This window comes from Podarcis filfolensis (assembly GCF_964270895.1).
Source record: "Podarcis filfolensis genome assembly, chromosome: 2".
NCBI classification, from domain to species: Eukaryota; Metazoa; Chordata; class Lepidosauria; order Squamata; family Lacertidae; genus Podarcis; species Podarcis filfolensis.
Window position 1 is genome coordinate 71116019 of NC_139605.1, and position 60948 is coordinate 71176966.

At 41.5% G+C, this 60948-nt stretch overlaps 2 protein-coding genes and 1 long non-coding RNA gene across 18 annotated transcripts in view; 2 read left to right on the top strand and 1 right to left on the bottom strand.

Moving 5' to 3' along the window:
• LOC310756383 overlaps positions 1-16245 on the top strand; it is a 56501-nt gene extending 40256 nt beyond the window's left edge. Inside the window, exon 3 of the long non-coding RNA XR_014544840.1 lies at positions 15942-16245. This is a non-coding gene — a long non-coding RNA (uncharacterized lncRNA). The remainder of the gene's footprint in view (positions 1-15941) is intronic.
• A 2291-nt stretch (positions 16246-18536) lies between these two features.
• Positions 18537-54577, top strand: TCERG1 (transcription elongation regulator 1). 16 transcript variants are annotated; one of them, XM_083599136.1, is made up of 22 exons: positions 18537-18701; positions 22173-22398; positions 22677-22829; positions 23756-24026; positions 24788-25030; positions 28442-28504; positions 29670-29870; positions 32500-32615; positions 33458-33546; positions 34248-34408; positions 35682-35775; positions 36143-36278; positions 37520-37609; positions 38876-38994; positions 41196-41346; positions 46913-47077; positions 48685-48867; positions 50362-50541; positions 51372-51455; positions 51619-51719; positions 53126-53222; positions 53418-54577. In XM_083599136.1, exons 1-21 carry the CDS (start codon positions 18592-18594, stop codon positions 53199-53201), a joined length of 3012 nt encoding a protein of 1003 aa, XP_083455262.1. In that variant the 5' UTR covers positions 18537-18591; the 3' UTR covers positions 53202-53222; positions 53418-54577. The 16 variants fall into 16 exon arrangements, with proteins under 16 accessions (XP_083455262.1, XP_083455247.1, XP_083455252.1 ...); XM_083599132.1 differs by lacking the exon at positions 53126-53222 and adding an exon at positions 21593-21684 and having other exon boundaries at positions 18551-18701; XM_083599122.1 differs by lacking the exon at positions 53126-53222 and adding an exon at positions 21593-21684 and having other exon boundaries at positions 18557-18701; positions 35709-35775.
• A 3304-nt stretch (positions 54578-57881) lies between these two features.
• GPR151 (G protein-coupled receptor 151) lies at positions 57882-59313 on the bottom strand. Its single transcript, XM_083599137.1, has one exon. It carries the CDS (start codon positions 59209-59211, stop codon positions 57976-57978), a length of 1236 nt encoding a protein of 411 aa, XP_083455263.1. The 5' UTR covers positions 59212-59313; the 3' UTR covers positions 57882-57975.
• Positions 59314-60948: the final 1635 nt, after the last annotated feature.

Consider the following 60948-nt stretch of genomic DNA (forward strand, 5'->3'; position numbering starts at 1 on the left):
TTCCCCAGCAGGTGTGCGTACCCCATTCTTCATCTAATAGATCTGTGTCCCACAGCATCCTATCCTTTCAATAACTTTTATTCCGTGAACTGTCCCCCTCCCCCCCCCGAAGTTTTGAAGAAGATGACGCCCAAGAGGAGCCAATCACCCAAGGAAACTACAAAACAATCATTTGCAGGGCACACCCCTCTCTGAGCTCCATCCTGTCCCTGAAAAAGCAGAATGCGTGAATCGAGAAACAAGGGGAAGGAAGGTTCATGCAAATGCAAAGGACAGAGTGATGTCCTCGCTTGAATTCCCCCAATGTCAGGCATTTGTCATTGTTTGGCAAGCTTCAGAAATGAGAGTGATGGCTAATGATGAGGCGACAGCAAACAGAGTCCCTGGTGGTCCGGACAGCTTGTTTCTCCTCCATTACACTGAGAGAGCCTGGCAGCCGGCAGCCAGAGACCAGCACAAGTTGAAGAGCCATCCTATGGAGCTTTCTTTCTGCCTTTTCTTTTTATCTCTTTGTTTGGATGCATAATGAAGTTGAGACAAAATAGGGAAACGAAACAGGCAGGGGGATTTGTTCTGCAGCAGCTACAAACCTGTGAAAAGTTAGCAATGCAGACAAGAGTCTCAGGGTAAGAGACACCTGGGGAAATGCCATGTTTCATGCCATGTCCTTGTAGTGTGTGGCATGGTGAAGGAATAGGACTTTAAGCCATTTTGTGAATACTTTTTGTTCAGCAAGGTTTATAGCCTGACTACTTGATCAAAAAATAAATAGATCTCCAAGCATTTTACATAAAATAGTCATTAAAAATAACAATTAAAACAGTAACCAAATAAAAATATGTCAAGCTGTAGAAAAGATCAACAGATTTTTAAAACAAACATGATAAAAATCACTTTTAATGTGCTATAGTCATAGATCTATCTTTGATGAACTTGCATGATCATTTCGAAAGGAGTTTCCAACTCAAGAAATTACTTATTCCTCTTGGCTTCTGCTCAATCCTGCCCCACTGTCACTCAGCTCTACAGCTCACACTTAGCACAACTTCCCTCTACAACTGATAAACACACTTAACATCAGGATGTTGTTGTTTAGTCGTTTAGTCGTGTCCGACTCTTCATGACCCCATGGACCAGAGCACGCCAGGCACTTCTGTCTTCCACTGCCTCCCGCAGTTTGGTCAAACTCATGCTGGTAGCTTCGAAGACACTATCCAACCATCTCGTCCTCTTTCGTCCCCTTCTCCTTGTGCCCTCCATCTTTCCCAACATCAGGGTCTTTCCCAGGGAGTCTTCTCTTCTCATGAGGTGGCCAAAGTACTGGAACCTCAGCTTCAGGATCTGTCCTTCCAGTGAGCACTCAGGGCTGATTTCCTTAAGAATGGATAGGTTTGATCTTCTTGCAGTCCATGGGACTCTCAGGAGTCTCCTCCAGCACCATAATTCAAAAGCATCAATTCTTCGGCGATCAGCCTTCTTTATGGTCCAGCTTTCACTTCCATACATCACTACTGGGAAAACCATAGCTTTTACTATACAAAGCTTTGTTGGCAAGGTGATGTCTCTACATTTTAAGATGCTGTCTAGGTAGTGACACTAACACTAACATCAGGTAGTGAGACTGAAATTTGCTACACTGGTGTCTGTCTACAGAACATGATTTTATGACAATGAAATCCCCTGTATGCCTGGGTAATTGGCTGGGTCCATTTCAGCAATGCTAACACTGCTGGGAGGAGAGAAATTGCCTGACATAAGTTGGTAGGGAAAGGAGAAAGAGTGGTGCCTGCTGCTCCCTGAGGAAAACATTAAACATTTTTTAAAAAATATGCTTAATTTACTATTAACCCAGGAGACAGAACATTTCTTCTCTCTCTGGAAAATACTGCACATTTTATAGCTTCTTAGGAAAGACTTTTAATTTTCCCCATCCCACTCTGAACACCTCAGAGAATGTACATTTCTAAGAGCAAAAAGCTATGTTGAATTTTAAAACAACAGACATGCAAAATCCACAGTAGGCAGAAGATGCTTGAGGTAAGGTGGCATGGACAGAGAAATTAATAACTTTGTTTGGCCCCCACCCCTGGCTGACTTACTGCTATTGCAATGGTGTGGGGATTATTCCTTTAAAATGTCAACATATCCCAGTCAGTTTCATCCATGTATGTGTGTATCTGCACTAGCACCATTTTGAACCCAAGCCGGGCCTGGTAACATCCATGGGCTCCAACTCCTTTCCTCTCCCACTTTGCTTCTTAACACCCTGTCAGATTGACACATAAACTGACTGCCACTTGCGATTTTGAAGAATGCTTTCCCAAGATGCACCTCAGCTGAAATGCCCCCGAGGAACAAAACAAAGATGAATCGCTTGGCTGAAAGGCATCTAGTGAACAATGAGTTTTATTCATTTGTATTGCAGCCAGGCTTGGAGCAAGCAGAGCAGCAGCACCAGGTTATTTGGCAACTAGTAGAGGAGGGAAGCCATCCTACAAGCTCAGCTCCCTGAACTAAAGTGAGCATGGGGTGCACGTATGGAGAGGCTAACTGGGACTATTTTAACCTGCGTTATAGGGCTGTTGTGGGGATTAAACACCTCTGCCCTCTGCTCCTTGGAGCAAGAGCAAGCTATAAATGTGATAAATATTTTAAAACATTGCAGCCCCACAGCACATGACTAACATTACCCCTCATTTCAAAACTATTTTACTGTACAGAATAAACACCCGAATTCTGGTATCCCTAATGGCCAATCTAGAGATGCCTGTGTTTATTCAGCACACTCTTTCCCTTTCAACTACAAAATGAGGGGAGACCTTTTTATATCAGCCTGAGAATCTGGGAAGGGAAGTGAAACTTGCCCTCTCTCCCACCTTGGATGCTTTAAGCTACATTCACCCCAATCCAGCACACACAATCCAGTACAGAACTAGAAGAAGCAGCTTAAAGCAGCGAGGTGTGGGATCACTCCTGAGTGCTCATACTGATATTTAAAAAATAGAGCCCTCCTATCCCCATAAGTAAATAGGCAACGATGCACATGGCATAAGGCATACCCTGCAACATTTCTCAGATGAAAATAGGGACATCCTATTCAATTATTATTATTATTATTATTATTATTATTATTATTATCATCATCATCATCATCATCATCATCATCATCATTATCATTATCATTATTATTTTATATGCTGCCCATATGCATAGCTGTCAACTTACAGATTTGAAAATAAGGGACCAGCAGCCAAAATAAGGGACCTGCAGCCTCACCTGTTCCAGGCACTCCAGTCTTCCTGTCCTCCTGCAGTCTAGTCAAACTCATGCTGGGTAGCTTCAAGAACACTGTCCAACCAACTTTGTAACCAGAGGTTCAACTGAATAGAATCTGAATCACACGCATCACAAGGCCTATGAAGCCTCAACTTAAGATGGCTCCCTGGCCTGGCTTTGCACTGCAAAGTTTGCAGCAGCACGTGCAACAAAATGGCGTCTAGCATTCAAAAAACCCCTCAGCTTGCATTAACTAGCCACACACAAGGCATGCAAGCTCCACCCCCCAGTCGTTCTTAGACTTCTTATTGGGTGAACAACACGGCCAAGCAACACAGTTGGAGCCTCCCTCCTCCCTGGCTAGCAGGGAGGGAGGGAGAGGAGCTGCTTCCTTTGAAATTTAAGGGATATTATTTAAGGGACATTTAAGGGACATCCATCAATAAGGGACAGCAGCGGGACATGGCGCTGGAATAAGTGACTGTCCCTTCAAATAAGGGACACTTGACAGCTATGCCCATATGGCTGGGTTTCCTAGCCACTCTGAATGACTTCCAACATGAATAAATCACAATAAAGCATTAAACATTAAAAAAAAAACTTCCCTTCAGATGCCTTCTAAAGGTTGTATAGTTATTTATCTCCTTGGCTTGGGGATCACATAGCCAGCTTTCTATGTTCCTATGGAACTCCCTCCAACTGGAGGCAGTGATGGCCACGAGCCTGAATGGCTTTAAAAGAGGAAAGAGGTTGGCAGAAGCATCACTAGGGGTTGAGCCAGTGGGCATAAATTCCAGGTGTCAAGTGCCTAAATCTCCACCCACCTCCAACTAATATATCTATCTCTATCTCTATCTCTATCTCTATCTCTATCTCTATCTCTATCTCTATCTCTATCTCCTATCTCTATCTCTATCTCTATCTCTATCTCTATCTCTATCTCTATCTCTATCTCTATCTCTATCTCTATCATCTTTATAGTTGATTATAGGCATCCGATGATAGACAGATGGCAGGGAGGAGATAATGCTTGGGGTTGGACTACTTGACCCTTTGGGTCCCTCCCAACTCTACAATTCCATGATTCTTTGCCAAGTTGGATTATTCTTCCATCTGGTTTAGTTTTGCATACACTTGACTAGTGGTGACTCTCCAGAATTCCAGACAGGGCTCTCTAGCAGTCCTACCCAGGAGATGCCAGGGATTGAACCTGGGACCTTCTGCATGCAAGACAGATGCTCTACTACTGAGCTACAGCCCTTCCCTAATTTGGTTTGGCTCTTTCCAGTCTAGGACTTGGCCCATGTGCCAAAACTCAATTACAGCGTGACTCCATACCTGTTTATGAGTTAGGTCTTACTTCCGTACAACTGTGCATAGGATTGCTGCCACCCGCTGGAAAGTTACTGTCATTGTGTTTGCCCAGCGATGGGGACCATGGAGGTCCAAGACATGGAGGTCCAAGAGGCAGCGCACCTCTGTCCCTCATCATGTGGTTTTGCAAACCAACCCAAGGAACTTTAGTTGCAAAAAAAAAAAAAAAAGTGTGGCAGGCTGCAAGTGCCACCCACGTCAGCCAGCCGAAGCAATCCTGACATGGCAGCTCTGACAGGCACTAATTAAACTGATCTGGGTTCTACGTGGTGTGATCCTTTGCTCAAAGGAAGGATGTGAAGCAGGCATAAAGAGCAGCACGGCGGAGGAAATGGGAGAGCAGGAGCACCTAGACGCATCAATAATTCAGATAATGCCAGCAGCAACAAAGGGAAAGAGGGACCAGAACTAGGAGAACAGAATATCATAAAGCTTTTTAATGGTCTTTTTCTATTAATGTCAGCTTGGTGACCATTTTTCAAGGGGGTGGAAGTTTTCCAAAACTCCGGTGGAATCTAGCAACGAAAGCTAAACTGCACCTCCCCTCCATGTGGTTGTAATTCATGGTCTTGGAAGTGGAATGTGATTGGTGCTGCTCAAAAGTGCTGCTCCATTTTAAGGAGGTTTTTTGTTTTTGTTTTAAAGGAAGCCTGGGGAATTAGTACATTCATGGTGAAAGAAACTGGTGGCCTTGTCACAGTGAGTGGTGGGTGGTTAAGAGTTTAGGCTGGGAAGCCTTTGAATTTTCTCTTTTTTATCTCGCCTTTCCACAGGCAGGCTCAAGTTAGCTTCCAAAAATCCTCTCCTCATCCCACATGCGACCCAAATCTACTCCAGAGGGTCCCACGGCCCTATATGGGGCATATTCTGAAGGTGGGGGTGGCAGAGGAGAGCAGAGGATGTTCCACTGTGCAAGTGGAAGTCTGATGTGCAGGTGGAATGGCCGCATTGGCGATACAGTGGTACCTCGAGTTACAAACGCCTCAGGTTACAAACTCCGCTAAGCTGGAAGAGGTTGAGAACTTTGCCCCAGGATGAGAACGGAAATCGTGTGCCGGCGGCGCAGCGGCAGCAAGAGGCCCCATTAGTGAAAGTGCACCTCAGGTTAAGAACAGTTTCAGGTTAAGAACGGACCTCCGGAACGAATTACCGTAAGTTCGTAACTAGAGGTACCACTGTAGCACATAATTTTTATTCTGTGCTGTGATTATGATGCATTCTCATAAAACTTTGGGGACCCAACATGGCGTTAATCCCAGATGGGCTTAGTGCTCTGCCTACTCTGCAAGTTTGCAGCAAAATAGTGGTCAGGCCCTGAGTCAATGTGACCACCAAGCATCCAGATGGACAGTTCATACCAAGTCTCATTTAAACGAAGTCTCCTTCCTTTAACAATTAAACTTTGAAAACATTTATAGAATAGATTCAGCATGAGGAGACAAAACAAGAATTGCTTTGCTCACCATTACCAGAAACATCATAGGCACCATTACCAGAAACCATTACCAGGCACCATTACCAGAAACACCCAGCCACATTCCACACAGCACTCCAAATATCAGTTGATGTGCTAGTTGAGAGAAGAGCTAGGTTATTGCAGAAACAAAATACTGCAATTTGAATTCTTGGAATATGCAGTTTATCTGTAACATGAACATTGTGACCAGATCCTTTATGGCATCTGAATAAAGCATCCTCCAGGAAGGCCCTCAGAGACATCTGTCCTCCTTGCTTTGTATAGGATGCCAAAGTAGCCGTTGGACTATGGTTGCTTCTTGTACTGCAATTGCTACAGTTAGGACTGGGCTGCCGGTAGCTGCTGTGTCATAAACTATTTAATAACAAGCATTACATATATATGCTCACACTTGCACAGGCACAGGCACATGGCTAATATACAAGAAAATCAATTCAGAAAGACTTGCCAATGATTTACCTAATCATTGCTCTGGGTAAATACAACACATAGCGGGTGGGGGGTGGATCTTAACAACTAGGATTGAATTCATCCCAAATATACAGGCTAAAACCGCTCCTTGTGTTCCTTTCATTTCCTATTCATGGTAAGTGTCTGCTGAGCATTCTGTCATGAATTCCACTGGGACTATGCATTAATCACATTGGCATTGTTAACAGAACCGCACAAAGGGTGTTTTGGTTTGCAAGGCAAGAGATACCTTATAAACATCAAGAGGTGGTGCCAACAGAAGGAAACACGATCTAGTCCACAGAAACCCCCCCCCTCTAAGTTTTATCAATTTTAATGATAAAATTCAAGTTTTGCTTGAAAATTCTTGTGGCCAAGCATTGGGAAGGGGAAAGGAAATTGCAGATTATCTGTTAATCTGATTATGCAGATTCAGGATAATCTCTTGAGTTTGGGAGAAATACAGTTGGCCAACTGTATATCACTATTGGACATCTTCCTCACACCCCCTCTCTCCCCCCCTTCACACCCTCTCTTCTCTCTCTCACACACAGTTTGTAGTATGTTTTGATCTACCTTACACCCATTATACGATTTTAGGCCACTGCATTATGCCAGTCACAGCACCCTAACATCCACCCAAAATATCTGAAACATTATTTTATTCAGGAATTTGCAGATGTCATATAGTCAGAAAAGCAGGTTGCCTGCCCTACCCATCCCAAAATAGTTGCTTCTCTCTCTCTCTTACACACACACACACACACACACACACACACACACACACACACACCTGCTGTTCTTTCTGTGTTCATCTGCCAGCTGAAGGTTGCCCACAGTCCGAAATAGGACTTGTGGGTCTCCCATGGCAGATGCTGCCACTGCTGTAGTCTGAAGACCCTCCAGACAGCCCAGGGCAAAATTTTTAATTCAGCATCAAACTTCAGCCTGAAATCTGGGAGAAAAAATGACAAGATGTCAATGTCTCTGAACCTATTTAGCTGTGCTTGAAACTTCACTGATCTGGATCAGAAAACTCCAGATAATAGGTTATAATTGTAAGCTTCCTCAGAGGCTCTGAGAGCTTTGTGCACTGGTTTTCATTGCCTTGAAGGTCAATATGACAGGGACTTTAAAGAATTAAACATGCTTCATTTTCACAGGAAGCTAAAGCAAGCAGCTTTGATAGTGACAAGAACTCCAAAGGCCCTGAAAAAGAACAAGGGGCTTGGCCCCATAATACCTTCAAGAGACCTGTAAGGGAATCACAGCTGTTTGATACTATTAATGCTTCTCACCCACAGGATATTTTCATCGTACAAAGTGGTTTCCAATTGTGTCGCTGTATTTCACTCTCACAAAAATCCTTTTGGGCAAACTGTCACCATTTGCATGTTACAGATGGGGAAATCACTGGGGCAGAGTCACCATTTGGAAAGCGAGTCTTTGCAGAAGTTGAGGCCAGAGGCAAACACAATATTACAAGCCACCATTCTTTTAGAACTTTGCTCCTTAACATGTAATCAGTCATAGAATGCTTTGGCAGCCCCAAAATAATTCAAGGTTCGTCATCACATTTGATGCAGACAGACTTGCAAAATTCTCAGGCCCAGTTTGAAATAAGAAATACATAATGGCGGTACTCTACCATGTTTTACTCAGAGTAGACCCACTGAAATTAACTGAAGTGAGTCACTTAGGCTGGTTAATAGGTCTGCTCTAGGTAAAACATAGTTGAATACCACACTTGCACATGTTCAAATGTGAGATGATTAGATGTCTGTACATATTCTTTAAAATGCACTCGTCTAGTGTCGGAGAGAATGCATTGCTAGCAAACATGGGGGGAAACGCAACACAGACCATCTTCTGTGAAAAACCCGTGAATTAAAAGTGTAGGTAAAAGAGATGCATGTAGGCAACTGTATATTTGTGCATGTATCACTTGTTTGTATATGGTATTGCCTATTCAGGAGACTAAAATATTATTATGGCTGCAGGGAGCCGTTCCTTTGTTAGGGTAATTGCTTGCTTATGGCCCAGGTGGCCGATAGTTGACATTCTTTCAATGGACACTAATGCCTGAGATATTGTCTGGAGATCTTCAGAAAGTGCTTTGAGAAAGTGACCACCTTTCTTAAGGGGAGGGGGTCATTTATATGTGCATGTAACACAGGGGAACCCAACATGATGCCAAGGCTCCTCACTCCTCCCAATTTTAGGCCTTTTCTGGTTTTTGTTTGTTTTGGTTTTGGGGGTTAGTTCAGAGTGTTGACAGCTTTTATAAATATTTTAGAGTGTCAGTGTTTTGCTTGCTGGTGGGGAGTGGGTTCTGAGCATCACTGGATTCGCTACTGTGAGATGAGTGTTTTCTGATGCCCATGAGTTCCATAGATTTCCAAATGTGCCCCTTGGTCCAAAAAGGTTGGAAATGACCCCTGGTGTAACATGTAGTTCGTGTCTTAATGAAGCAACAAAGAGCTTTCATCCTTGTGACATCTCTGCTGCAACTCTAAGTGTTGCTTGGGAAAACAGTCAAATACTGGCATATCAGGCTAATATTCACCATGTTCTGTTTCTTCATAGCTATGGGAAAACATTAAGCAGAGAACAACTGGATAAGAATGGGTGGGGTCTCTTGCACTTGACTAGGGCCAGTATACCCCCAGGGGGAGAAAAGAGGCCTTGCAGCTGTTGCACACTCTAATGAATACATTATTAATGTAATTTTGTGAGAACCTGTGAGATATGGGGATTAAAGTAGGGTTACCAGACGTCCCTGGTTCCTGGGGACAGTGTCCGGATTTGCAAATCTGTCCCTGGACAAATCCCATCCCCAGAATGTCACCAGATTTGCAAATCTGTCCCTGGGAAATGTGGCAGTAGCAGCCTCAGCAGCCTGGAGCCAGCCTGGTAGCACAGTTGGCTCTGGCTGGCTTCAGGAGCTGCTCGCTGCTGCCACCACTGCCAAAGGGGAACCAGGGACGTCCGGTGATACAGATCTCTTGCCCCCTTCCCCCTTTGTTTTGACTGATTGGGGGAGGCTCAGGAGTCACGGGCGGGCGGGCACTGCCCAGGAGGGGTGCAAGGTGCATGGTTTCTCTGCCAGGCAAGGTGCAAAGCCCTTCTTTTGCACCCTGTGAAACATAAATGTGCAGAGTTTTTTTTAAAAAATTGAGCAACAGCCGCCCGCCCGTGACTCCTGAGCCTCCCCTGATCAGTCAAAACAAAGGAGGAAGGGGGCAGGAGATCGGGGGAGGCTCAGGAGTCACGGGCGGGCGGCGCGCCGCTGCCCAGTTTTTAAAAAACTCTGCACATTTATGTTTCAAAGGGTGCAAAAGAAGGGCTTTGCACCTTTATACAATATGCATGTGTGCCCAGGGTCTTTTGCCTCACCATCCCCACTACTGACTCCCTGTTGCTACTCAGCTTAAAAAAAAAAAAAAGTGTCTCCAGATTCATTGAAAAAAATCTGGTAACCATAGTTTTAGACAAAGACACACCCTCACTGTTTGGGACTTAGCTATACCATCCTAAAAATGTTTTAATCTCGGGTCATGGCAATGTGGAGCTGGTGCAGACAGTTCTCAATGAAGTCAGCAGAAGGCAGGTAGTCTGTGTAGACTTTTTCCACCTCCTTTTGCCTCACCCTTTGCAGCTGAGAGGACAGACACTTCTGTCTCCGCACAAGGGCAGAACCGCACCCAGTTTCCTTCCTGCAGATCCTTGGAGGCGGCTTCTGAATCTCATCCTCTCTGGAGACATCACCACCACCACCAGCAGTATGTCACCTGCTGTATATGTGGCAGCTGATGAAGAACTGGCTTCTGGGACCTGAGGGGCCTCTTTGAATGGCAAAGAGTGGATTGTTCGATCTGCACAGACGACTGACAATCACTCTCTGAGCTGTCAACACTCTTGTAGTGCCAGTGGTTTTAAGCAAAATACATGAATAAAAATGAAAGGAAGCAAAGCATAATATCAAAGCAAAAGGAACAGGAGCGCTGTTTTATCACGGTCCCATCAAACGTTCCCTTAGAAACTCTTGATTGTTGAAAGAAGGCAGCTCCTTCCTGTTGGGAAAAGTGGGGCTAAGCAGTGGCACATGGAAGAAAACTACACGAGAGCACAGAGTTGGTACAGAGATGCAGGTGTTTGCAGCCTGCAAGCCATGGACAGCAGTCTGTGGAATCAGGCATGAAACTCCTTCCAGACTTTAAGGGTACAGACAACAACCTTTCAAAATACACATAGCTGAAAATTCCAAGGGGAGGTCCAGTCTCCCAGGAACAATATATGGGGGTTCTGTGCCTTCCACAACTGTGTGCTCTTCAGCCTCCCCAGATGTCGTTGGACTACAGCTCCCACCATCCCTGGCCATTGGCTAAGGTAGCTGGGGATTGTGGGAGTAGTAGTCCAACATCTGGGGACCCAAGGTTGAAAAACATTGATATACTGAGTGGCAGTGTCCTCTAGGATTTCAGACTAGGTTCTCACCCAGCTGTTCCTGGAGACGCGAGAGACTGAACCTGCAACTGAGCTAAGGCCCTTCTCTGAATCTCTACAACACTCACCAGTTTTCTTTGTCTGGGTTTTTTGGGGGGAGGATGTCAATGTCCCTCCTCTAAATCTTACGGGGGCACTCTGGAAGGAAGGTAGAAGCACACCCTCCGTAAACAATCGTATTCACAACACCAAATCCTCTTTGGGGTACAAACTTAATTTGATGATTATTCTGTCCAATAATTTTTGTAGGAGGTAGACAAGCTGTGGCACTCCAGATGTTGTTGGACTCTCATCATCCCTGGCCTTGTTGGCATTTGAAATTCAACATCATCTGGAAAACGTCACAGTGCCTATCTATGCACTATATTGACTTCTTCTTGACTCTGACAAAGAAAACTTGATGGCAGCCCCCCATGCAGGAAGTAGGTGTCTAGGCATGAAATAAGCTTGTTAATACAGGCAGGTTTTATCTCTTAATATTTTCCAATTGGTTTACTACTCTTTGGACCTTTCTTTTGAGTTACCTGTGCTCATAACATTTTTATTTGGTTCCCTAGAGTCACAATGAAAGGAGAGGTATTTAAGAATGCCTTATCTGTGTGCGTCAAGGCCCTAATAAGTGTGGCAATAGCCATGCATTAGCATGTGAGGGCATGCCAAAGAAATGGAAGTGACTGAATAATTTCAGTGTCTTATGCTGTAAAAATAAAATATGCATCAGAACCTGCACATTTCTAACTAAACAAAATTTGACATATCTAGCACTGAAATTCTCATAGTCATGTGCACTCCAGACAAAGCTAACAAACAGCATGGACCTATACAGAATTAAGGTAACTATTTTCAGTAGGCTTTGGATTGGATTGCTCGGTTGCTATCTTACGTACACATATGAGGAAGTAAGTTCCATTGAACTCAATGGTACTAACGACCAAGTAAATATGCTTAAGGTCGCAGCATTTGGCTGCAATCCTGTGCATGCTAACTTTGAAAGTAAGTCTCACTGAAATCAGTGGAACTTATTAATGTGTCAACGTACATGCAGAGGATCAAGACCTTACTATATCACAAAAGTTATTGCTCCTCAAAGAATGGGTCAGTGGTCAGACAAAATGCCATGCTAATAAACTGTTTGCTTAACTGTTCTTGGGTGATGGGGCTGACAAGCTGACACGAGGCTGAAAGGGGAAATCTGCCAAGTCAACACTGTATGCCTGAGGCTGATGCTGCCTCTGGCTCCCACAGAAGGCTTCGTGCGCACTGATTCCCAAAGCACCTTGCTTCAATCACAGAATGCAATCCAATGACCTCGTGGTAGCCAGAAAACCAAATAGGCCCTTCCTATCCTCGGGCAATCCTGATGGCTAGGTTTCATGTGGGTGGTGAATTTGATGCTGGCATAGGTTTCCCATAATACCTTGCAAAGAAAAAAAAACACCCATCCTCCTTTTTAACAGTGGCATTCTGTCAAAGGTGTGAGGGGAATTATACATTGTTCTCCTTGCTAGAAGGATTTTGACTGATCTTATGGGTGGAAAGGTCTTGAGCTTTTGTTGTATAGTTGTATATTCAGTTGAACATGGCAACAGTGTTGACGGTCCCAGCAGGAACTACAAAGGATAGCAGGTCGTTCCAAAGCTCTAAACCTAGTTTATGTGAATAAAAACCAAATTAACGAAGCACCATTCAGTGGCTTTGTAAAAGCAACAGGTATGAGAGTGGCAATCTAGATTGGGATCCTGCCTGGGTAGGGAAGGGACTTTAGCTCTTTTACTCCCACTGCCATCTCAATCTGGATCAGCTCCCCACTCCAATCCCACCACACCTATTTGCACTCAAAGAAGATACCCCTTTTGGGCCAGCCTGAATTAACAAGCACAGCCCTAAAGTGGACATGAAAAATACAGTGGTACCTCGGGTTACAGACGCCTCAGGTTACAGACGCTTCAGGTTACAGACTCCGCTAACCCAGAAACAGTACCTCGGGTTAAGAACTTTGCTTCAGGATGAGAACAGATATCGCATGATGGTGGTGCGGCAGCAGCAGGAGGCCCTATTAGCTAAAGCGGTACCTCAGGTAAAGAACAGTTTCAGGTTAAGAACGGACGTCCAGAATGAATTAAGTTCTTAACCCACGGTGCCACTGTATCACTTTTCCAGTTTAAGAAACCTAGCAGCATAGTTTCTTTTAATTCTGCTGCTGCTTTTAATCGCATTGTTGACTGTGTGCCACCATGGGCATTTGGTCTGATGCAACAGAATTGCAAGGTTAAAATGTTTTAAATAAATGACTAACAAAGATATGTCTACTTGAGAGTAAGACGCACTGTGTTCCATGTGTTAGTATTTCACTCCTCCCATTGCAAGGATCATCTGATCCTATTGTTTACTTTCTGTTCCGTGAGAAAGGAAGCCTGTCTGTGTGACTTCTGTCTCTGCTACTATTGTACATTTTTCTTTCTGCTCTGTCTTGCAACAAGACAGGTGTCTGTATGAGGGCTGCTCCTCTCATATGTGTTTGTTATGTTCTTTAATCTGTAATTAGTAGAAGTAAAGTAGGTATGCCCAGCTACCTCCTGACCTCCGTCTGCGCTGCTTTTACTCTGCTAGACCGGGTGCTCACAAGAGAGCAGCTATGAGTCCCAGAACACCAGGACCCCTTCCTGGGAATGCTGCATAGCTCTTCCAGTTGCCGGAGGAGGCCATGGGGCCTGCAGGAGTGTTCCATTACCATGGGGCTTACGGCATGCATAGGTTTGCAGGGCAAGTCAATTGCTTCCATGACTTTTAGTCAATGAATGAATTAATCAATTTGTGTTACGGCACCCCTGATTTGAGAGGTACAATCTTTTTGACAACCCTTCCTCCCACATGCCAAGTAGAAGGCACCCACAACCTTTTTATTTATTTAAGGCTTTCAGAGTCACTTATAATACCTTTAAAAAGACAACAAAATAGACACCTAGAGAGGAGCTAGACTGTGTATACACATTTTTCCAACAAGATCTCGGACATCCCAGTGGTTTCTTTTGTTTCTGAACCTCTGGACCAAAGCAGATCTTACTCTGGCCCAGAAACGGCTGCCAAAGCAGATATTAGTCCTTTTGAAGGGCAGGTCTTCCTCACCTGGTCTGCCACTGCTGCCTCTCACACTTTGGGCTCCCAATGTCCCATCATCCAGGACTAAACGCAGTCGGAAGAAGAACATGGTGCAGGCAACACTTCTGCCTGTGGAAGCCAATGGCATATCTTGACCTACTTCAACTGGAAATACAGCAGCTGGTGAGGGCACTTCCTTCTAATCTTTGAGAAAAGCAAAACCATGCCAGTCTTATGTAGCTGTAGCAACAAATCACCCTTTACTCTTGATGTTTTGACACGCTCATTGCAGAATGGCTGGGAATATGCTCCTGTTTCGGCGCTAACTCTTTGTAGATTCCCATCTGTGACTCTATGAATATTTGATGCCAGCGGCCACTCCACATACCCACATTACTGATAACTTTTGCCCAGGAGCTAGAGCACAATTATCAGCCGTCAGAGTAAGTTAAAAGAGCTCATTCATTAGTAACATCAAAGGAGCAGATACATGTGTATATATTTGGTTTCCTAGGTGGACAATTAAACAAGGCAGGTCTTCAGCTAGTCACTTGCTCTTTAAAACTACGAAAATACTTTAAAACAACAAAACACAGTTCAGTTGAGGGCTTCCATTTAACAAGCAGAACCGTCTCTTTACTGCCCCCTTTCTTTTTCTTTTTCTTCTCCCTCACCTTCTCCTCCCTGAATATTCATTATCTGCTCCTGTCCTGCATCATCTAAAATCTGTGCCAAGACACTCTTACAAGTGTAAGAACCAACTTCCAGAAACACTGCTTGCCTAGAGGCTGCTCAGAGTCAACCATGGAATTTCTCCGAATAAAACAAGGCAAATCATTATTTAGAAATGAACATACACTTGTTTTCAAAGGAGGGACTCGTTTTACAACGAGTAACATATTTGGCATTGGGTTCTGCTGATTTCCCTTTTTTTATGCTTGTGATTTTAGTCAGTGTGAGCAGCTTTGGATGAAAGGCAGATAATCAAGATTATATATATTTTCAAATAAAATATTCATAGAAAGGCCAGCTCCCAGCATCCTGCTGTACTGTAGAGTGACCAAGAAAGAGAACCCAGGGTGAGGCCAAGCAAAGAAAAGGGTAAACTATGTAGACATGAATTTCAGTTGTAAATAGCTACCACTGAGTTTTAAGGGGCAGAATAAATCAGGGTTGGAGAACTTGCAGATGTTGACAGACCACCCCCAACTCCCATCAGTACCAGCCAGCATGGCCTGTGGTCACTCAGCAATGATGAGAATTGTTCTCCAACAATGTCTGGAGGGCTACAACTTCTTGGGCGTCCAAGCAAAGCAATGGCAGCCACCAATCCTTATGCATTCCACCCTCTACAGAGGAACTGAGCACAGGAAGAAGAGAAAACCTAAGCCAGACAGGTCCCTTGTTGTGCTGTTTTGTTTGTTGTTTCAGTTTTGTTGAAAGGGCTGAGTACACACAAACATTTAAAGCACATGACTTTCTCCAAATAATCCTGAAAACTATAGTTTGTTAAGGGTGCCAGGGATTGTAGCTCTGCGGGAAATTCTTTGGGGGAGAATGCATGTGCTTAATATGTATTGTGTATGCAACCTAACCCTTTAGGGGCAAGTGAAAATGTGTGCGAGAACATGGTGTCTTGTTTGCTGGCTAATTACTTGTTCCTAGGCAGCAGACAAGAAACGAGGCCATTAACAAAAGACCTAGCACAGAAGAGACATGAGTATTGCAAACAAGTGAGATTTCATTAATGCTCTTTCAGGTCAATCTTCAAAGCAATCCACTGGACAAGCTATCAAAAGAAACCGACAGCTGTAAAGTACTCCCCAGAAGATCTGCATTGCTACCTTGATGGATAATTCTGTCTACACATACCAAAGCAGACGAAGGGGATCTCCTAGTGGCTAAAAGGAAGAGTGAAAATAAGAGTTACACTATGGAGGGGAAAGAACTTGATTAACATTGGTTCTTTGAAATTATATTCCTGTGATGTAACGATCAACAACAGAAGTGGATTCTGCAAGCTCTTATGGTTGCAGAGAGACTTATATGTCAAGGTTAGAAGAATAAACACCCACTAGTGTTCTCAAAGCTATCAGCATGAGTTTGACCAAACTGCGGGAGACAGTGGAAGACAGAAGTGCCTGGCGTGCTCTGGTCCATGGGGTCACGAAGAGTCGGACATGACTAAACGACTAAACAACAATAACAACATCCATAACTCAATGGTCACTGTCTGAAGATCTTACTGCCTTTCTCCATTTGAAATTATAACCTATCATACTTGATTGTGTTTGGGTGTCTGCTTGGATTTATGAACTGCCTATATTAATATACAAATCTAAATTAGGATTGATAGAGTGTTCTTATTGCTAACCTGAGCTGACATCATTTCTTGTTTTTCTTTGTTATATTTGCAATGAAAAATAGACAACTAGAACCTTGGCTCTGGAATACAGTACAATCCCATTTAAAATAGTAGGACTTCTCTGAGAGTTTATGTTATAATTTATGGTCTGCCATTCACCCAATATACAAAAAGAGTAGAGTGACACAGACTCAGCTTCCAGTTTTGGTAGGGTTTTCCCACTACCCACCAGGGCTGGAATTTTCACTCCTGCGCCTTTGCAATTCCATCCTGATTTCAGAAAGAGGATGGTACTACTGCTCCCACAGACACTAACTGTGGCTAGCCATCCCACAGCAGACCCCAGTGAAAACAAAAGAGAAAAACCAAAAGTAACATCCATTGATAAGTCCAGATGGCCAGACTAGACAGTCAGAGCTCTGAAAAAGAGTCGGCACTCAAGCCCCAACTCTCTTTCTCATCACTCCAAGCATCTAGTCAAGCCACCAGGACTCATAGCTAGCAACACCCTGACTATATTTGTGATTGGGCTACACTATGTTCATCCAGAAGTGAAAGGTAGCAGCAACCAAAGAAAGTCCTGCTTTTCCTAACTGGTATCTTTTCCGACAGATGCCAACAACAAAAAGATCTTTTGTTTTTGAACATTTAAAAGCACAACACTTTCTCTTGCAAGTCAGTGGAGCAGCAAGCTTCTGAGTGGACCTGAGATGGCAGTTTAAGCAGTGGTATAACCTGAGAGGTATTTTGGCTTGAAATTAAAACCCTACTTTTAATCAGCAATATTAACTGTGGGTAACACTGTGGGGTGAACAAAAACTATACTCTCCCACCAACACAAACAACAAGCCTTATGAGTGGATATCTCTCTCTCCCCCCCCCGCATCTCAGTCAGTATTTGCATTTTATTTACAGATAGGTAGCCGTGTTGGTCTGCCATAGTCAAAACAAAAATTTTTTTTTCCTTCCAGTAGCACCTTAAAGACCAACTAAGTTAGTTCTTGGTATGAGCTTTCGTGTGCATGCACACGTGTGTATCTGAAGAAGTGTGCATGCACACGAAAGCTCATACCAAGAACTAACTTAGTTGGTCTTTAAGGTGCTACTGGAAGGAAAAAAATTTTTTTGTTTTGCATTTTATTTGAAATTGTATTTATATCTGTAACAGCTTTTGCTTGCTTTTATATATACAATAGTTGTTTTATATTTTTATTGTACTGTGAGGTCCCTTCAAAATGCCTCCTAGGAAGTGATTTGTTAATTAATTAATTAATAATGGATTGTATTTGCATTTGTAATAGCAATTATATTTTAAAATGATTAAAAATACATTATAAATCATAGAAGGGTAGCATGTTAATCCGTTGCAGCAAAAAAACATAAAAAATATAACCCCAGATTATATTGTCACTCTACATTTTATATGGTGTATTTGTTTTAAAATTGTTAACTGCCATAAATCAAATGAATAAATCTGATAGTATATGTTCTTTTTTGGTAAAAAGATTTCATTATCTCTTCGCATGAAATAAGTCCCGAGCAAGAAAGACCCTAAACGTCTCTACCATTTCGGAGAGGACACGATGGAACCCCACCATAGCTGAACTACATTAAAATTGTGATTTTACTGTATCACTTTTACTGCTCTCACTTCAGACCCCGCGAGGTTGAAAAAATGGTTTCTCCAACATACACCCGGAAGTTCTGTATCAGAAGAATAGGATGCGTCCCTTTATTTTCTTATCTCTGTGGTCAGAGACTTTTTTTTTGAGGTAAACCAGGTCAATTCCGGGTTATAGGTCACGTGACGTGCAAGCGAGCGGGCCGCAGGAGGGCGCGTTCAAGCGGCGCCGCTTGATGCTCTTTGAGCCAAACCAGCCAGTCACTACTCGCTTTCCGCCTCTCATTCAAAATCGGCGGCGACAGGCACCAATCGAGGCGAGGTTGACGGGACGCCGTAATGTGATTGACGCACCTGGCAGCCACTGACGAGGCGGCGAGGCCTGGCGAGGGTGGGCGTGTGCGGCGGCAGAGTCGGCTGGTGATGGCGGAACGAGGAGGAGGAGGAGGAGGCGGCGGCGGCGGCGCGAGTGGCGGAGCAGGCGGCGGCGAAGGGGACGCTGGGGCGGCGGAGCGGTACAACAATGAGATGAGGTAAGGCCAAGTCCTCCTCCGGGAATGGCGGCGGGCGGGGGGAAGGAAGGGGTTGGCAGGAGGAGCCGGGAGCACGAGGCCTTTTGTGAGCGCGCGCGCGCGCGAGGGAGAGAGAGAGAGCGAGCGCAGGGGGCACGAGCGCCCTTCCCGCTCCGCTTTCGCGCCGCCGGGCCCGCCCCCCTCCGTCCTTTCGTCTCGAGGCGGAAGCGGCCGTTCGGCCTCCGCTCCCTCACGGGGCTCCCCCCCCCGGGCCGTCCGCCCTCCCGCCCTTCACCTCAAGCCTCGCTCCTCCCCTGGTGAGATTCCCGCTCAGCGCCCCGACCGCTTTAACCGCCGTTATTCCAGAGTAATACCGTCTCCATGCTCGCTTGTTTTATTTATTTATTTCCAACGGCTCTTCAGCCTTGGGGACGGGATGCCCGTTTTGTCTGTTGGCTGCTCCCCCACACGCAGCCGGCTTTTGCCAATGGCGGCTCCCGGACACACGCTGACGTATCAAGAGCGGCGGGCGGCGGAGGAGATGCGTGGTTCCCTCTTCCCCAGTTCCTTCTTGAACTGGCGCCTCAGCTGGGGGCCCGCGGCTCAGTAGTAGTTGAGAGCGCATGCCTCTCTGTGCATGTGGAAGGCCTCAGTATTTCAGCAGGAAAGAGGATCTGAGGAAGGCAAGGGGAGGAAATAAAACAACCCTTAGATCTGCAGCAGATACCTGTTAAATCTATTCTGTGCAGAGTTAAATGAAGCCGGGGGCTGCCTCAAGTGTAAGGCAGGATTTCATATGTTCATGTAACCAGACTGCATTGAGGAGGAGAAGCCCCTCAGGGTTCTGTGTGTGTGAAAAACTTGAACTTGAAATGCAAGCGTAGAAGGTTGTCCGGATCACATCTAAAGTTTTATCCAAATAACCAGAAGGAATACTTCACTTGTTAACAGTGGTCCTGCCTAAGGAAGCTTTCCCACGTAGGAAATACCGTGAAGCTGACATGTGACATTAATATAGGGTTGTGTTTTGCATGGTACGCTTCTGGCATCCATGTGTTGGAAAGCTGTGTCGAATGGCAGCTTCCCAACATATGGATGCAGAGCAAAACGCATGCATGACGATTTTCCTTACATGGAAATACTTGCGTGTTTATTATTAAAGTCATTTCTGTGCTGCTTTGTATTCCTGGAAAAGAATCTGTAAGGGGTTTGCAACTTTCCTCAAAGCTTCAAATGAAATACAGTAAAGATCCACCATTTAAAGCAATGTAATTAACAGAAAAATATTACTTGTAAACATTAAGAAATTACAAGTAAAAAAATTTCAAATATTAAAAATGTACATATTAAGCGTAATTAGTGACTAAACGGAATAACTGAGACTGAAGTTGTGCCACCACCCCAGCCCTCTTCCACTCAAAACATATGAAGCAGCCCAGTTTAAAGTGGGAAATCTGTACTTGTCTGTGTTGCAGCTACGTGAAAAAGAAGACAGGGCTGCTTCACCTTCAATAGTCATGCAGAAGAAATAATTCCAGCAGCTGGTGAAAGTCTTTTGCACTTCTATTAAAGGTGCAGGTGTCCAGTTTGCTCTTTCACCCAGCTCCCCTGCGTGCATATACTGCATCTTTGGTAATTTGCAGTACAATGTGACTTTCACTGTATCCAGAAATTCCACTGCAAATACTAACAATCATAAGAGTAGTGGAAAAACTCACCCAGATAGTATTTTTAACTTCTAGTGTTCATAGCAGCAGTCTCTATTCCAATTTAATTGTTGTGCATCATAAGAAAAAGGCATTGTCCTTTTGAAATGGCCCATTATGACAAACAAAACAAGGCCTGACTATGCATATATAGTGGACTTGGTACTCTTCGGCCCAGGCTGTTTCTCCAGTCTGTTGCAGCAGTGGTGAAAGCAGTGAGGATTTAGAGATAAGAAGCCCTCAATCCAAGTTGTAGCCAGCCTTTATTCTCCCTCTTACTCCAGACTTTGGGTAGATGGCAACAGTAGTGGATACTGGAGGTAGAGGGGGGGCAGGAAGACCCCTATCACACTAGAATACTGTGCTTTTTAGCAGGCCGCAGACCTTCCTCCTCTCAGAAACCTCTAGAGGAGGCCTTTTATGTTCAGTATGAATTGAAATGAAATAACTTATATGTCTCAGAAATACTAAAAGTTTTGCTTTCTCTTGGATTCTGCCAATTTGTCCTTCCCAGGATGGATGTGGGCAACCAGTTTTTCCCATACACAAATGCATGGCAGAAAACTTTTCAGTGCTTTATTTTTCCGCATAATATTTTCCATTTCACAAGTTCATTATTATCAAATAATGGAGGCCAATTGCAAATTCTCATTACCTATGCATGTGCTGTGATAAAATTCTATCAGTTCTGTAGACAATATTTTTCCAGAACTGGAAAATTACCTTCCTTAGTGAAAATGTTCAGTCTTGGCACCCCTATTTATAAGATATATTTTAAATGACTTATATTTTACATGTACAAAATACATGCACATTGTGTCAGTTTACATAGCTGCATTGTGGCTTTTTCCTTTTAAAGTGAGCTGTGATAGGAAAAGTTCAGGCCCAAACTTGCTTGAGTTCTAAAGGCATAACCTGAAATCCTTACATATGTGCATCCTTTGTAACTCATGCAATATGCATACATTATGTACTCTTAATAGCTTTATCACAAAAAAAATCTGCTGTGGCTCTTGACCATCTCAGTGGAGTTGGCAGTGGCCACTGAGTGTTACATCACAAATTTACGAGTTATATACAACAATAGAATTCTTAAACACCTCTGTGCTATGCAACTTCCAAAATTAGAAGGTTGAATATTAAGTGTTGAATTATTTGTCTGTTGTCGTTCACCACCTTATAACCTTTGTTTTTTTCAATTTTGAGTCATCATGCCAACATTGGTATTGCACTGGCACTAAATGGTGGGCAAAATTGTTTTCCTGAGAGCATCAGAAGAGCGTTTGTTGGTTGCAAAGGTGAACGTTTTTTCTATATATACATTTACTAAGCTACCTCTGTAGAGGGCTGGGTGGCACAGTGGGGATAGCATTCCCAAATTCTGATTTAGCCTACAAGTGAAAAGGATGTAGATGTTCCCATCCAAGTGTGTGGTGTGCACCCATTCACATTATGAAACTATTGGGTGCTTTGGTATTTATTAAAATCAGTTGTCCATGTCTTGGATATATATAAATACAGGAGAGATGTGGGTATTGCACCTTGCGTTTGAGGTGACTTGTATGTAGGCTTGTGGGAGGGAAGCTTGTGCAGTGCCTTTCCATTTGAAGTATCCCCAGTCTAGATACTGCTTTCTAAGTCATTTAAATTGTGAGGACAAAGTCTCCCAAACAGTTTGGGGTTCATGATAACTTTGTCACAATGTTTTGGTTCACTTGTAACACCAATTCCCTTCTGTTGATCAAATAATTTGAAGACAAAACTGTTCATTTTGGTTTGCTCACAGAATGGCTCAACAGCAAGCACTGAGATTTCGTGGACCAGCTCCTCCACCAAATACTGTCATGAGAGGCCCACCACCTCTTATGCGCCCACCTCCACCTTTTGGTATGATGCGAGGCCCTCCACCACCACCCCGGCCTCCTTTTGGACGTCCTCCATTTGATCCAAATATGCCTCCAATGCCACCCCCAGGAGGAATTCCTCCACCTATGGGACCTCCACATCTACAGGTAAAAATATGTATGAGATGAGGACAGTATCTCTTTCTGCATGTCCCCCAAATATGCTCTGGGTGGTTGGGAGAACCTCCAGAACAGTTCTGGGAGGCATGCAAGGGGAGGAGAGGCTGGGAAAGTTCTGTTGTGTTTGGGGAAGATGTTCTGTGCATGCAGTGATTTAGTTGGATACATCCCATAAGGACTTATTTCTGGATAGATTTGGTTAGTTATGAAGGCACTGTGAATTTGAACATCCCTTGTAATATTTTTACTCTTGCATATGTTTGTAGAGACCACCTTTCATGCCTCCTCCAATGGGAAATATGCCACCACCTCCTGGTATGATGTTTCCTCCAGGGATGCCACCTGTCTCTGCCCCTGGAACACCAACAATGCCACCTACTGAAGAGATCTGGGTAGAAAACAAAACTCCAGATGGAAAGGTAAGATTTATCCATAGTAACAATAGTAATACTGTATTTTTCGCCCTATAAGGCGCACTGGCCCATAGGACGCACCTGGTTTTTTGGGGGGGAAATGAATAAAAGAATTTTATTCCCCCCCCCCAGCCGCAGGACTGGGGGGTGGGAAGCCCGAGCTTCCCCCGACCCCAGCCCACAGAACAGGCTGCCGTCCCAAGCCTTGGCACCTGTGGGAACTCTCACCGGGCGCGCAAGGCTTGCGGATAGCTTCCTGAAGCGTGGAGAGCGAGAGGGGTCGGTGCGCACCGACGCCTCTCGCTCTCCAGGCTTCAGCGAAAGCCTGCATTCGCCCCATAGGATGCACACACATTTCCCCTTCATTTTTGGAGGGGAAAAGTGCGTCCTATAGGGCGAAAAATACGGTAATTGTTGTCTTGCTGCACTGAAGATACAACCATCTTGGTGGGAAAGGCAGAAGGTGTGTATTTGAAGTTTTCAGATTGGCACCACAGGGGGGTCTGAATTGTTCCCCTCTTTGGTAAAAGGACCAGCCCAGGGGCCTAGTGATTCCATGGCTGGCCCTGCTCTGCATGCCGCACCTTGATTTGGGGCCCCATGTCATGGATAACTTCACAACTGCCCACAGTTTTGGCAGGCACAGTGGTAACCTTTATGGCAGCAGAATCCCCTGCAGGATCGTGCTCAGTGGATGGACACGTCTGCAGAATCCCAATCCCCTCTAGCAGCATTGATCAGGGGATTAGGCTTGCATCCTTCACAATCTTATTTGTTAAGGTGGTTGTGTAGTATTGTAAAGCCTTCAGAATACTAAGAAAAATTTCTAACAATTATATTGATTTTGAGAGTTTTATCAGGTAGGAATCTGAAAGGTGAATGGAAAAACTAGGTTATGTACAGTAGCATAAAATTGTCTTTTTTGCCTCTAGGTTTATTACTATAATGCACGGACACGTGAGTCAGCATGGACCAAACCTGATGGAGTGAAAGTTATTCAGCAGTCTGAACTGACACCAATTCTTGCTGCTCAGGCCCAGGCTCAAGCCCAGGCCCAGGCTCAAGCCCAAGCTCAAGCTGTAGGTGGTTCCACACCTACTACTACTAGTCCTGCATCAGTATCTCCATCTCCATCATCAAATAGTCAGTCGTCTACAACGTCTACTAGTACCACAACGACGTCTGTTTCACAAACAGTTTCCAGTAAGTAAAATTGCTACTGAGTTTAATATTAAATTATTGCACCACTTGGAGGTGCTATAGGATTCTAGAATGCTTACAGTCTGAGTTATAGAGGGAAATATTGAATATACAGTATCTGCATTATTCTGTGGCCATGCATATGCTGAAGTGTTTCAGAATTTTGCTTTGTATTACAAAGTGTACCTTCACTCTGCAATGGTACAGTGTAGTTTCCTTGTTCTTTATTTTGACTAGGAGCAATGTAAGTTCCTAATACATCAGTTGTTCAAATGACTTTATTTGCTGTTTGATGAATCAACAGAAAACTCATGCCACTGCTCTGGAGGTTTGTTAGGTGCATTTTATGGAAAATGTGGAAATGAAATAAAATCTTAATCCTTTGAAGAAAGCTGAAAAAACCCATTATCAGCTATTTTCAGAAATTTGCCTAGGCTGTTTGAGGTGAGTGTGCGTGTGTATGGTAAATTTTTGCAGCTGCAGAGATTATTTCATTATTTGATCCTTGCAGCAGAAACCTCTTGGTGACTCCACTAGCAGAGCACCTTGGTAATCTTGGCATTAAGATTGAAGTTTATACTAAAATGAAATAACTTGCAAGTTCTTAAGTGGCCTCTCTCTGTAAACTGTGCATAGTTTTGTAAATTACTTATGAGAGCATAATGAACTTGGCATTATTTACAAGGGAATCTTGGTGAATCGTATTAAACATGGAGCATATACATGTATGATATAGGGTTTTGGATGTTTGTTCTCTTTATCAGCACCTACAACACAAGACCAGACCCCCAGCTCAGCTGTTTCAGTTGCCACACCTTCAGTCAGTGTTTCAACCTCTGCTCCTTCTGCTACATCTGTGCAGACTGTACCCCAGCCAGTCCCACAGACTTTGCCTCCTGCAGTACCTCATGCAGTACCTCAGCCGACAGCAGCAATTCCTGCTTTCCCACCAGTAATGGTACCTCCATTTCGTGTTCCTCTTCCTGGCATGCCTATTCCACTTCCAGGTAAATTGAGATACTATGACTGTCTTGCCAGCCACATGTCCATGTTGTCAATTTGTTTGCACTCATGTGTCTACTGTGTATGGAATTTGCCTGAATCCTCTTCATTTAAAATATATTCTTCAACAAATTTGGAGTTAGCTGACAGGCTTTTTAGAGTAAAAAAATATATTCCAGAATTTATTTTTATTGGCAAGAAGTCATGTAAAACACTTTTTTTTGGAATGAATACATATTATACTTCAAACACAATTTATTGGTTTAACAGTTCATGGTTGGAAGAAATTCACCCTGTCTTTGTTACTTAAGCTGCAATCCTATATACACTTACCTGGGAATGCTTCCTTCTGGGTAGACTTGCTTAGGATTGCACCCTAAGAATGTGATACTAGGCTTTACTGACTTTAAAATAAGCAATGCCTTGGTAGAAGTAGACTACTGTCTTGAAGTAAATAGCTGCTTTGGTGAATTAACTCTTATTAAACTGGTTAATTACCTATACAAGCTCTTCAAAACATTAGTTGTTGAGTCACATATTACAGTGCAGCTATTAATGTATGCATATTTGTAATTGATAGAGTAAAACTGACTGAGTGCAAAAGAAATACACTTTAGTTGTTACCTTGCCAAGTGGTAATTACCAGATGGAATCAGTAAACTTTCATTGAAGGACAGTATAAAATGAATTAATAAATTCAAAGATAGGGTTTAATTATCTGTCAGTGCAAAAAAGTTCAAATCCATGGTGCCACCCTTGGTGTCCTCCCTTTCTTGCCATCACTTGTACCCCTAGAATTTAAAGACAGACTGTGTTGCAGACAGGGAGAGGATTTGGTGGTACTCACATACACAAGTACTTTTTGGCCGGGCCAAAAAGTTCATTCTGAAATTGGAATAATTTCAGGCCTATATGGTTGAAGACAGAATCTTGGACCTATGTGGGAAGTGTGTTTGAAAATTTGCTAGTATATAATAACTACTGTAGTCTATTTTATTTTTTATTTATAAAATTTTCTATACTGCTGTTCATTTGAGGATCACAGCACAGTTTACAATATAAAAATACAAAAATGCATAGTAACAAACAAAAAGAATACTCTCCTCCACCTCCACCCCTGTTTAAAAGGCTGTTGTGTTTAAGCCCTACTTAGGATTCTAGCATTACCAGGATTCTTAAGTCACCTCAGCTGACTGAAAAAAGGTTAACTTTTTATAAAAGCTATGTCTAGTGCCAGTGACATATGTGGGCATTTATACAAAGATACGTTTTTCAAATTCATGAAACTCTTCTAGTTTGGCTTCAGTGCTACTGGCCAAGTTGCCTGTCTTAATAGTGAAACCTCTGAGATCTTAAAATATACAATATGAAATTCCAATAGTTATTCTGAAAAGTATAAACGTGATTGGTAAAGCAGCGGAAACTACCTAGCACAGGAACAGCAACAACAGGAGATACAGAAGGAAGGAGGAATTAGTGAAAATTCCACCATCTTCCTCCAATGTGAGCAGAACGCTGCTGATTGCAAGTCTTGATCCAATTAATAGTGTAGTTTTTGTTGTTTCCATAGGCAGAATCCCATGTGCCTTCTTTAAACAGTCTTTTCGTAGCATAAAAAACAAGGCAAGTTAGAATATTAATGCACTAAGAAAAAAATAGGAGAGGTTGGAACATCCAGTAACATTTTCAAATACTGAAAATGTATTTCACATTGTCAGTACTGCTATTGTACGTAAAGAAGCACCTGTTCGAATTATTTCCTCCCCTTCAGCCTTAAGTGTTTAGTTATAGTGTTTAACTATACAGCCTTAACTAAACAGTCTTAAGTGTTTAGTTATAGTTATATACTATAAGCTACTGGTACATTTTAACATGACAAGTTTGACAGTGGAAATGGCTACTTTTCTCAAAAATCTTTCTGAACAAAAACTTGCCCAGATTCAGTGATCTTTCTATAGCACAGTCTTATGCATACTTATGCAAAAGTCACTCACACTGTAATGATACTTACTCTCTAGTAAATCTGTTTAGGATTGCAGCTCTACACTTAATTTTCAGGCATATTCAAAACATGGTTAACAAGATTAACCTCTGCATTCATTGCAAATTTGTAACGTAAATACACCCTAACATATATCAGCAAATATTTTGCTTGACTTGGCAGTTGTGCATTTTGTTCCATGCATGAATAAAGCTTGGGAATATTATTAGAAAAGATATTTTCTGGAAGACTAATGCAATACAAAAACCCATGAATGATAGTTGAATGTTTTTGTATTGGACACTCTTGAAGAAACTTTGTTTTTTGTTTGTTTTGAACTTGGGATTTAATTTCATTTTGTGCATCTCAAAATATGGGAGTAAAAATATTCTAAAAGAAATTTGGGAAGGGTTTACGTTCTTGCATTTTCTAGTGTTAGAAGGTACTATAAACTTGGTACCTCTTTAAATTATCTCTTGTCTGGAATGTCCCTTCAACCCTGTTTCCCTCCCCTCCTTCCTCAATTGCTGGGTGTCCCATCCTATGCAACCTGTCAGCAACATTTTTCACTTGGAAAACAGTTCTTGACTGCTCTTTTCAATGAATAAACTTAAGAGGCGTCCTTTAAACGTAAGCCTACCTTGCCACATGGGACTCTTCTGTGTGGCTAGGGTAGTGTTTTAAAGAGCTAATTTGTAATTTGTTTTGGCTCCGGAATGGAGTTAGGAGCGGGAGAAGGGAGAGAAGATACAAGGGAGAGCATATATAGGCAACTAATGAGCCATCAACTCAACTTCTCTGTTTCCTTTCTTCTTTTGGAGGGGGCCTGTTACCTTATCCCTTACTTGCATTCACTACCTTACCTTCAACCTTGCCTGTTTTCCCTCTTCAGACTGATACTCCTGTGCCTTCTAGTATAATTTGCTTTCTCAACACCACCATTCTTCTCCCCCTGCTCCCCCAAATACATTCCTAAGGCTTCAGTCCTGTGAACACAATGGGGCTTCCTTCCAAGTAAATGTGCATAGGATTGGGCTAAATGAGCTATTTGCACTAATCCTGGACAGATTGCTGTAATATGGCAAGATAAGTATGACCTTTCATAGCATTGTCTCACAAGGGGGTGGAGAAGCTTGACCACACTGAATTTAAATCCCTGCATCATTCCCTCATTTTTTTAAAAAAAGATGGCTGCATTGTCATTTAAGTCCTCATGTTCAGTATAAGCCGAGATTATTGCAGGAACTTGTCATTGATCTGGAATCACTATACTAAAAGGGAAACGCATTTTAGACCTTCCTGCTTGCTTCCCACTGCCATTGAAAAAAAAATGGCATGCTAAATTTGTAGCAGGAAAATTGATACTACTCAGATTCCCAGTGGTAGCTGACATGCAGTGGCAGCTTTCCAACATGCTTGCTTATCCATTTTACAGGTGTAGCAATGATGCAAATAGTCAGCTGCCCGTATGTAAAGACAGTCGCTACCACCAAGACCGGTAATTTTTTTAAACCATCTTAGTCTGTTTTGTCTGTAAGTTGGCATGGTAGTGAATGTTGTTGTTTTTACCTTTATTTGCTTTTCCCAAATAACTGGATCTCTTATCTTTATTTTCAAAATACACTTACAAGTACAGATTTCACATGTAGTCAGCAAGATTTCCCCCCAATTAACTGGCTATGAGCTTAATTAGTTAAAAAAAACAACACTTATGCAAGTTAGACTACTCTGTTCATGTGAATCTCTTCCATAACCATATTTTGCTTTTGCTTTCGTATGTGGGATACAGTGTTTGATTCCCCCCTCCTGCTATTTGTACAGTGATCAGACTTTGTTTGCATGTTAGTTGCTTGTGTATGTGTGTCTGTGTCTATGTTTAAACTTACATGTTAAAGGCTGTTCTAGATATATATGTTTTCATGCAAAAAGGAGATTGTTGTCAGTACCTTACATATTCACAAAAAAACTAGAGTCATGCTGCATTAAACCATCTGTTATTTTAACTTTAAAATCCAAAAATCAAAGTTGAAAGCAAAATCCCGGGTTGTATTGGCACCTAAACATGTGATCCTGACTTCTAAGATTGGGTGCTCCTGACAGTGCTTGAAGGAGCTCAGTAAGTGTGCAGGACTCTCTCCCCTTCCATGGCACTGGGGAAGCTCTGCTTGCATGTGTGGGTCTGCTTTGCTGGATCACATGACCATTAAATAGAGAGAACTAAGAAGATTTCCTAATAATCATGCTACATCTGTACTGAAGAAGCTGACTTTATTGTTTTACTACTCTTTGTTAGTGTTACCACTTTGAAGAGCAGTAAATCCTTCCCATCTTCTTTTAATGCTGATTCTTATGATAGTGTATGGAATTAGCAATAACTTCATTCTCAGCACTTAAAAAATAGTGCAAATTCACAAGATTCATCAAATATTTACTACATTTTGTGCCATCCATGACTGGGTATACAGGGCAGTAGTGATTAGGCAATGTGCAAGTACAGTGTACTAACACAGAACTACAGCTTAGAAGAAATGTCCCAGCTTCCAGTATTGATAGCTTCAGTTTCATTAATAAGCCACTGTATATGCTGATTTCAGTTTGATGCTTTGGATTCACAAAATGTTACTTTATCAGTACTTGCCTTTTTATTGCTCCTTCTTATGTAGGTGTCTTGCCAGGAATGGCTCCTCCTATTGTACCTATGATCCATCCTCAGGTTGCTATTGCCGCTTCACCTGCTACATTGGCTGGAGCAACAGCAGTCTCTGAATGGACAGAGTACAAAACAGCAGATGGGAAGACTTACTACTATAATAATAGGACACTGGAATCAACATGGGAGAAGCCTCAAGAACTGAAGGAGAAAGGTATAGTGTTCAGTTTTGGACCAGCTAATGTTGTGCTTTGCAAAATTTAAAAGACAAATTGGCTGATGAATGTTTGTGCTTATTTCTAGCATTTTTAAACCTGCTGTATGTCTTAAAGGTAAAGGTAAAGGGACCCCTGACCATTAGGTCCAGTCGTGGCCGACTGGGGTTACAGCACTCATCTCACTTTATTGGCCAAGGGAGCCGGCATACAGCTTCCGGGTCATGTGGCCAACATAACTAAGCCGCTTCTGGCGAACCAGAGCAGCGCACGGAAATGCCGTTTACCTTTCCGCCGAAGCGGTACCTATTTATCTACTTGCACTTTGGCGTGCTTTCAAACTGCTAGGTTGGCAGGAGCAGGGACCGAGCAACGGGAGCTTACCCCATCGCGGGGATTTGAACCGCTGACCTTCTGATCGGCAAGTCCTAGGCTCTGTGGTTTAATCCACAGCGCCACCCACATCCCTCACTGTATGTCTTACATACAGTTAAAACAAAAGTCTCTCTGTCTACAGACCCACGATCTAAAAAACATGACGCAGAAAGAAAAGGCCATGGTGAGTCAGAAGTTGGGGGGAAGCAAGCTCTGCATCTCTTATAATAACCAGCATAAATGGAAACAGTTCAGGGACAGGAGGAGTCCAGTGGAGCTGGTCTTTCAGAAAAGCTGATGGGATGATTCAATGTCCCACCTCCGCTAGTATGCTACTTCTTTTACAGTCTTTCCCTTTCTTACTAGCTCACAGTTGAAGTTCGTTGCTTCTCTTGTTGTCTTAATATGGCACACTGTTACAAAATGCCCCAGTTTTGCATGTGTGACTTTGGGCTCCTGGATAGCAGACCTCCACCGCCAGGCTGCGGTTTCTCTCAGCTTCCGTTTGTCTAAACTGAGAAAGGCCTGTTTTTTCCCTGGAGCCTACCGCCAGCTGTTTTGAGAGTCTCCAAGTATTTGCTTTTTATGGATTTCGTCTTACAGATGGATGATTTCTAGAATTCTATTTAGTAGCTATCTCCAGGTTGCTTCATGTTCTCTATTTAGATTTTTTAAACCATTTCTTATTGGCCTTGGCATTTCTGTTGCAGTGTGAAAAGGATATGACTCTTTGAGAGTCCTTTGTACAGGATGCCTAGCACTATAAATTTGTCACTGATAAGCTCTTCTTTTTTGCTCCCCAAATCATGAATTTTAAAAAAGGAATTCCATTGACTCTCTAGGCTTTGACATTTCAGGTGGAAATACTCCACCTCATAAACTATATTACACTTAAGAATAAAAAATTAACCAAATCTGCTCTGCATAGTTATTTTCAGTACCTATCTTATTGTCTTGTCCGTAATTTGTTTAAATTGTATTTTTAAATTGCTGTAACCTGCCCTGGGATCTTAATGATGAAGGGTGGGTAAGAAATCAAATAAATAATTAAATAAAATTAATAATCCTTGGTTTTCCTTAATAAAGGTGAAGGATTTAAACATGAGGGAGCTGAGTCTAATTTCTCCTATCTCATTGTAGCACAATGTTGCTGTGCAGCAACAATCAAATCTTTTCTGCCAGACTGGTTATTCTGAGGGTCTGTTGAAGCTTTCTGGGGCTGGAAATTGAGCAATTTTTGTAACACTTAAGGCTTGGGTTTCTGACACCATCTCATACTATTTCAGAGAAGGAGGCAGGCCCCAAAGGATACCTAACAAAACAGCAACTTTATTGCTAAGAACAAACTAGATTAGAATTGCAGCATAGATAACTGTCTTAGTTTGGACAAAGACATAACAGTAGTCCTGGAGCCAATATAAATCTCCACATATCAGTAGCAAGAGAATACCACTATATTATCTCATCCTTGTTGTGTAAACATTCAGAATTATTTTCTAAAGTACTTGTGGTATCTGCTGATTACAGAAGTGATTGCCATCCTTACCATAGATAACCAGTGTAAGGCGGTTGTATATCCATGGTAATTTTGGAAAGACAGAAAGTATGAAAATATATTTCTTTTGGAAATATAAGTAGAAGACTGTAAATAACAGTTGCTTTAAATAAAACCAGACTGCCTAGTGAAAACAAAGAGCTGCTTCTTCGAACTCCAAGGAGCTTCTCCAGACTACATACCTGTTCCTTCAGGGAAATGCAGCTGTGTTGGCAATAGGCAGATTTTCTGGATTTCTGGACTGGGAAACCACCCACAAGGCCTTCATCTTACCAGGATTCCGACTCAGTATTGGGTCTTGTCTAGTCCACCACTGTATCAAGAAATTGAGAAATTGCACAGCACACTATAGTTGGATGTAACAGAAAAATAGAGCTGGATGTAATCAGCATACTGATGATACCATACCCCAAATCTTCTGATGACCACTTCTAACAGCTTCATATAGATGTTAAACAGCATCATGCAGCACCTAAAAGTGTAGCTGTCTGGGAGCAGAAATATAGCCACCCAGTGTCATTCTGCTAGCTCTAATAATTTGTATAATCACAGATACATGTCCATAGTTGAGAAAAATTCTGACAAAAATGAAAACACTAGCATTCAAATGTACTTTTCATTATGAATAATTATGCTGATAAGAGACTTAAGTTTGAATTTACAGAAAGTGGAAGGTAAAAAACAATGCTTTTCCCTAGAAAAAGTAGAAGAGAAGATGAAAGAAAGCATTAAGGAGCCTGCCGAAGACCCTTTGCCTATGGAGACTGAAGAGGAGGAACCCAAAATTGAACCTATCAAGGAACTTATAAAAGAGGTAAAAGACATGAGAAACCTACAGCTTAATTTTGCTGTATTTAAATACTCTTATGTTGGTTTGTGAAAACAAAGCTGCAGATCAAGTAGAATGAAGTGGAAGATGCATTTAAGTAAACTGAAATAAAATAGAAAATGTGCACATTTTGGTCTGGATATTGAGAGCATATTGGCAGCATATTGACAGCTCTCTAACGTGAATAGGTTGTTCTTATATTTAGGAACTAACTAGAAGCAATATTTGATTTTACAAATTACTTAGAAAGTAAAGCATTGTGGATAGTCTTCAATGGCTGAAAAACTTGATTGTATCCAATGTTAATCATACTTTGCGTCAACCATTTGAATAAGTATGACAACCTAGGTTCATTAATTCAAATGCATATTCTGAGTAAAAACAAGCTGAATACAGTCCACAGTTTTTAAGGCACACATTCAGTGCCTTAAATATTGAAAACTTGATTTACATTTAGGAACATAAACATGAAAACAAAGTGTTATTGCATAGTTTTGAAAGTAGTAACTCTTGGCAGCTTTTATATTACTTTGGAGCAGATTTTGGGGCACATGGGGGTGCAGGTGGAAAGGGGCAAAAAGAAACCAGACATCCCATTTCACAGATGGATTAACCACTGTGCAAAAGCAGGTGGGCATCTTAGGATGTTGCCCTTAGTGTGTGTTAAACATAAAATGAGTTATGTGTACTTTTCTTACACATGGGTTTCACTGATTTCCAAATTACTTTTTATTTCCAATTGATTTTAAATAGTTCCTCCTTATCCTTCTTGTCAATTCACTATAAATGCAACAGTTGGTTTTAAATTACCTTTGATCTCTCACCAGGAACCAAAAGAAGAAGAAATGACGGAAGAAGAAAAAGCAGCTCAGAAAGCAAAACCTGTCGCTACTACCCCTATTCCTGGTACTCCATGGTAAGTAACATTTTCCCCTCAGATTGATTAGTGTGAATATATAATAAAAAAAAAATCTTTCCAGTAACACCTTAGAGACCAACTAAGTTTGTATTGGTATGAGCTCATACCAATAACAAACTTAGTTGGCCTCTAAGGTGCTACTGGAAGGAATTTTTAAATTTTCTTTCTACTAAGGCAGACCTACCTGTAACTGTAAATATATAAGTACTACTTTTAAATCTGTGCATTCTATCCATAGTGAACATTTTATGCATTGTTTATTTCTAATATAAAATTAATGTTAGATTTACAATGATTTAATCAATCAATAATGTTAGCAATAGGCTTATATTATACATTTCATGTTGAATAAAGAAAAAATCGGCTTTACATTATTTTTGTATGAGATTGACCAGCAGTTAGCAGTGATCGTAAGTCTAATTTCTGTTTATAAAACATTCTAGTACAGACAGGTATAATTAAGTGCTGTTGATCTTGGCTATAATCATATGCACATTTATCTGGGAATAAGCCCACTGAATACAGTGTTGCTTATTTATGAGTAAGCATGCTTAGGACAGTGTTGTTTTATGGAGTTTAAGAGCATGTGACAAAGGCATTGGGACCTCTGTATTTTATTAACTGAAAGCATGCTTATAGGTTAAACAAACTTTGATAGAGTATTGATAAACTATTGATTGATTGTGGCTTTTCTGTAGGTGTGTGGTGTGGACAGGTGATGAGAGGGTTTTCTTTTACAACCCTACCACACGTCTGTCTATGTGGGATAGACCAGATGACTTAATTGGAAGAGCAGATGTGGATAAAATTATTCAGGAGCCTCCACACAAAAAAGGAATAGATGAAGTGAAAAAACAAAGTAAGAATAAAAACAGTATTCTTCGTCTTGGTTATTTTGCAATTTTGAATATACTTACAGGTTCAATTTTTTGTGCTTATTCAAAGCAAGAGATATTTTGTGCTTATTTAGAAGCAAGAGAGAACTGCAGTGGAAAAAGTTATTGATCAATGCATGATTTCTGGGACTCAGTTGTGACTAAATTAAATCATTTTTGATTGCTAAAAGTAGGCTAAGCATATATTCAGTAATGTGAATATTTACATAATCTTAGGAAGTGCAGGTCCTCTATATTTGATATCTCCCATTGGTTCAAAAGCTAATGTTTTCTTTCACTCAACAATTCCCTCTACTTTAAATCCACCGGCATGTAGAACAAAGTTAGGGAAACATGGCTGGTGGTCTGGGATGATGAGATTTTTTTTTGGCGGGGGGAGATACAGGACCCCATTCTGTGATGTTGGAGATGCAGCTGGAAACCAGGCAGTGGTTCATCACATCTATGAGCTTGATTTGGCCTTTTTGGTTGGATGGTGCTAAAGTATTAGTGAGATTTCCAATGTAAACACTTGGAATACTGAAGTGCTTTTTATTCTGTATATACATACACTACATACCTCACAAAATACATTGCAGTCTTACCAAGAAGCTTGGGCATAGCTGAGCCACGGCGCAAATTAGTTTCAGAGACCTTGCTGACTGCAGCACTCACATTGTAACAGAGTCCTGGCATCCCACAAGAATAACTACAGTGTCATTCCTGATCTACATGGTTCAGTCTGGCTCAACATTTCACAGGTTTTTTTATTTTTAAAAAAATCACTGTGTCGCTTATGTGTTTGCTGCACTGTGTTCCTTTGGGAGGAAGGGTGGAATATAAAATTTATAAATAATAACAAGATTTCACACCAAGCCATAACTGGCTGTTCTATCTGATTTGAGCCTCTGCCTCTGAGGCTGGTATGTATTATGTTCTGGAAGCTATGGTAGAGTGGATTTTTAAAAAAAATTATAGATATTAATTGGAAGCATACATTATTATTTATTTTTTGGGAAGCATACATTATTGATCAAATGTTATTTGTTGTTTAATTTTATTTCATAAAATTAATATACCTATTGATTGTGGGGGAAAACCTCACAGTGGAATATTGCATTCTTTATTGAGATTCTAATGTGTATCCATAGACTAACTTTGCATGTCTTAAAATTAACATGAGATGCATTCTTTACCTTTATGTAGACAACAAGCGAATATAAGTGGTGTGTTTTTCCCCCTGAACTGTACCTATAGGGATGCTAATAGAGGCCTCTCTTACAGTAAAAGAAGAGCATGAAATGCTAGATGAAACAAATGATGATGAACCTATTAAAGCAAAGAAGCGGAAGTAAGTTGTGTATGGAAGGATAGACTGCATGAATTTCTGAGCTTTAAAGTTTTTAAGTCTGAACTGGGGCTCAACTCAGTGTGGAAAGCTAAGTTTCCCACACTGCACAGTGGCTTTTGTAGTCACTATATTGAGTGAGATTGCTTGTCTGCAGTACGCCCAAAGTAGTGTTGTATGCTCAATCATATTTTTTAATTAATTGTTTGGGGGGGTATTGGGCCAAGTTAAATAGTCTCTGGTTCCACTGTGCATTGAATAGAATGCATTGGATGGAATCCACCCTGAACATACGTTACCAAAGTGATGTAAAGCTAAAGATTTAATTGTATTTTTTTTAATGGAGTCTTGTATGCCTTCACTTTCATAGGAAGGAGGAAAACAAAGACATTGATTCAGAAAAGGAGGCTGCCATGGAAGCTGAAATTAAAGCAGCTCGAGAGAGAGCAATTGTCCCGCTGGAAGCGCGAATGAAACAGTTCAAGGACATGCTACTTGAAAGAGGGGTCAGAAACTATTATTGTATTAAGTCAACCTTGGTGTTTCCTGATTACACTGACATTTTAGCCCAAATAATGGAAAAATCTGATAGTTCCTATATTGTTCTTCTTTCACTGACAAGTTATTCCTGCATACTGTTATTAGGATTGAAGGATATTGGTTATCTGTATACTAATAAGATATTCCAACTCTGTATGGTGCTAATGATAAGGATGTCCTGTGCTTTGATAATTTGTTGTTGTTTGATTGTTCAGAAGGCACATGTGCAGAATAACTGGTCAAAGATAAAACTAGTGTTCACATTAAGTAAATGCCATTGGGAAACACACACACATTCTCACACACCTATTCACCTGTTGAAGTTCTGTGATGTAGGATTGTTGCACACAACTAGTTGTGTGGGTGTGTAATCTTAATTTGGGGAGTTGGATAAATTGGGCTTCTGTTCAAATCCTTATACTACGATAGTTTCACATTTGAAGAGTGTGTCTGTTACCTATGTATGTGTACTGAAGATAAATTATGGATTTCAGTAGCATATTTTTTTCATGCAAAATGAAGCCCACAACAGTTGTCTTTTTCAGGGGCAGTTTAGGGAAGTGGAGCATTTTTGGCAACTATCATTGCTATTCCTGGAGCCTTGGTATGGGTGGGACAGGAGAGCGGCGCATATGTTTGCAATTGATTTCAAAATTCTCTTGTTAGAGTAAAGAATATCAGCTTTCAGTGTGATTTTTCCAATGCAGTTTCCATGAAATGTTATAAGTTTGCCTTGTTAACCTGTCTTTTTAAAAGTGCTCCAAAGACAATTTCTGTGCAAAACCTTTGGGTTTATTTGGGGTGGCGGCGGGCGGGGGAGACATTGGATCATTTAGAAAAAGAGCTATGCAGGCAGCATAGGAAGTCAGAGTAGAGAACTTCAAGGCTCTCTTTTGATGTGGCAATTTTTAAATGTCACACAGTAGTGGCTATTTTAATGAGTAATTAGATGTGTGTTAGTTCTGTGTAATTATGTAGACGTTTTTGGAGCCAATTAGTGTGGAAATTTGTGATGCTGACCTCCTGGAGCTTGTCATCTATTAGTGATGAAACTGCTGTAAGGGTTTCAGTTATGGCTCTTCTCTAACAGATGTCCTGTAGGTTTCAAGCAAAATAGCACGACTTGCTTGTCTTTGGGTGAATTTAATTGCTAAGAAAATCAGCACTTTCCTCTCTTCCACTCCACCCCTTTCTATTTTTTTAAAAGGTTTCTGCATTTTCTACTTGGGAGAAGGAGCTACACAAGATAGTTTTTGATCCCCGCTACCTGCTTCTTAACCCTAAAGAAAGAAAACAGGTAAAATAAAGGCCTACAGGTAAACACAACTGGCCTGTGAATTCTGTGATATCTGGAGTTTCAGATAACAAATGTTTAGGGAATGGAGTGGGGAAAGGGTAAGGTTCCAGGTATTTCTTAAGAAAGAGAACTTGACAATTTCTATAGGGAAATGAAAGCTTCAAACTCAAATGTATGTTTAGGTACGAAGCCCCACACCCCCAAACCATAATTGTTGCAGAGATTTGTATAAAAATATTAACAGGAGTATTTGACAAAGAAACCCTGAATATGTTATTCATACTCAAAATATTCTTGTGTGAAATCTTTTACTACAAAGATGAAAATAAATGGGAAATGTAAAATTTGCAAAAGGGAACAATCAGGATTTATTTATGTACTCTGTTTTAATTTCTTCATCTCCAGAGTGATTTTTTAGAAGCTGAGACTTGGTAGAACCACCAGTTTCTGAACAAAGGTGGTCAGTTGTATGTCTCTCATATTAAATCATGCACATATAGCCCAATGTTAAATGGGAGTTTTTTCTCCTATCCTAACTAGTTATAAGTGTGGATACTGTGTCCTCATGAATAAATGATAATTTGATTGCATTAATATAGCCATAAAAGTGTTTCTAGGGTTATTGAGCATTCTTAAATGCTGGCTATGAGGTATGAAAGAAGAAAGAGCTGGCTCTTTTCTGATAGCTTCTCTTATATATTAGCTTCTCTTAGTGAGAATTACACTTTTTGGCTTTGATAGAGAAGAATATGTCACTGTCTCCGTATGTAGCAGTATCTTTGGCAATACCCTTCTTCACCTCCTCTCCTGGCTGCTTGAGCTGCAAGGACCCCCTTGTTCCATGCCGCATTGTTCAAGATGGGCTTGATCCCAGCTTGAGTGATGACATATAGCTCTATCAAAGTACATGCCATTATCTAATGAAGACCTCTGTGCAATTTAAAAATACAGAAATTCATCCTGATGGAAGGAAGCAGTTCTTAAGCATCCAACTATTTTACGTTCAGCACTGTTGCTGCTGTGATTGTTACTTGGTGCCCTAAAGAACAGTGTTAAAATTTATGTTGAATGGCTTTACATAAAAGTTTTTATAGAGAGGAATATTTCAGTGAGTCCAAGCTTAGTGAAGTGATACTCTTGGGGTCATATATGGTAACTTCTCATATTACTGCAAATGATGCATCCTAGCCTTTGACTTGTCCTTTGGAGTTCTCCCCACTTACAGGGTGATAATGCTCCAAATGGTATACTCTGGTGTTTCTGTAGGTATTTGATCAGTATGTGAAAACCAGGGCAGAAGAAGAGCGCAAAGAGAAGAAAAATAAAATAATGCAGGCTAAGGAAGATTTCAAGAAAATGATGGAAGAAGCGAAGATTAATCCCAGGTAAGAATATTTCCTCCTACATTTTCAGGTACTGTGTACTGCTAGACTTGGTTTTACTTGAAGTCCAGTACTATCCTCTGCATGTTTACTGTCATTTAATCCAAATTTTATGACACTGGCTATTTCAGGATATGAAGCAATCCCAAATGCTTGGCAAGGTGTGGAAGATGGATTTATTTGCCCTAAATGTTCACAGGCTATGTCCTCCAATCTGTAGGTTTCCTCATCTTCGTTAGCTGTGAAAACACCAACATTACTGTTTAGAATATAATAGGGAACTTCTACTCTTTTCCAGCATTATGTAAATATGAAACATATTAGTACCAGAATTGTTTGTGACTTTGAGTAGTATTTTTTAAAAGCTGTCTGTTTTACTTAAGCAAACTACATATGCAAATGAGCCCTAGCTATGACAGGCAAGTTTCCATAAGCTATTCCATAGTCAGCATGGGGAAAGGACCTGGTGGATTCTCTCTACTTTGCTTTGTAATTTTAGGATGTGAACCGCCCTGAAATCTAAGGAGAAAAGGTGGTATACAAATTGAATAAATAATAATAATAATAATTTTATATTACTTATTCATTACCAAATAGGTTTCCATAATTCAGTTACATTGTAAGCAAGACATTGCCAATATATTGTTCAACAGTATGTAGTTATCATTTCCTTTTAAAGTATTTCTTTTTGTGTAAACTAGGTAGGCTTTACTTTGCATTACATGTTTGTCTGCTTTAGGTTAATACTGTGGTTTCAGTAAAATGCAGTGAAACACCCAAATGTTTCTTCAGAAGTTGTGCTACTTTGCTTGAATTAACTTGATGTCTACAAATGGTTACCCTAAACACACATATTAGGTGGGCAACCATTTTTCTGTCAGGGATCGCATCCCCCCAGGATTAATCAGTTGGAGGCCACACGCCATATGTGGGTGGGGCCAGGTCCAGTGGTGGTTGAGACTACATTTTTTCTCTTTCTGATGCCACCTTTTCTCTCTCTCCTCTTTCCTGCCTGTCCAGCAGACTGTTAGGGAGTGATGAGTCACTTTTCCCAGCAGTCTGAACTGATTGCTTGCAAAGAGCTTTTGAAATTAGGCTGTGGGCCACATAAAATAAGGTCAAGGGATTCAGGTTGCCCATCTTTGTTGAACAGTACTGAGCTTGAAAATAATTGCTTTGTTAGTGTAACCATTTTCCTTACTTAGCCTTAATTGTTTCTTACTACTTTTTTGCACCCCAAAGGACACAGAAGTATATATCATTTATATATTATGTTTGTCTTCTTTACCCACTGTTGACTAAAACCAATCTTCAAAGGACCTGCAAGTCTTGTTAACTAATTTCCCTTTTTTAATCCAAGGTAACAGTGCCCATTTGGAAGTTTGCATTCCTTAAAAATCATATTTGTGCTTTGTGTGCTCAGAAATCCATGTCCAGTCTTGCTTTTGCAGCTCACTTTCTTTAGTTTAGGTTTACATTCACTTCCAGTCAGTTGAATAAGCTACCCAATTATTCTCTTGTTTTAATTTACCCTACAGCAACATTAGGCGGGATTGCCCAAGTCTAATTATTTCCATGCTGAGATGAAAACATTCGTAGGATTATAATGTCTCACGTAAACCTGGGGCCAGATTAGCATCAGACCTTGGAAAAAGCACAGTAGTGTTTGTTTTTTTCGAGGTAAGTGGCAGTACTATATCTACTGCACATCTGAGATTTGGAATCTGGCCCTGGAGGTGAGAGTACTGTTAATAATTAAAACTGCAGGGAGAAAGGGTGGGAAACCCTTCAGACACTACTGTCCTTGCTCACAGTATTAAAAGAATCTGAATTTTTGTACCATGCCAGTTCTATTTCTGGCAGTGTTGGGTGGCAAAAGAGCATTGTTAAATTTACATTGCATAATCATGAAGTATCAGGACAGATTGACCATGGAATTTGTCTTCTGCAAGGATTATGTTATATGTGAAGAACTGCATTCAGTGTGCAATTTTTTTAAAAAAAGTTTTAGCTGGTTCATGTCAACTTTCTAAAAAAGAAAAAAGACAAACTTTATGTCTTGGACCTTCAACGGTGGCAAGGATACCAATATATTGGTGCTTAGTGTATGTATTCCAACAGAACCAAAACACAGTTGTGCTTTTGAATATATTTTCCGTCTACGAAAACCCGGCCAAATCAGTACACTTGCCATTTTGTTACAGAACTACTTTTAGTGAATTTGCAGCCAAGCATGCTAAAGACTCACGATTCAAAGCAATTGAAAAAATGAAAGACCGGGAAGCCTTGTTTAATGAGTTTATCACAGCAGCAAGAAAGAAGGAAAAAGAAGATTCGAAGACCAGAGGAGAGAAGGTAAGATTTTTATATCAAGGATGTGAAAATAGCATAATGGGAGGATTGGGGAAGGGCCCATGCTAGTCTTCTAGGTTTGCCCTTCACCCCCTCCCCCAAATTATTTTTTCCTTTTGTCCCCCCCCCCCCAGTTTAAGCATTTGTATCTTATTTGGAGGTGTGGGGTTGGTCATTTTACTCTCTTTTTTCTTCTAAATTTGGAATAAGTTTAATGTTCTAGAAAATGTACTATAATTTTCTTCTAAATTCTTATCTAGGTTTTAAAATCCTAGATATATTTTTTTGGGTGGGGGGGGGACAAATGTCTGACTGATAAACTCCAAGCAGACCATTACATACCCATTCTGTCAGGGATGCAAGCAAGGTTTGAGAACTGTTTGTGGGCAAATTTCAAAATGCTAACACTTCAGTGGTTTTTTTAATCTTCCAGTAAATGTATCTTAGCATGACTACTTATCAGAATTAAAGGTCGCCTATGAAAGATTAATGAATTTCAAATGTCATTTGTCTGCACTGTCAATACAAGAGACAAAGTGCACATCACTGGGGGAAGGTGGATGCTACAAAGTATCTTCAACAAGCATTAGCATCAAAATATGCAGCAACTTTCTTCAGTGTCCTAGCATACACCTTTGAAACCTAATCATTTCTGGGATTTCTGTTTCCTTACATACTCCTTAAGTGAAGCTAATATAATTTCCTTTCAATAAGTAGCATAGATAGAGGCAAAACTTTCAGGCAAAAGTTACCTGCTGTATAGGAATGGAAAACAAAATGCAAAATGCAAAAATCTTAATATTGCAAAAAATAATAATCAGAAAATCCTTTGAGTAGGATCCAACATTGTCCGAGCGGACTTCCACCCACATATTGGGTATTTCACTTCTCCACTGCTGCCTTATTGTGTGAGCAAGCATCTGTTCCACACTTGCCTTTGATGGAACCCCTTAGGGAACTGAAAATAAAGGCAAGTGACTCACATAAGGCCACTCATAGTAGGCATGAGATTCAGCCCAGCAACTACTTGATGCACTGCTCAGTCTCATAGGCTGCAGTCCTTTTACCCACTTACCTGATATTGAGCCCCATTGTACTCAGTGGAACTTCTGATAGATATGTACAGGATTGTGCCCTTAGACTCTATGGTACATCAACTCTATATGCACCAGAATGATTAGCTTTCTAGAGGTGAACATGTATAACCTAGAACTAGCCTAAATTGCACTCTACTTGTTTTAATCTATAATCATGGCTTAAACATTATTGTTGCATCTTAGCCATTATCAAAATGAATAGTTAATAAGTAAATTCTTTTATGTTGCATGAGTTACATCAAACAAGATTTTGTGTTAAATAAATGTGTTTATCTTTGCATCTGAAACTAATTATTTCTTTTCTCCCAAAGCCTCTTGTAACCATTTTATGTATTCTGTTTTGTAACAAGTGGATAGATTTTACAGTTTTGTGCTGTGCGGCCTGTCAATCAGTTCAGTCTGACAGCTGTCAATCACTGACACGCAAAGTATTATGGGATTCCCTAGTGAGGAAAGAATTGGTATCTCTGTGTGGTGACTTTAGCCTCCCGCAGTTCCGGTACTTTACATTTTTTTCAGTTTTTTTCCTTGTGAAGTGATGAGAGTTGTGCCCAGAATGTGTAAACTGCAAAAAGAGGAGAAAAATCCTCCTAAATAAAAGCAAAGTATTTTCAGCCATACATGCTTTTTTGATTCCACAAGAAACATAAAAGTTGATTTAAAATATGCTTAAAGTGTTAAGTGAAGCTTTCTCAGCCAGTTCTTCTCTTCCCAAAAAGAGGTTTAATGTAGGGGTAGAGAAACCTGTGGCCCTCCAGATTTTGTTGGACTCCAATTCCTATCATTGCTGGCTGGGGGTAATGGGCGTTGGAGTCAAACAATATCTGTAAGGCTTCAGGTTCTCTATCTCTAATTTAATACTATAATTTTGTGATTTCCCACAAACCTTTAAAGTAAGTGATTTGGGTTTTGTTTGTTTTGGCATCTCCCAACTCTGTGGTTCACTTGTTTAGTGAAATTAAAGAGAGAAGTTGGCAAAGTTCCCTTAGGACTAGAAATATAACTATTTCTATGCTTAAGGAAGAGATGTAAGGCACATCAACTAAACTGAGGAGTTTCATCTTTCAGAAGTGTATTATATAGCTCCACTCAGTAAGGTCTAACTAAGCTGAAAGTTGCCAGGTCAGTACCTTATAACTAAATATTTCTGCCTCCCTTCCTTTTCACTAGAAAAACTTCAGCGACCCCCCAGCTACCATGTCCATGTTTTTTTTAAAATAATAATAATAAATAAAGCCAAAATAGAGGGACAGGTAGAGTTTCGTTACTGCATTTATGGATTTAGTATCTATAATCTTGGATTTACGCTTTTCATTTTCTACTTTGCTTTTCCTGAAGGGTGACAGTTTTCAAGTAAAATGTGGTGTTCTCACCACTGTATGAAACCAGAAAACCTGCATGTTTCCTAAACCCTAGAATTATATTAAATTTTTAGGAGAATGGATTGGCTGGTTTTGGTAGAAAAGTCCATGGAAGGGTTGCCTTTAGTTGGAATACTGTATGTTCCTGCAGCACTAGGTGGTAAGATCATACTGGCTTTCAAGTTAGAAAAAGGAGGGCAGCTGCTGGTTTCTAGAGAGACGGGTGCATGCTGTGTAGATGTCAGGCAGGTTTGTTACTGTACCTTCTTTGTGTTGTAATGTTCTGAAGCCTTCTAAATGAATCCCAGTTAAATTATGGCTTGAAGATTAGCTTTGTGTACAGTAGAAAAATAGCAATAATTGATTAGGTGTGCCTGTACAATTACCCTTACTTTAAAGATTTCCACAGAAACACATTTTGTTTTTAATTTCATAAGTGTTGTTTTCATATATCTGGCTTAGAAAGCTTTCTATTTTGATACTAGTTGCATGCTGTGCTTAAACTTTGGAATAACAAATACCATTAAAAAATAGCTATAAGCTTACTGAATATCTTCTTAAATGCTACTCTGATAGATCTGCCATTGGTGGAGAGAAAATTGCTCTACACAGTATTGTGCAGCCTTTTCATGATTTTATTTGCCTTTGGACTTAAAAAAATTCATTGTCCTTGCATAATACTGTGCCAAGAACCAAACATAAGTGTTGAGGGAGAGCTACAGACTATTAGCATTATTTTTATGTAGTAATTAATAATTGAAGGAAGCTAGAATGCAAGTTTTAATTGGCTGGTAAGGCATCAAGCTGCACTGTTAATCATACTTAAGTCATTGGGATTTGGTGTCCTATAATGCATTAAGACTTGGGGTTGCAGGTAACACCCTATGCATGCATGATTTGGGTTTAGGGGGTGGGAGTTGAGATTTATATTATAGCCTGTCTTACAATGGAATAATATCCGTTCTAGAGCTAAAATAACTATCATCTCTCTAATCTCAGAAAGAAGCTGTGAATGCTCTTAAAGCGATAAACTTGGCCCCTTGGCAGGGCTTAGCCATTTAGAAAGATAAGATAACTGGTAAAAGGTTTCTTAATGGTCAGAGGCCTGATTACGGGTGAGCATAAGTTGTTTGTGTGAAGCATCTTCCCATGTGATTGCAGCAATTGTACGCTTACTATCTAGCAGCCATGCATGGGGCAGAGGTGCTGGTGGCAGTGCTAGAATAACTGGGAGGGAACGAGGTCAGGAGAGCTCTGGTTGGCAGTGCATCTGTGGAGCTGCCACCAACTTGGAGTTGCTCCAGCCTTGCCACCTCTCTGTGCAGCACCACCACCTGGAGGACACTCCACTTCTCCCACATACATGCACAAACCACTGTTGATGCTATCTCAACTCCTGAAAAGGTGGGGTTTCACTGCCACAACAACATGAGAAGTTGATTCATCCAAACAGATTATGATATGCTACTGTGCCTTGTAGTTACGTGATTTTACCCATCCAGTACCAAAGGCTCTGCAATGACATTCCTGTCATACATAAAATTAAGAAAATTCCAGAATTTCCAAGAGAAGCCAACAGAAAAAAATAACTTGGGAGAGGGGGAAGGAAGAAGAGAAAAATAATGCTTATGTTTTGCTGCACTTGTTTATATGGCAGGGAGAATTGTTTCATGAAACATTTCATTGTAGACTGAATTCTACAGTTATGATTTATGCTTGCATTTAGCCAGATAACTATGTTTGGACAACTTCTCACTATTCTGTATGAAACTTAATTGTGCCCTTCATACCAAGTTTTGAAATCATTATCCATTGCTAGCTGCTACCAGTGGTGTCCTTGGAACATTAACGTGCCCATTTTTATGCTCACATATAAATATTGATATTCGGGACGCGGGTGGCGCTGTGGGTAAAACCTCAATGCCTAGGACTTGCTGATCGTAAGGTCGGTTCGAATCCCCGCGGCAGGGTGAGCTCCCGTCGTTCAGTCCCAGCTCCTGCCCACCTAGCAGTTCGAAAGCACCCCTAAGTGCAAGTAGATAAATAGGTACCGCGTTATAGCGGGAAGGTAAACGGTGTTTCCGTGTGCGGCACTGGTGCTGGCTTGCCAGTTGCAGCTTCGTCACGCTTGCCACGTGACCCGGAAGTGTCTTCGGACAGCGCCGGCTCCCGGCCTCTTGAGCGAGATGAGCGCGCAACCCTAGAGTCGGACACGACTGGCCCGTATGGGCAGGGGTACCTTTACCTTTACCTTTATAAATATTGATAATTTATTCTATGATTCTATTCCTTAATTCAGTGAGTTGGTACTTAAAAGTGCAATGAGAAATCTAAGGGTGTAGCCCACCAAGCATTGCTTCTGTGAACCAACAATCTTCAGTGGATTATACCAAGGCTAGAATCCAAAAATACAGTATACACACGTGTTCTAGAGCTCTGGACTACTTATCAAAGCAGGCTCTCATTATAAGTGGTGTGGACTTAGACTGCATGCACACTCTTCCTTAAGGTGGAAGGATTGCACAAATGAACACATATGTCCCACAGTGCACATTACACATTTGTGTTTCCCTGCCATGCATGTAGAGGACAGTTTCAGTAAATATGAGGACTAGTCCCATATTTACATTCTGGGTTTCCTGTGCAGTTACTGCAGGAGCAATACCAGTTGTGTATATAATGCACGCTTTTTTAAGTGGAAGAGCAGATTAGAGCTGCTGTAGTAGCAAGCCCTAACTATTGAGATGGTTCTTCTCAAGCAAGCCCTAACTATTGAGATGGTTCTCTTCGACATGTGTAAGCACCCTCTTTAGGTAATGTCCTAAGATTCTCATGACTGTGCAGTAGCCTTAAAGGAATTAGTCACATTGCATTTTGAAGGCTTCTGTATTATGTTTTAATATATAATCAAATCTCTCTTTCAAAATGGCAGTGGATTAAATTTAAAGTTTTATATTCTAATGGAATCATCTAGTTTGAATCTATTAAATTAAAATAGTTTTTGCTGTACGGTCTGCTTTTTATTTCTAAATTACACTGCAAGCATTCAGAAGTCTAAGTGACTTCTTTTGTTCCCTTTTTCTTCCTTTTGTCTTATGTTTTGAAATATAGATCAAAATGGACTTCTTTGAACTGTTATCTAATCACCACTTGGACAGTCAGTCTCGCTGGAGCAAAGTGAAGGACAAAGTAGAGACTGACCCTCGTTACAAAGCTGTGGATAGCTCTTCACAAAGGGAGGATCTTTTTAAACAGTACATTGAAAAAATAGCCAAAGTACGTGTGTTACTAATGAAGCTGCTTTCATGTTCGTAATATTTCAGTGATGAAGCAATTGACAATAGACTTTGAAATACCCCACACAAACATAAATCAGTTTTCTTAGCAGTGGTAGGAATTGCCCCATAGTCTCAGATTGGGGTTCTTACTTACTTATTTATATTGCCTTATAAAACCCTCTCTTGAGGTGACACATGATATATATTATGTATAAAAAAGAACAAGAGCACAATCTGGAAGACCATCCTAGGGTCCATAAGATTCTGCAGAGTGATGATAGAGGGATTAGGCAACATTTTGGACCAATAGCCACCCTATTTTCCTAACAAATTCTTGGAGGCAGGAGAATGGAGCGATACCAGTTGGATACAACTCAGTGTCTTTCATTTGTATAGCCCATCGGAGCTGTGATAACTATAGTTAACAAACATTCTTAAAAAATTTACCGTATTTTTCGTCCCATAGGACGCTCCGTCCCATAGGACGCACCTAGTTTTTTTTGGGGGGGGGGGAATAAAGCAGGTTGGAGAAACCGAACCAGGTCGAGGAACAGCGGGATGGCGGCGCTGCGCCTCCCTGCTGTCCCCTGAGCTTGTGGGGCTGGCTGATGTCTGCCCGGCGCGAGGGGCGCTCTGCTTCAGGGCGCCCCACCTGCCAGGCGGCAGGCTGCTATCCGCAGGGCTCCCCACGCTGCGGATCTCTGCCCGGCGCAAGGGGCGCTCTGCTTCAGGGTGGCCCGCGCGCCAGGCGGCAGGCTGCTATCCGCAGCCTAGACATCCCTGCGGGACCTCCTGCAGGGCTGCCTAGGCTGCGGATGTGTTCCCGAAGCGCCGGGCGCTCTGCTTTCAGGGCGCCCGACGCTCTGGGAAGCAGGCTGCTATCTGCAGCCTAGACATCCCTGCGGGACCTCCCGCAGGGCTGCCTAGGCTGCGGATGTGTTCCCGAAGCGCCGGGCGCTCTGCTTTCAGGGCGCCCGACGCTCCGGGAAGCAGGCTGCTATCCGCAGCCTAGACATCCCTGCGGGACCTCCCGCAGGGCTGCCTAGGCTGCGGATGCGTTCCCGAAGCGCCGGGCGCTCTGCTTTCAGGGCGCCCGACGCTCCGGGAAGCAGGCTGCTATCCGCAGCCTAGACATCCCTGCGGGACCTCCCGCAGGGCTGCCTAGGCTGCGGATGTGTTCCCGAAGCGCTGGGCGCTCTGCTTTCAGGGCGCCCGACGCTCCGGGAAGCAGGCTGCTATCCGCAGCCTAGACATCCCTGCGGGACCTCCCGCAGGGCTGCCTAGGCTGCGGATGTCTTCCTGAAGCCTGGAGAGCGAGAGGGGTCGGTGCGCACCGACCCCTCTCGCTCTCCAAGCTTCAGCGAAAGCCTGCATTCGCCCCATAGGACGCACCCAGATTTCCCCTTCATTTTTGGAGGGGAAAAAGTGCGTCCCATAGGGCGAAAAATACGGTAATTGAAACCTTACACTAGCAGCAGCAGTTTAATGGATTTTTAACTAAATGCATTAATTTGCTTTATCAGTTTTTTTCCTTGAGTTCATTTTGTGTTAAAATTCGTAGCTAGTCTAAGCAGAATGTAATGTGTATTTTGGCTTCCATTTCAGAATGTGGACTCTGAAAAAGAAAAAGAACTGGAAAGACAGGCTCGCATTGAAGCAAGCTTGCGTGAACGAGAGAGAGAAGTTCAGAAAGCTCGCTCTGAACAGACAAAGGAGATTGATAGAGAACGAGAGCAGCACAAACGAGAAGAGGCCATCCAGAATTTCAAAGCTCTCCTATCTGATATGGTGAGGTTCCTGTGTGTTGAAATTAACAAGGTCAGGTATGCACTTGTGTATAGAGAACACATTAAATTGTTTCCTGTTGATTTTAATCCCATAAGAGACTGATGTGAGTATAGATGCCTTCCCTAAAGTCCTATGATTTCAGAAGAGCTAAATTATCCATCTTTCCGTTCCCCCTTTTTTCCATTGGCCAGTGTAATAATTGGGTGGTATTCAACTAGGTTTTGCTTAGCTACTCAAGAAATTAATGAACATGACTAGGGCTCCATCTCCATTTTACAGTCATGACTCCCCCCCCCCCACTTTAAACAGTCATGGCTTCCCCCCAAAATTCTGAGAACTGCAGTTTGTTAAGGATGTTGAGAGTCAATAGGAGACCCCTAGTCCCCTCACAGATCTACAGTTTCCAGAGTTTCCTGGGAAGACGGTTTGACTTTTAAATCACTTGCAGAATTCTGCCAAGAAATAGCAAATGGTAGCAAAAGACAGGAAGCATGATAAGGAAAGGTGTTGCATAGCAAAAAACCAATCCTGCTTCCCTCAAAATGAATAATAATAACAAAGAGAATGTGACACTGATGGTCTGAAACATATGGGAAATACATGGAGATATTTTAGACCCAATGATATCTTAATTTCTCTTTGCTTTGAAGTAATTTGGGGCTGTATGTATGTTTGTACATTTTGTATAATGGGGGGTGGGTCACTGTTCCCCCTGTATCTACATAGATAACCAGTCAGTATTTTTAAATCGAGGACTCCAGCTCATTTGTTCAAAGTAATGTGTGATATCCACTGCTAGTTATACTCTGCTGAAATCAGGGGGATTCAGTAACTTAAGCCCTTCCATATTTGAGGCAGTTGCTGATGACCCAAATGGGTTGGGTATTATTCCTCATCATGTGACGGAGGCAGGAGAGCAAAGAACTCTGGGAGGCAGGCACAGTCTCCTCATTTTTTCTCGGCTCTCACTGATCTTTCTTTAAGCTAAGTTCTTCTACTTTCAAATACTCTTTTTTACTTCACTTTTTTTTTGGGGGGGGCTACCCTTGAGTATGACTTAGTTGGATAATGCTCATTGTTTCCATGAAACTCAGAGGTATAAGTATGGTCTTCAGCACAGCCAAAATCCATACTTCTTATTTTTTGGGGGGGGGGCACCCACATAGCAAAAGAAACCACCTTGGGAAGATTTTTACATTAATGCAGACATATTTCTCCCTCTTTGGTAGATGTATTTATACCAAAGTAATGGAGAATTACTTTGACACTTGACACATATTTTTACGACCCGATCTAGTTGTGACTGTAATTGGTTTTAAACTGTTTTTATTGCTGTATTTTAATATTCCTGTAACCCATCCAGGGACTTTCTAGTGAAGGGCAAGTAATAAATGGAGCAATAATAGTAATAATCTTAATGCAAATTAACTAAAGTTTTTGAAGTATATATTTTTCAACAAGCTGTATAGTGATTGAAATTATTCCTTCCATTAGGTGCGATCTTCAGATGTGTCATGGTCTGATACTAGAAGGACACTTCGAAAAGATCATCGGTGGGAATCTGGTTCCCTTCTGGAAAGAGAAGAGAAGGAAAAACTATTTAACGAACACATTGAGGCACTTACAAAGAAAAAGAAAGAGCATTTTCGGCAACTTCTAGATGAAACTTCATCAGTAAGCAGATGCTCTGCAATTTTTCTTGGGTTCTAACATAGTGTGTTTTATATCTTACTACAAAATATTATTGAGATTAAATTGGTATTTTCTACTGTCGTTTCATTTTCCACTGACTTCTGCCTATCAAATCTTGGAACAAAATGTGTATTTGCTGAATTAAAAAGTAGTCTGTTCAAGCCCACTATTATATTGTGCCCCTGTTTCGTGATCTGAGCTATGTTGAGTGGGTGGAGAGAGATTTGCAAATATTTATCTGATTCCTTTTGCTAAAGTCTGATGGTTGGTAGCAGATCTCAGATACATATGAAAATATTTATTGGTGGGGCAGGGAATAGGTTTAATCCTACATGAGTAAATATTAACAATTTAGTAGCATGTGTTGATTTATAGTCTACCAAGTTTAACATCACACTATTTAAATAACTTCAGTTTCTCAACTTATTTTATTTTGCAAATCTTGTTTAAAAGTAGAATTAAGTTCAAAAGTGAAAACAGTGTAACAATAGACCAAAACTGTCAGTCAGCACCTTTATATCTCCTTCCCCTCACTTAACATTTGAGCACAATTAAAGGGCATCCCACTTCCTGTGTTGTGCAGCAGTAGTATAGGCTGTTTGTGAGAGAGTGAATCCTTCCCCCTGGACATCTGCTGAATAGAAGGTCTTTTGCTTCTTTGTAGCAGCCTCTTCTACTTTTGGGTGCTTTTCTCTGATTATGGTTATCACATGTTAAGCCAGAGACCGTCCTTTGCAAAAATTGCAGCTTAGTATTGCATGTTTGTATTTCTTACCCCAGCCTGTAATATTTCTATTTTTCTATTTCAAAAGATTACCTTAACGTCAACATGGAAAGAAGTAAAGAAAATAATTAAAGAAGATCCCAGGTGTATTAAATTCTCCTCCAGTGACAGGGTAAGAAGCCTTACAGTGGTCATTCTAGACTACCCATGTGATGTTAAAACAAAAAGCAATTTCCTTCCTCATATATTTTGTTCAGCAGCCCCTAACAGACATTAGGAGATCTATGTTGTAATGGAGATGCAATATCCAAATTTGCTTCTTTCTTTTCATGCAGAAAAAGCAAAGAGAGTTTGAAGAGTACATCAGAGACAAATATATTACAGCCAAAGCGGATTTCAGAACGCTTTTGAAAGAGACCAAATTTATAACATACAGGTGTGTATTCAAAAGCAACACAGAGATGGTTCTTCAAACTTTTAATATTTATGTCGAATATCTGGTTAGCTTTAGCAGTTTTTTAAACAGGGAAAAAATGGATTGCCATCAGTTCTTTCCATGAATTTTTCATGGATTTGGATTTCTGGGATGATGCTGTTCAAATTGAGTATCTGTGCCAAGCTAATTTTTATGTACACAAATATTTAGAGATGTATATTTTATAAAATATGTGGCCTGCTCTAGAAAACCCTAGTTCTGAATTTTTACTTAGCAGTGTGAACAGATTGGGTTGGATACAGAGCTGTTCTTCCACTCCCATAAGGGTTGTTTCTTACCTAGCAGAAGAGTGTTGCATGGAGAAAGTTGCCCCAAGTCCAGAAGAGTACCTCTCGTTTTGTGCAAGCTCTTCCTCAAAACCATTTTGTGATCCACAATGTTTATATACTACAACCTGTATTATCATCATTCACTATTTCTTACAGTGTAGCGCAACTCCTTCTACATTGTGCTGCTGCATTATGAAGAGTTAGCCTCTGCCAACCTGGTGTCTTCCAGATGTTTAGGACTACTGCTCTCATCAGCCCCAGCCAACAGCCATGCTCGCAGCATCCTACCAGCACGTTGGCTGGAGCTGCGACAAGTTGTCATCCAAATCATTTGGAGGGTATCAGGTTGGCAAAGGCTACTCTAGCCCCTGTGGGAGAGCTGATGAGAAAGCACTCTTTCTGCTCCAAGCCACTGATTGTTTAGTTAACAGCGGTCCCTACCCATGGATAATTCTATCCATTTACTAAGGATAATTTGACCCCAATAGGTTGTGTACTTTTCTTTTTAGTTAGTCCTTTTGCAGAGTATCTGTTTAACAATTTACGTTGTTTATATACCACCTGTATGCTAAAGTGTTCAGTGCAGTTTCAGAAATGTTAACTAACAAAATAGCAGATTTGCCTTCAAGCTGTTAGTGAACTCTGCTGATCTCTACTTGAGGAGCTTAGCTTTGTAGGCTGGAATTCTCTTATTCCTTTCCTTCTTGGTTCTTTACGTAGCCCCAGGAAGATGAAGAAAGGACTGGCAACAACAGTTCTTGTAGGCCAGTGGTGCTTTATTCAAAAACTGATGGCATGAGCTCCCCACTCAGGCTTATTCTCTTATACTTGATTATTGCTATTGTTGTCATTGAAATAAAGCATTGTCTTAAATGAATGTAAATAATCATATTTATCTTCGGTTGGTCTGGAGTACAACTGGGATATTGCCATCCATTTTCTACAGGTGTTCTTCAACTGCAGTGTTTAATTTGAAATGTGCTCATTTTTCTTATTTTACATTTTTATGGTTTAATTAGTGCTGATTTTAAAAGGTACTGGCAGCCCTTGAGACTGAAGTCTTCTGTTTACCTGCAGAACAGATACAGCACAGGCAGTGGCAGTGCAAGATTTTTTACATTCACACATCCCTGCCATTTTGCCTCACCCCTGACCTGAAGGGGCAACCTTATAGGTGAGAGGATAGCCCAGTCTCTGTGTCCTTTTGAGCATTTGGCCTACCTGATTGCAATGTCAAGAGAGATTGATTTTGGTGGGTGGAATTGTTACTGGGACACCTGTTCACTAGCATCTTCACCAAGATTCCAGTTCATTTCTGCGGTGCACCCAGCCATCCAATGGTAATGATGACCCTTACACTTAATTGCAGATCCAAAAAGCTGATCCAGGAATCTGACCAGCACCTGAAGGATATCGAAAAGATATTACAGAATGACAAACGTTATCTGGTACTTGACTGTGTGCCGGAGGAGAGACGCAAACTCATTGTGTCCTATGTAGATGACTTAGATCGCAGAGGTCCCCCGCCTCCTCCCACAGCTTCAGAGCCTACAAGACGAACAACAAAATAATTGTGACATACTCTTGAACAAGAATATCTGTTAAGTCAAGAAGATTGCATGAGCCATCTGTCAGGTTTAATCGTATACATTACCATGAACCTATTGCAAAAACCATCCAAGGAGCAGAGAGAAAAGCAACATTTGTGAACATAAAGCAGTCTCTATGCAGAGAGAACATTTGCATTATCGATGCTTTTTCTCTTTGTCGCATGACTGACAAATATTCTAACCATGCAGCTATTTCCAGTGATTTTTAGGTCCTAGAACAATGCGATATCTGTGTACAAGGTGTGAATGTTGGTAGCATTTTGAAGCGTTCTTGGCAGCGTTACATGTGAAAGCCTTGGGATGATTGATATTTGTGGTTTGAAGTTAAGAACGGCAAAAAATACCGCAGATATCCTAATAGGAGAGCCAAGGTCAGGCATTCTTATGATTAAACTATTGACTGCTGAAGACCGCAGTAAGATTATGCCCCTTCATGAACCTGAAAATATAGGGCCTAATTCTCTACTCATGCGTGGCCTTTCCTGTATATAAATCAGGACTAACCCCATTAACGTCAGATCCAGCATGAGAGGAGAATGAGCCTTGCAGTGACCAAATTGAATAAACACCATCTGATCTTGTTCACAGGCCTGCTTTGATTCCCCGCTCTCCTTGTCCTCCCCAGTAGGCACAATCAAGTTGCTTTGCCCAGTAGTCTGGTAATGTTTTTGCTGTAAATTGGAAATGCACAGGAAAAAGTGTGTTCCCCAGGGTAGCACGGTTGTACAAATACACTTTTACTTACCATAAAGTGATCTCTACCAACTTCTGGATTAGAATATGAAGTTCCCTTCTGGGTATTTCTTGTAAACTATATTCCTGTTTTGAATGTTAAACTTGTGTTTCTAAAGTTTAATTTTGAAATGTTGGGATTGTTCAGTTTACGTATTTGAACGACAATAAACCAACCCTTTTTATATATGGATTGTACATGCTTAGTAAATGGCTCATTACATTTGGGCAGAGTGGAGGAGGGAGAATCTGAAGCAAAGGAAATACCATATCCATACCCCTAGCAGGGTATAAGATGGTGGCACTTTTTTCTATTCCCTCCTCCCCTTTTTAGATAGGTAGGTTTTTTTCCTTCTTATTTCATTTCTAGGTTTTCTTGCACAGTGGGAAGGAAAGTAAGTATATTAGTTCCAAGGCTGGCATAATTTGATGGCAGATGTTGCCACACCCACAGTGGGAAGACTTATGAGGGCTAACATTCCTGGACTTCCACAGCAATCATAGGATCACATCCTAAGTGTTTATTTGATGAGTCAGGCAATATGGAAATCATACAAATAGGCATGAGATTTTTTTTTGAAAAATCACCTACACGTTTAAAGTAGTCAAAATGCCAGAGCATGGGCATCATAATGGGGGGGGGGAATCATTTTTTACTTTTTGAGGGATTATATCAAAGGATAGTGCTTGCTAAGGGTTTGTAGTGGATTCAGAGGATTCCCAAGCTAATGTAAATTGCTTTAGAGGGATTCTGGGCTTGTCCAAGGTGAAGCAGTATGTATGAGATGCCTCAAGACAAGAATCCCACCCCCAAAGTCTGGTGATTTGAACGCCCAACAAATGCTGTAAAGAACATGTCTCTAAAGCTTACCTTATAACAAAAATGACAGGGTGGTTTGAGAAAAAGGTAAAGCACCAAGAGAAATGGGAAAGCTTGTGATTGACAGGTCTAGCTTGAAATCAGAGGGAATGATTACTGTCCAACTAGATTTGACTGTCCAATTCCAGTGCTTTTGTGGGAGGGGTGTGGGAGTAAATAGCCTTAGTGCTGAATAAAATACTAACAGCATCTATATTTTGTTGAATTTCAAGGTAAAAATAAAGTATAGCTTTTATTTCTAAGTACCTCAGAGCACTTTAGCCGCAAATGCTTCTTTTAAAAATGCATAATAAGTATGTGCACATTTCCTCACTAATGAAAGTAAAGCGAGTTCTGCAGGGCTGTTTTCTCTTTAGAGTTGCCGGATCATTTATGATACTCGCCATGAATGGAAAATTATGGTGACTGGTGGAATATTTCTCCTGTATAATTCCAGAGACACCCTACAAATGCAAAGTATTATACTAGTATTCCTTTTCAGTATTGTAGTACATTTTAATTTTGTGTCTATTTCTACAATGCTGGTAAGGTACACAATATAAACCATGTCTTTGGTAAAGACTTGGCTTTATAAACTTGCCTGCTGAGGAGGGGAAAAGCAAAAAAACACAGCTTGCTTTTGTGGTTGCATCAAATATAGTTACTAACTCAATAAGGTGAGCCTGGTGCAGCAGGAGCAATCTGAACACCCACGTCTTATTGCACAAACAGTAGCCAATGCAGTTGCAATCAAACTAAGCATAGTGATGAAAGATACAATGCTCTGTACACAACCAAGTGAAAATACATGCACTTATGGATAACCAAACGACTTGGAAGTTTATTGAAACTGGCATGTTTAACCACACATAATCTAAGTAGTTGTTCGGGCTGGCAATTTTTTTACAAGCAAAAATACAGTAGCACGTGATCCAAGAGCTGCATCTCAGGATATTTTGCAATGTCACAGAAGCACAATTCTTACTTGGCAAAATGCAGTGTTGCTGTTCCTGGTTTGATCCAGTGGAATAATCTGCTAATGTAAAAAGGGGAGGTGATTTCTACCACTTCCCACTCAGCCTGCTTTGCCACCTAACACTTTTCTGGAGGATCTGCCAACTTCCTGAACAGACTTGCAGGAGGCTGCAGGAGGAAAAGGGAAGCAGTGAAAATTATTTTTCGTTGTATGGTAAAAGACCCTCTCCACTGGATCAACATCTGTTCTGCAAGCAGAAAAGGCAGCACTGGATTTCATCCACAATATACATCGTTACTCCCCAATGTCCTCAGTTCTATTAATGCAGCCTAAGGCAAACACATTGAATCTCACAGTGTAGTAGCCACTAGAGGCAACAGAAATGTCTTTGGCCAGCCCTGTTAACAGTTCTATGCATTTAAAATGTTTCCAGGAACAGTTGTTGTGTCCCTGTTCGTTTCGGAGGGACATGTACCAATTAAAATGTCATCAATACATCGGAATCGAACAGCTGCAAGATCTGAACTGTAACTTTAATCCCCTGAACTTTTTATGTATGTATGTACAGTTCCACCTTTAAGCACTCAGAAAACCTATAAGGACAAATAGCACTTACGTTTTAAAAGCCAGTTTGCTGGAGTCAGTTTTTCCTTTCGTATACAAATGTGCTTCAGCAGTTGTGAACAGTATTGCTATGTGATGGATAACGCATGTTGCCTTGCACTGAAATAAGACTAATCCTGTCCTGCATATACAAAAGTTGTATTTCCAGAACTGTGGAAATGAGCCACACCTGATGATAGAACTCAATCAGTAACTCACTTGCTCTTTTCAAAAACAGAGAGCGAGTGAGTCCTCATATGAAGATGAAACAGCCAACTGTATCTACAATTGAGAGATAAAGTAATATAGAAATGATGTTGCTTTGGAAAAATATATATACCGGTTGCATAATAAGGTCCTGGTGCATTTGATGTAAGTGAAGTGATACCACTTCATTTTGGCTCTTGTTCAAAACTTGCCTTGCTGCCAAATACAAATGTTATATTAATTGCTAAATGACTATACAATGGAATGGAAGATTTCTACACACCTGGTTTGGAACACTATACTTAGACTATAAAGCTTATTTCTGTTATTCGTGTGAAGTGGCAAGCCCATTAAGAAGGCTAATCGGTTAGCAGAAAAACATGAGCCACATTTTCTTTGAGCATGTTTAATACATATTAAGTGTAATAATGAGAGAACCTGTCATGCATACTGCTTCATTAGTTAAAACCAAATTACACCTTTTGCTCTGCCCTTCTTTTTGAATTGGTTAAAACCTGTTCAAAGCCATAATTGTTCACCCCAAAGTGTGCCTACAAAACCTATATACAGAGTATGTATTATAAATAAGCACAAAGCCCTTCTGTTTTATAGTCATCTCATGCAATTTCAGCTCACTTCTTAATGCAAAACTACTTTGCAAATGTAACCAAATTACTATTTTTTCCTTCCTGAAATTTTAACTTAAATCACCATCTGAAAGTACAAGACATGCATTTTAAGTAAAATGAGAAATAAAAATCTCACAGCAGAATAACTGGAATGATTAACTGACAGTTGCATTTGTTCATTACATTAATTCTGAAGACGTTGATAAGTCCGAAGCACACATGCAAAGGTGTAAAACTAAAGTAGTATACCCAGTTCAGCATTACTCCAAGTAAGCAACAAAATTATGATTATATATATCAGCTTTCTAACTTCAGTTCTGTTGATTACAACCTACTGTCTCTTGCCCTTCATGTTCCCAAGGAATAGGGTCATTGTCTTGAGCATCAGGGACTGCTTCCCTGTCATGCCAGAATTGTTCAACATCTGGCAAAATGGGCATCTCCTTCTTGATTTCCATGCTTTCTGAGGTTTGAGGGACGGAGGCGGGCTCTTTTTCTTCATCAGGAGTCACTACCTCTGGAGAAGCAACAGAATCTGGGGCTTCCTCCGTGTTGTCAACCACTGTTTCCTCCTGATCTTCTGGGGCAGGTAGAGGTTTCTTCAGCGTAAGCCTTTTCCACAAGCCTTTGAAACCCTCCCTGAACTCTTCTGACATCAGTACAAAGATGAGAGGGTTGGCCGAAGAGATGGCAAACATCAGGACCTGGGTAGTGGCCATGAATCCTTGTGGGGGAGCAGGCCCACCCTTCTTCAGGTGCCAGACCCACAGCCAAGATATCCAGTCAGGAAGCCACATCACAGCAGAGGTGACAGTAACACTCAGAAGCATCATAGTCAGGCACCTGGATCTGATCTGTTTCCTCAGGTTCTGAGTCTTGGTCCCCCTCCGCTGGCATCTGCCATAAGCTCTCCAGAAATAAAAGAAAGCAAAAGTGAGGGGGGTGCAAAAGACCAGCAGGGGATAAAGCTTGACAAAGGCTGACATAAACTCGTGAGCATGGGCTGGAATGCTCACGATGCACAAAGCAGAGCCTACCTCCGGCTCCCAGAGGCTGCTGAAGAACCACAAAGGCAGCGGGATTCCCAAGGCCAGCAGCCAAATCGCCAGCAGCACAACGCAGATGGTGTGCCATTTGATGCTCACCTGCTTAGCCGGGTTATTTGCATACATGAAGCAAGTCTTGGCAACCACAGCGATGGTCAAGCTCTTGGCTGTCATGCAAGCGTGTCGGAACCAGTCGGAGGTTTTGCAAAGAAACCACCCCAGGTACCAGGCTCCTCTGGAGTAAGCCGCTGCCCTGAAGGGCACAACAAAGAGGACGAGGAGCAGGTCTGCCAGGCTGAGGTTGAGGATCAAGGAGTGGATCATGGACGGCTTCCCTTTCTTGGAGTTGTACAGTAGGATCCCAATGACACACACATTCCCTGCAAAGCCAGCCAGGCAGATCACCCCCAAGAAGGCTGGGATCACCACCTTCCACTCCTTGGAATCCTGGGGCTCATAGCCTCCTGCATAATGGATTGGTAAAGCCAGGGAACTGTTCATGGTGCTGAAGGCAGATTCTGTCCACCAAAGCCTCTGTTATTGTCGATGATGCACGCCAATGGAAGGTAAATCCTCCTTGCGCCGTTCTGTCTCCTTTAAGCCCTCTGTGGGTGAGGAAAATCTACCATTCTGTAAGTAATGCAAAACCTCTGCGAAAAGCCTTGATACAGTACATGTGGTTCTAGCCAGATCCTCTCATTGCTATATACCTGCGACGGCTTTGATTGACAGTCACCTGGTGGGAGCACGTAGCCTGCTGCTTATTAGCAAGTCTAATAACCTGTGTAGCAGCTCCATGGAGTAATTAAAGTGATTCTTCCATAAATGATGTAAAACTCAAAAATGCTGTGCCCAATTCCTTTTATTACTATTTTTTTTTTTTTTACAAACGATAATGTGCAGCTAATCTCTGGACATTTATTAGCGTAAACAGCAGGACTGAATGGTTTTCTGATTTCGATGCTAATTTGAACTTGGGCCATTGGCTAAAATAATTCTGCAATCATGCCAAAAATATGTAGAACTCAAAAAGCTCCACTCCAGGTGCTACAGGTGCAAACTTCATAGAAAATTGCCTTTGCAGTTCTGGGAGTTAGTGACGGGGTGGTGTCACTGCGCAGACTCTCTTAATGATTTGATAAACATTTGACATGGGTATATTCCATGCTCTTTTACTGGGTTTTTTAAAAACTTAAATTTATATTATTTTAAGGAGAAGGGGGGGGAGAGATTTATTTATTTATTTTTATTATTATTTAAGAGAGTGGGGGGTTGGGATTTAAAAAGTAAAAATATGAGTAAAAGGTGGCTGCAACAGCAGTGCCCCCCTTAAAAAGGAAAATATTTAAAAATGGGGGGGGAGGGAGAAACGTGTTTTGTTTTTGTTTTGTTTTTTAAATTGGAAAAAAATGAAAAATACGGGGGGGGGGAGGAGACACCTAAAAAATAAAAATAGTTTTTTTTGGATGGTGTTAAGCCGCATTCTCTTCTCTTGTGGGGAGTCGTCCGTTGCGCTGCTTCCCTCTGGGTCCCAGCCTGCTCTAGGCACGTTAGCCACCGTGGAGGTAGGCTTGCGTCGGGCCTGGCTTGACTGCGTGGTTTTTCGCGGCCTCGCTGGCCCTCCCGGTGCTCTCCTTTCTCCCTTTGCGTCGGCGGCAGCAGTGACGACAGTAAGCTGGGGAGGTCGGGGCTCCCTTTCTTTCCTTTTTCCTTCTTTTTCTGCTGGCTCCTTAGGCCTCCAAGCCCCCAGAGCTCCACCGGCGCGTGGGCGGGTGTTCTCAGCCCTGGCTTGATGAGGATCGCTGGGGGAGTGTTTGGCGGCTCCCTCGGTTGACCCGCTGGGTGCCCCTGGTTCAACCCCAGTGACGGTGTTAGCGGCAGCAATCCTGGTGGCCCGGGAGCCTGCCAGGCAGCGCAGCTGCCTTCAGGAGCTCTGCTGCACCGTTGCCCACGCCATATTGCCTCCATTTATATATATTATTTTAGATCATTTCACAGGATACAGATTTTTCTCCCTCCGCATCTTATCCTCACAACCACCCGATGAGGCAGATTCAGCTGAGAAACAGTCCCTGGTGCACAGTCATCCAGTGAGTTTCATGGCTGAGTTGGCATTTGAACCCTGGTCTCCCCAGGTCCTAGTCGAACACACTAACCACCACACTTTGCTAAGAATCACATTCTACTAAAGTTCAACAGAAATTTATCCTCCCGTAATTTAAGACCATTATATCTAGG

Bases quoted from the DNA above. Each gene is read 5' to 3' on its own strand.
- TCERG1 (XM_083599121.1), top strand. From the start codon at position 18,592: ATGGCGGAACGAGGAGGAGGAGGAGGAGGCGGCGGCGGCGGCGCGAGT. The intron at 36,279-37,519 runs GTCAGAAACTAT...TTTTTTTAAAAG, and splicing joins ACATGCTACTTGAAAGAGGG to GTTTCTGCATTTTCTACTTG. The intron at 37,610-38,875 runs GTAAAATAAAGG...GTGTTTCTGTAG, and splicing joins ACCCTAAAGAAAGAAAACAG to GTATTTGATCAGTATGTGAA.
- GPR151 (XM_083599137.1), bottom strand. From the start codon at position 59,211: ATGAACAGTTCCCTGGCTTTACCAATCCATTATGCAGGAGGCTATGAG.